Source organism: Erpetoichthys calabaricus, chromosome 6, assembly GCF_900747795.2.
Source record: "Erpetoichthys calabaricus chromosome 6, fErpCal1.3, whole genome shotgun sequence".
NCBI lineage: Eukaryota > Metazoa > Chordata > Cladistia > Polypteriformes > Polypteridae > Erpetoichthys > Erpetoichthys calabaricus.
In genome coordinates this window covers 28,026,169-28,098,257 of record NC_041399.2, presented here as the reverse complement: position 1 = coordinate 28,098,257, position 72,089 = coordinate 28,026,169, and positions in this window count along the sequence as shown.

Here is a 72,089-nt window from a genome sequence, read left to right as displayed (position 1 = left end):
TTATCAGGAACAGAGAGTTGACCAGCGTGGAAGATTAAATTGAAATAAATTCAATTCAGTTTAATTCAATTTATTTTTATATAGTGCACACCCATTAACATGCTGAGACTGTGGAACTTTTTACAGATATACCATAGTTCAAAGCCAAACACAATGTACAACAAATAAAAAAGCACTGTTCACAAAAACTGAATTTGTACAAATAAATACACAAAAATACACACACATGCATAAATTGCTTAATGCAATACAGGGTCCAGAGACCACCAGAATTCAGCCACCTGGATGTGATGCGTGTTAATGATGGGACACACATACACTCACACCGACCACATATCTTTGATTACAGTGCATCCAGAAAGTATTCACAGCGCATCACTTTTTCCACATTTTGTTACGTTACAGCCTTATTCCAAAATGGATTAAATAAATTTTTTTCCTCAGAATTCTACACATAACACCCCATAATGACAACGTGAAAAAGTAGTATTCACAGCCTTTGCTCAATACTTTGTCGATGCACCTTTGGCAGCAATTACAGCCTCGAGTCTTTTTGAATATGATGCCACAAGCTTGGCACACCTATCCTTGGCCAGTTTCCCCCATTCCTCTTTACAGTACCACTCAAGCTCCATCAGATTGGATGGGAAGCGTTGGTGCACAGTCATTTTAAGATCTCTCCAGAGGATTCAAATCTGGGCTCTGGCTGGGCCACTCAAGGACATTCACAGAATTGTCCTGAAGCCACTCCTTTGATATCTTGGCTGTGTGCTTAGGGTCGTTGTCCTGCTGAAAGATAAACCGTCGCCCCAGTCTGAGGTCAAGAGCGCTCTGGAGCAGGTTTTCATCCAGGATGTCTCTGTACATTGCTGCAGTCATCTTTCCCTTTATGCTGACTAGTCTCCCAGTCCCTGCCGCTGAAAATCATCCCCACAGCATGATGCTGCCACCACCATGCTTCACTGTAGGGATGGTATTGGCCTGGTGATGAGCGGTGCCTGGTTTCCTCCAAACGTGACGCCTGGCATTCACACCAAAGAGTTCAATCTTTGTCTCATCAGACCAGAGAATTTTCTTTCTCATGGTCTGAGAGTCCTTCAGGTGCCTTTTGGCAAACTCCAGCTGGGCTGCCATGTGTCTTTTATTAAGGAGTGGCTTCCGTCTGGCCACTCTACCATACAGGCCTGATTGGTGGATTGCTACAGAGATGGTTGTCCTTCTGGAAGGTTCTCCTCTCTCCACAGAGAGACCTCTGGAGCTCTGATAGAGTGACCATCGGGTTCTTGGGCACCTCCCTGACTAAGGCCCTTCTCCCCCGATCGCTCAGTTTAGATGGCTGGCCAGCTCTAGGAAGAGTCCTGGTGGTTTCGAACTTCTTCCACTTACAGATGATGGAGGCCACTGTGCTCATTGGGACCTTCAAAGGAGCAGAAATTTTTCTGTAACCTTCCCCAGATTTGTGCCTCAAGACAATCCTGTCTCGGAGGTCTACAGACAATTCCTTTGACTTCATGCTTGGTTTGTGCTCTGACATGAACTGTCAACTGTGGGACCTTATATAGACAGATGTGTGCCTTTCCAAATCATGTCCAGTAAACTGAATTTACCACAGGTGGACTCCAATGAAGCTGCAGAAACATCTCAAGGATGATCAGGGGAAACAGGATGCACCTGAGCTCAATTTTGAGCTTCATGGCAAAGGCCGTGAATACTTATGTACATGTGCTTTCTCATTTTTTTTATTTTTAATAAAGGTGCAAAAATGTCAAGTAAACTTTTTCACATTGTCATTATGGGGTGTTGTGTGTAGAATTCTGAGGAAAAAAATGAATTTAATCCATTTTGGAATAAGGCTGTAACGTAACAAAATGTGGAAAAAGTGATGTGCTGTGAATTCTTTCCGGATGCGCTGTAACTGGATGGACAACCAGAGTACGTGTAGGAAAACTCATGGAGACATGGAAAAAGAATGCAAACTCAACATAGACAGCCGTCAATTAAAGGCATTGAACCCAGAATGCCGTGTCTGTGAGGTGGCTGTACTAACTGCTGATTTATGGTGCTAAATGGCCCCTAAGAACAACAAAATATACAGATTGCAATAGTTGTAGCAGACTGTACAAAGTAATAAATCTAGTTCAAATATAATACATTTCCAATAGTGTGGCAAGTGTTTCTGTGATAGATAGATAGATAGATAGATAGATAGATAGATAGATAGATAGATAGATAGATAGATAGATAGATAGATAGATAGATAGATAGATAGATAGATAGATAGATAGATAGATAGATAGATAGATAGATAGATAGATAGATACTTTATTAATCCCAAGGGGAAATTCACATACTCCAGCAGCAGCATACTGATGCAAAAAAAAACCCAATATCAAATTAAAGAGTGATAACAATGCAGGTAAAAACAGACAATAACTTTGAATAATGTTAACGTTTACCCCCTAAGATGATGTGGAATTGAAGAGTCGCATAGTTTGGGGGAGGAATGATCTTTTCAGTCTGTCAGTGGAGCAGGACGGTGACAGCAGTCTGTCTCTGAAGCTTGTAACGGCCGACCCCTTTTACCCAGCCGGCAGCTACACCTCCAAGACCAGTGGCCTGGATAATTTACTGAGAGATAATCTAACTATCAAGCCGTACTTCTTACCAATTAAACTTTTCCCCCCACAATAAAAATGAAAAATATGAGCACACAAAAACAGGATGTAAAATTAAACAGATTATATGTATTAAGTGCAATGAAATAGAAAAATAGAAACATATAAATATAAATATCCCTCTACCCCAGCAATAACAAGATACCACCAAATATATATATATATATATACAACAAAAACCCTCCCTTGTCCCTGTAACAAATAAACACACAACACGAATGACAACAATGAATGATAAACTGAAAATGAATGAGAACGTGAGTCCGGTAATAACGAAACTGTCCTGAAAGCGGATGACTGAATTAGCGATATTGCGTTGTTTGATTCTCCCCAGAAAAAATGGAACAGCCTCACCGTGAATCCTCGTGTGTGTGGTGGATGATTAAGTCCTACCCCGGGGTCTCTCGTGGTGAGGTCCTTGAAATAAATCCGGCTGATGGAAAACAAACTGGATGGATATACGCGATGTGGTCAATGACTGGAATTGTTGGATCGTGGTCGTGAATGGTGAAACAAAATCTCCTTCTCTCCTCCTCCTGCTGGCTTATATAGTCCTGTGACGGCTGAGATTGATTGATTTAAAACAGGTGTTTTCCAGGTTTGCGGCTGTGGTCTCCTTCCATCATCCGTCTCCCTTTTTTGGGGACGGCATTAACTGATGCACATAAACAGTAAATGGGACAATAAAACGAGACGCACTCAGTACTGACATTTAAACACTATGTGGCCCCGCTACATTCCTCCACCCCAACCTTGGACAAGGGAGGGCCGAAGTACGGCTTGAGATTGGCCACATGGATTGTGTCTATCTTGGAGTCAGTGCCGATACCCCTTTGAAACTGGAAGTTGACTGGACCTGTTTGAGATATGATTTTGGCTGGACCTAACCATTTAGGCGCTAGCTTGGCGGAGAACCTTTTGCTGGCATCCGAGAGATGGTGAGCTCTAATCCAGACCAAATCACCCGGCTGAAAGTGCGCTTCCTTACGCCGGGCATTATATAACTTGGCATGTCTGGATGTCGAACTCACCAACCTCTGTTGGATTCTCCGCCGTAATTCCTCAATTTTGAATAGGTTATTGTAACTGGTGGTTTCTGGATTAGGGGCTCTGGGAAGGAGTCGGTCAAGCGGGCCCTTTAGCTGTCTGCCCAGCACAACCAAAGCAGGCGTCTCACCTGTGGCTTCGTGCACAGCGGTGTTCAGGGCAAACCGGAGCTCGGGGAGCCATTTAATCCCAATCCTGATGGCGTTCACCCACATAGGAGGCGATCATGTTCTTCAGGGTCCGGTTCACTCGCTCTGTCATGTTAGCCTGGGGATGGTAAGCTGTTGTCAGGTTTTTCTTCACTCCCCAGGCTGTATAAAGTTCATCTAATAGAGAGCTCGTGAACTGCGGACCCCGGTCTGAGACGATGTTCTTCGGCACCCCCCAGCGGGTGAAGATTTCGTTCTTCAGGGTGGAGCAGATCTTGTTAGTCTTGGCATCCGTTAAGGCAAACAGCTCCACCCACTTTGAAAAATAATCAATCACCACCATCAGGACGGTCTTCCTCGAGCTGGTAACAGGAAAAGGCCCCATCAGGTCGACTCCCAAAGTCTCCCCCGGTCCATCCGCGATTGTCGATTGAAGAAATCCTGCCGGTTTACCAGGTGGGTTTTTGAGCTGCTGGCAGGTGATGCACTTCTTCACGTGGTGGCAAACGTCTTTCCGGACAGACGGCCACCACGCAACCCCCAGGATCTTTAATAAAGTTTTTGTCCTTCCAAAGTGACCACCTAAAGGACTGTCATGGTAGTAAGTTAAAAAGTCGGGGATGAGCCCTTCCGGGACGACTAGATGGTGTTGCAGACCCCCAAGGGAGGATGGAGTGGTCCTGTACAGAACCCCCTGGAGGTCCACGAAGTGTACCCGGTCGGTACACTGCTGTTCCAGTCCCTCCCTGATGCTCTGGCAGAACGGACTGGTGGCTTGTGCTTGAGCCAGGTCTTCCAGGCTTCTTGGCAGAGGGAGGATCATTTTCTTTGCCTCTGCCAAACACACCATCCCCGGTGGCTCTGACACCCTGGACAGAGCATCAGGCACAATATTGCCACAGCCCTTCCGATAGGTCACCTTGAAAGTGAAGTTCTGGAGGCGTAATACCCACCTGGTTAGACGGGAGGAGGTCTTCGGGTGATTAAATACCCAGGTCAGAGCGTGATGGTCGGTGTACACTTCAAATTCAACCCCCTCCAGATAGTGTCTCCATTTTTCCACAGCCCACACGACAGCCAAACACTCTTTTTCAGCTGTCGAATAATTGAGCTCGGCGCCGTGCAAGGCTCGAGAGGCGTAAGCGATGACGTGTTCAGCCTGATGGATTTTCTGAGTGAGCACGGCGCCAAGCCCCAGGTTGCTGGCATCGGTTTGTACCTGGAAAGTGAGCTGCGGATTTGGCTGGGCCAGAACGAGCGGCTCTTGAAGGTGGCTCTTTAGTTGCTCGACCACGTCCTGGCACTCTGCTGTCCACTCCCACGGGACATCTTTTTTTCTTAGGTTGTTCAAGGGAGCCGCTATATCAGCCATCCGGGGAATGAACTTGTGACACCACCCTACTAACCCAAGGAAACTTTGCAAAGATTTCAAATCCGTGGGCGTGGGGTAGTCTCGGATGGCTAAGGTCTTCTCGGGGTCTACAGCGACCCCCTCAGATGAAAGAATGTGCCCGAGGAAGCGTATGTGGGGTTGAATGAAGGTACACTTCTTCGTGTTCAGCGTAAGGTGCGCTTGATGTAATCGTTGGAAGATGGTGTCCAGGTCCTGGAGATGTTGTTTAATAGAAGGGGAGTAAATAATGACGTCGTCGATGTATACAAAGCAGATCTTCCCTATCAACCCCCTCAGGACTTGCTCCATGAGCCGCTGGAAGGTGGCCCCAGCATTTTTAAGCCCAAAAGGCATGACTTTGAACTGGAACAAGCCTTCAGGGGTGATGACTGCTGTCTTCTTCTTACTCCCCTCGTCCATCGGCACCTGCCAATAGCCACTGCGGAGGTCTAGTGTTCTGAAAACTGCAGCTCCATGCAGTGACTCCAGAATCTCATGAACCAGGGGCATGGGATATGCGTCCAGGCTCATCTTCCCATTAACCCCCCTGTAGTCCACGCAGAAACGATAGGTGTCATCTGTCTTCTTCACAAGGACCACAGGGGACGCCCAGGAGGAGGAAGATGGTTCGATTATTCCCTCGGCGAGCATTCGATCCAGGTGTTCTTTAATTATGCCCTTCTTTAGTGGAGAAACGCGGTAGGCTCGGTGCCTTATTGGAACTTCGTCCGAGGTGTGGATCACGTGGGTAACTCCACGGGCGACTCCTAATTTCTCAGTCCACACCTCGGCACACTTCTTCAGCACCGGCCTTACCTCTTCGGGCTGTTCCTCCACAGGGGCTGCCGCCGAGGTGCTTGCGTCACTCCTCACTGCTGCGTAGAAGCCAATGAATTCCGAGCCCAGATCTTCTTTGGATTTATGAATGAAGTCGCATACCCCTTCCCCTGGCACCGTATACCCCCTGGGACTGAGATGGATGGTCATCCTCATGGTGGTTAAAGAGTCCAGCCCAAGGAGTAACGGGACGGACAGGTGCCGGTCATCCAGGACATACGTATCCATCTCCCAGGTGGTGGAAAGTACACTGTACCTCAAGGGGACTTTGCCCAGGGCTCTGTGTTCACTCCCATCTGCCAATACAAATCGGACAGACGGGGCAGATGTTAAGTTGTCTGTCGGTCGCCTAATCTTCTTCCACATGCTTGAGCGGATTAAGGTGTGATGGCTCCCTGCCACCCCCGCAGCTTCACTGGGACGATCAGGAGGGACGTACTCGCTTGCATGATGGCGAGATCGGCTTCCGACCGGCAAGGTTTGGCTCGCTGGGGTTTTAGGGGCTGGGTTTCTCGTGTACTGGCTTGTACTTTATTCCAGTACGTTTTTGAGTTTCCCCAGTCCCGTTCCACTTGCGAGCCCACCTTCACCAGGTCTTCCACCGACCCCACAACCCCCCTGAGACCCCCAGCTAACCGCGGGTTGCAGGCATTAAGAATGCGGCGGACCACCTCTTCTTCAGACATAGCCGGCCGCCACTTCAAACACAAAGCCCGATATTCATAGGCGAAGTCCCGGATGGATTGCGAAGGCAGTTGCACCATGGATCGCAGCTTGTCCTCCAGTTCAGATTCATAGTCTTCTGGAAGAAAAGCCGCGAGGAAAGATCAACGAAAGGATCCCCAGTCTTTAATGTTCTTCTTGGCCGTCAGCCACCAGCTCCGCACCGGCCCCGAGAGGGATGCCCCTATCACCCCCATAAGCTCTTCTGGGGTTAAAGGGTTAACAGCCAGGTACGCCTCTCCTTCTTCCACAAAGTTGAGGACGTCATCGATGTTATAAGGAGCCCCCAACTTGGGAAAGGAAAGGCGCACCCCAGGAACAGAGGGCCGAGTGATGTATTCACCCCCCCCATGAGACCCGTACGGCGTTGAATGACGGGGTGACTGACGTACCGTCTGGAGACTCCTTCGGACCTCCCCCTGAAGAGTTTCTTGCCAGCGTTGATCCCGCCTCTGGAGGCACAACACGATTTCCCGCCCCAGGAGTTGAACTTGCTCATGGAGATATTCTTTTACTTCCTCCTGGGAGCTGCTGATACGAGCCCGCAAGGCATCTTCGCGTCCGAGCGCACTTTCAGCAACCTCGCGGACTTTCTCATCCAGACCGGGTTAGTTGTTGCGCCAGATCTTCCTACGGAGGCGAGACATCCTCCAGGCATTCCTCCTCAGGTCCATGGTGATCTTCGAGGTACAGCGACTGCAACGAATCCACCACCTCTCGCACCGCTGAACACGCTCTGACCTTGACGTGCCGCGCCCCGGCTACTCCATCATCACACCGCATCAAAGCAAAGGTGTCGTCCTGCTCGGCACGCACTATAGACATATTACTTGGGGAAAATGTTTAAAGGCAGACAGCGATAGATATTTATTTAGATTCCTCAGAGAGGGCACCACTTTATGTAACGGCCGACCCCTTTTACCCATCCGGCAGCTACACCTCCAAGACCAGTGGCCTGGATAATTTACTGAGAGATAATCTAACTATCAAGCCGTACTTCTTACCAATTAAACTTTTCCCCCCACAATCGATGGTGAAAAATATGAGCACACAAAAACAGGATGTAAAATTAAACAGATTATATGTATTAAGTGCAATGAAATAGAAAAATAGAAACATATAAATATAAATATCCCTCCACCCCAGCAATAACAAGACACCACCAAATATATATATATATATATACAACAAAACCCCTCCCTTGTTCCTGTAACAAATAAACACACAACACGAATGACAACAATGAATGATAAACTGAAAATGAATGAGAACGTGAGTCCGGTAATAACGAAACTGTCCTGAAAGCGGATGACTGAATTAGCGATATTGCGTTGTTTGATTCTCCCCGGAAAAAATGGAACAGCCTCACCGTGAATCCTCGTGTGTGTGGTGGATGATTAAGTCCTACCCCGGGGTCTCTCGTGGTGAGGTCCTTGAAATAAATCCGGCTGATGGAAAACAAACTGGATGGATATGCGCGATGTGGTCAATGACTGGAATAGTTGGATCGTGGTCGTGAATGGTGAAACAAAATCTCCTTCTCTCCTCCTCCTGCTGGCTTATATAGTCCTGTGACGGCTGAGATTGATTGATTTAAAACAGGTGTTTTCCAGGTTTGCGGCTGTGGTCTCCTTCCATCATCCGTCCCCCTTTTTCGGGGACGGCATTAACTGATGCACATAAACAGTAAACGGGACAATAAAACGAGACGCACTCAGTACTGACATTTAAACACTATGTGGCCCCGCTACAAGCTGCTCCTCTGTCTGGAGATGATCCTGTTTAGTGGATGCAGTGGATTCTCCATGATTGACAGGAGCCTGCTGAGCGCCCATCGCTCTGTCACAGATGTCAAACTGTCCAGCTCAGTGCCTACAATAGAGCCTGCCTTCCTCACCTGTATATTAAATTAAAGATATTGTAGTGTCACACCAAGTGCCAGTGGGATTCTTGTTCATTACATTGCTCTTTTAGTCAAATTGGAATTAATATACGACTTTGGGAGGCCTGCCATCTTTATAGGATCCCCTGCAGCTGGCTTTGAAGCTGATCAAGTGTATAATGGAATGCCCGCTCATTCTGTTAGTGGCTCATCCTCAGGCTGCTGTTACCAGTGCTTGCCAGTGCAGTTACATAGCTCTCTCTTTAGAGTCGCCAGCTCCAGCAACCACTTCCAGCTCCTTGCAATGGTGCAGAAACTGTTCAGAATGGGCAGGTGGTGTTTGTTTCTACTGCGGTAGTGTAGCTGTTGACAAAAATGCATCAGTAGAAATCTTGAGCATTTACTTGTCAGGTGGCGCAGCAGGGGTGTTGAGTGCTGCACCGCCATGCGATACAGTAGAGGTTTTTAAATCTGAATGTCTATGCAGTGATTAGTCTGTTATGTGTTGGTTGGTGGCCCATCTTGTGTACTGTAAAGCTGCAGATCTTTTCATTGTCTTTTTTCACTGAACTGATACACAAATATAATTCCAGGTCCTGATCTCCACCTCAAGACTTGCACGCCCCGGGGTTCTCTGTAATATGTCTCTGATCTGCTTCATCTGCACACCCGAGTTCAGCAGTAGCTCAATATATCACACTTTTCCTCGGCTCCATGTTCCTGAAGCTCTGCTGGTGGCTGCACACCCAGTCCAAAGGACTTTAGCAGATAAAGAAGCAGTGGTGGAGCTGCAGAGGTAGCAATCTCACAGCTGTCTTCCTTCCTGTACTGATGCTGCAAAAAACATTGTAGATCCTAGTTCTAAGGTTTGAGACTCTCAAAATATTCTTAGAGAAGCCTAGCAAGTCCATTATAGGTCTCCATGGCACTCGGCACTTTGCTGAGTTGGACCATAAATCTTCTCCTCCATCCACTTTCTGATACCGGTTTGGCTCCGGGCTTAGTGCCAATGGATTCTTACTCTTACATAGCTCTTTTAGTAATCTTGCTATCCTTGGACTTCTTGTCTTTGCCACACTTAATAGAATTCATATGCAATTTTGTCAGGTTTGCTGTTCTTACAGGTTCCCCTGCAGCTGGCTCTGAAGCCACTCATTTCCATGATGGAGTGCTGGCTGATGCTGTTGGAGGTGTATCCCCAGACTTATGCAGATTTTCAGTTCTGTTACAATATCAAGACATTACAGCAAAAGACCACAGTATATATAACTATATGCCAAACCTGTTTTTGCCCTTGCAGAGTCTACGTTTTCTTCATGTCTGTGGGGATTTTCCTCTGGTTACGCCCATTTTCTTCCCATGTCCCCAACGGCTTGTAGGTTAGGTTAACTCTAGCTTCCAATTGGCCCTATGTGGGTCAAGGACATCTTGGTTATTGGCTAAACAAAACGAGCATGATGAACTGAATGGTCTACTTGCGTTTGTCCAGTTTCTTATAAACGTAACTCTGTGTGTGTGTGTGTGTGTGTGTGTGCGCGTGTGTGTGTGTGTGTGTGTGAGTAGTCTTGTGCCTGTGTTGTTAGGCCAGGCCTGTGACGCTCTATCACCCTGATTTGGAATAAGGAGTTTGGGAATGATATGTTGACTGCTAGACAGAGTCAAAGGTAACATCAACAGAATAAAGTATAGAGATATCCTTAATAAATAAAAACCTGCTGCAGAGTGCACAAGACTAGCTGGAGAGATTATATTTCTTGTTGGCTAGGATGTGTCTGAGAATTCCTCAGAATGAGTTACAGAATGGTTTTCTGATTAAGAAAGTCAATCCTGTGACATAGTGACACACTCTGATGTGACCATGACTGTAATCAGGAAAAGTTGGCATCAAGCTTGTTCAGTCAGAGGACATCTCCAGGGCTCTTGCAAGGTAAGCAACACCACTCCAAGTTGGTAGCACAGTCTCCTTTTAAATCTGCAGATACGGAAGGACATCGGCCAGAATATGTGTGACCTCACTTCCGTACCAGTCCAGGAAGTCCTGCCTCTGAGATGGGTGTTCAGTTCAGACCTGTGGCTGTGAGAACTGGGCCTCCTACTCAATGTTGGGGAGCATGTACTGATTGTGCGTTGCTGCATCTATCGCATGATGAAGACTTCTGATTGCCAGTGCAGATCCCTAGCCTCAGAAGCATCCTATTTTGCAGACATTTTATGTTGCATGCTATTAAGATTGTACTTTGTTTCTGTGCTGTTGTTTTTTCCTTTATTTTCACACCGTTAAATGGGGGTTTAACACTGTGCTACCTCAGCTCATTGTGCTGTCTATTCTCATTTTGTTCCACAAGTCAAACCTGGACTGTCATGAAATGAGTACTTAAGGTGATGACAATTGGTTGTTGATGTCAAAGATAACACCATAATTTTATGTGAATTCAATGAAATGAAGGTTCAGGTTTTTCAAGGAGGAAACTAGCAATATTGTCTTACTACCTCTAGAATTACCATCCCCTAAAAGAATTTGATTTGTAATTTTAGGACTAATATTTTATTGGAGGTGAACTTCATCAGGGCGACATGGTGGCACAGTGCTAGCGCTTCTGCCTCGCAGTAAGGAGACCTGGATTTGCTTCCCTGGTCCTTCCTGCGTGGAGTTTGCATGATCTCCCCATGTTTGCGTGAGTTTCCTCCCACAGTTCAAAGACATGCAGGTTAGGTGCATTGGCGATCCTAAAATGTCCCTAGTGTGTGCTTGGTGATTGTGCGCTTGTGGTGGGCTGGCGCCCTGCTCGAGTTTTGTTCCTGCCTGGCACCCTGTGCTGCCTGGAATTGGCTCCAACAGACCCCCGTGACCCTGTGTTAGGATATAACGGGTTGGACAATGACTGACTGACTGACTGAACTTCAACAAAAGTCACGCTTCCAGAAGGCCTGAATTATATTCTCCATCCACCACTATAGAATCCTCATTTCTTCCAAGACAAGAGTCTTAAACTGGAGGTGAATGGGTAACCTTGGGAGGAGTAAAAAGCAGCAGGCAGAAGTGTCGATATCAGGAGAAACTAAAGGCTGATGCACATTAGCTGCACCTTCAGCGCTGGTCAGTGGTCCAAGAAAGGCAAATCTTGTTGATCGGAAACTGCAGATGGTCATTTAAATAAATTCATTATTACATTTTCCTTTGCAATTTTTTTTTATTAAAAATGATTTTTTTGTTTTTCAAAAATATAATCGAAAAACTTGATTTTGATTGCTCTGAGGAGATGTAAATGGAAAGGCTTTCACAGACATCAAGAATTCATTGGACACAGAAAGCTTTTAGTGTCATTTGTTTTTCAAATAAATATGTCTGGCAAAACATTAAGATTTCTCCTAGCACAATTTTTACTAAAATATAATGTATTTTTTAAGATAAAAGACAGAAAAAAGACTGAAGGATAAAAATGACTACTTCATTTCACCATTTAAAATCAAATACAAAATACAAATTAAATTTCCTAATTTAAGAACGTAAGAAATTTGACAAACGAGAGGAGACCACTCAGTCCATCCTGCTCGTTTGTTCAACTTAATAGCCAAGCTGTCCCAATATCTCATCCAGATACTTCTTAAAGGCTGTCAAGGTTTCTGCTTCAACACCATGGCTCAGTCGTTTTTCTTCCAGATTCCCACAGTTTTTTGCATAAAGAAATGCTTTCTGGCTTCAGTCCTGAATGCAGTTTCCCTTAACTTCCACTGATGTCCTCAAGTATGTCATTCATCCTTAAGTTGAAAGAATTCAGGTGCACCTACTTTGTCAATGCCTTTGAGAATTTTGAAAACCTGGTTGAAGTCCCCATGCAGTCTCTTCTGCTTGAAACTAAACAGGTTTAATTCTCTCTCCTGAGATGCACTTGATTGCTCTCCTCTGCTCAACTTCAAATGCTGCTATGATTTTCTTGTAGAGTGGTGATCAGAACTGCACACAGTACATAGTCTATGCATACAGTAATGTCCCTTAATTTATATTCAACAGTTTTTATGATATAACCTACCACTTTATTTGCCTCTTCAATTGCTTCTGCACATTGTTTAGATGATAGAAATGCCCTGTCAAAAGAAACCCCTAAATCCTTTTCAGAGGTTTCTTCCTCTACCTCAATGTCCCCCATCTTGTATTTATAACTGATGTTCCTTTTGCCAATGTGTTGAGGGATACACATTTTTAGGAAGGACAGACAGAACAGAAAAGGGGGTGGGGTTGCTGATTATGTCAAACAGAATTTAAATGCAAGTCCTCTACAGTTGGACGATGAGCCCCATCTTAGTGAGGACATGGAAAGCATTAGGGAAAGAGGCCTTATTTTTGGAGTGTGTTATAGACCACCCAATGCCGACAGTAATATTAAAAAGGCAAGTTTACAGGAGGATTTAATAGTTATGGGGAACTTTAATTATCCAGATATTACCCGGGATAACCTTGCAAATGGCGAAGCACAAGAGCAGGAGTTTTTAGAAGTAATTAGTGACTATTTTTTAACACACCACGTTAAAGCACCAGCATGGGGTGAAGCTTGACTATCCATCCATCCATCCATTTTCCTAACCCGCTGAATCCGAACACAGGGTCACGGAGGTCTGCTGGAGCCAATCCCAACCAACACAGGGCACAAGGCAGGAACCAATCCTGGGCAGGGTGCCAACCCATCGCAGTCACTTTAAGTCATCAGTCAAATAACATTAGTAATAAGCTTGACCTAGCAAAGATGGACCTTCTTGTTATCCCAGCAGACTATCACTGCTCAGCTTGGCTCACTATTGCTAACACCTGCTAAATCGGTTCAGAAACTTGGAGTGGTGGTGACTGATGACCAGATGTCCTTTAATGATCATGTTGCATCCATCTCTCGGTCTTGCAGATTCATTCTATACAATATCCACAAGATCAAACCATATCTGAACGGGTATGCATGTCTGGACTACAGGAGTATGCTATTCTGCAGACAGACAGACAGACAGACAGACAGATAAATGAAAGGCACTATATGATAGATAGATAGATAGATAGATAGATAGATAGATAGATAGATAGATAGATAGATAGATAGATAGATAGATAGATAGATAGATAGATAGATAGATAGATAGATAGATAGATAGATAGTTGGCAGCATTGCTGCAGACACTGAACCAAAGTGAGTTACCATTTAAAAGTCAGAGGATTGGTTTTATGTGGCAAGTTTGACTAGATTTAGTATTTTGTATTAATCAAGATAGAATTGAGGGTATAGAGGTGATTGAGCCACTAAGGTCAAGTGACCATAATATAATACAGTTCTTAGTGTGGATGGAAAGACAAAAATTGTTAAGTTTAACTTTAGTGGGGCACATTTTCAGCAGATGTGGCAAAGACTAAGGAAGATATACTGGAATAAGCTTTTAAGTGTGGAGACAGTCGAGAGGCAGTGGAACAGGTTTAAAAACTGTTTACGTGTAATACACAACAGTTACATACTTAAATTTGGAATTAATAGGAAATTTAAAAAAACTCCACAGTGGGTTAATAAACAGTTAAAAAAGAAGCTGCAAAGGAAACAACAGTTGTATACGGCATATAAGACTTGTAACTCTAAAGTGAATTTTAATGGCATATGAAAGCATGAGGACAGCTATTAGGAAGGTTATTAGGGAGACTAAAAGACAGTTGGAGAGGAATATAGCAGATAAGGTGAAAGAAGACCCTAAGAGATTCTTTCAGTGTTTCAGTAGTGAAAGAACAGTCAAGGAGGAGGTGAAGTACATCAGGAATAGTAAAGGGGAATTAAAAGATACACACAGTGAAATAGCAGATACTCTAAACTTGCATTTTTCTGAGGTCTTCACATGTGAGGAAGCTGTATAAAAAAATATATCATTTTTATAATATTAGATAAGCTTAATTTGCATTACATTCAAGAAACACATTAGTTTGCACCAATCACCATACAAATAAATGGTATAATATTTAGCACACATATATGTTTTGAATATCTAAAGGTCCCAAAATAGTTAAACAGATTAAAAGGTTTTATAGTCATGTACAGTAATCCCTCGCTATATCGCGCTTCGCCTTTCGCGGCTTCACTCCATCACGGATTTTATATGTAAGCATATTTAAATATATATCGCGGATTTTTTGCTGGTTCGCGGATTTCTGCGGACAATGGGTCCTTTAATTTCTGGTACATGCTTCCTCAGTTGGTTTGCCCAGTTGATTTCATACAAGGGACACTATTGGCAGATGGCTGAGAAGCTACCCGGCTTACTTTTCTCTCTCTCTCTTGCGCTGACTTTCTCTGATCCTGACGTAGGGGGATTGAGCAGGGGGGCTGTTCGCACACCTAGACGATACGGACGCTCGTCTAAAAATGCTGAAAGATTATCTTCACGTTGCTATCTTTTGTGCAGCTGCTTCCTGAAACGACATGCTGCACGGTGCTTCACATACTTAAAAGCTCGAAGGGCACGTATTGATTTTTGATTGAAAAACAAACTCTGTCTCTCTCTCTCTCTCTCTCTCTCTTTGTCTGCTCCTGACGGAGGGGGTGTGAGCTGCCGCCTTCAACAGCTTTGTGCCGCGGTGCTTCGCATACTTAAAAGCCAAACAGCCCCATTGATTTGTTTGCTTTCCTCTCTCTTTCTGACATTCTCTGCTCCTGACACGCACTCCTTTGAAGAGGAAAATATGTTTGCATTCTTTTAATTGTGAGACGGAACTGTCATCTCTGTCTTGTCATGGAGCACAGTTTAAACTTTTGAAAAAGAGACAAATGTTTGTTTGCAGTGTTTGAATAACGTTCCTGTCTCTCTACAACCTCCTGTGTTTCTGCGCAAATCTGTGACCCAAGCATGACAATATAAAAATAACCATATAAACATATGGTTTCTACTTCGCGGATTTTCTTATTTCGCGGGTGGCTCTGGAACGCAACCCCCGCGATGGAGGAGGGATTACTGTACATCAAAAGAGGAACTTCTTATATATAATTTTTTATCGAGAATGAAATAAAAAATGTTAATTGTCATTATCTCATTTTTCCCATGGTGATTTGTTGGGTACAAATGATACAGAAAGTCTTAGTTAAACAGACAAAAATAATTAGAAGCACTTTACAAATTTATGCAGAAAGATTTTCCCTAAAAGTCCCTGAAAGAGGGACACAAAAGCCACACATTTGACGAGTGTCACTTTAACTGAAAACGTTGACCTATTGTAGCATGAGTCCAAGTACCACATGATGGTCTGCTGTCCACGTCAAATGGACTACATGCGAATCTCCCATTCAGCCTCATTTGAAACAATACAGATACAAAAATGAATTTGTCTGTTTTTGTTTGTAACATTTGGCATGCGGGAATAAAATGACTTTCTGCAAATATTTTTCAGTTTAATTCCTTTGCAGTAGGATTTCTTATTGAAAACAATGATAGGGTGCTTAAAGCAAATTAACATTAATCACTCAATTAACCAAGAAAAATCAGCACTGTTTCCCACTGAGTAACTGCTAATTAAGTGTGGTTGCACTTTAGTGCTCATTAGCAAGTGACTGCTTTATAATAGATATCTGAAAATATAGATTTCAGCAGAAGTGTTCAATGGCAAAACTCCAAAAAATAGGCAAGGCCAGCTTCATTGTTATTGGACTTGAAAAACTCTAATAAATGACATGGTGTTTGTATCTGAGTTTAATCTGAGGCCACAAACAACATATCATATATTAAGTACATACTATACACACTCATTTGAACAATACACTTGACCCCATGCTGTTTATTGTTTACCATTCTTACAATCCACAAAAAGGATCAATACAACCATCAGTTAATCTTATTGCCTTATTAGACAGAACTAGGAGTCCTAGTGGACTATTCACTTTCTACATCTTTTTCAGTGTACAGAAACAGTCAAGAAGGCCAGCAGAATGATATGTTAAACTAGTAACACTTGGATCTCTGCTCCTCACTGAAAAATAGTTAATTTGCCTCTTACGAAACACAGCACCCCAAGCCTCTCTAGTGAGGCTGCTGCAATTCCCTTCACTGTCATCTGATGTCACCTCCTAACAGACATGCCACGTTCTTATGGAGCTGTGCTTTTTTTGTCAGCCATGTCATATTGCCACACCACCTGTCACTGTGCTAAGGACCTGAAGCCCAATACTGTAGCAGAGGAAGTCTCCAATTTTTTGGTTGTGTATGACTTTCTGTTGAGATTGGGTGTATGACTTGTGTTTGCAATGAAAACAATCAGACTGTCTCTGAAATGTGCTTCAGTCTCAGCAGAGTTCCCCACTGGTATTTCTCTGTCAGCCACGGTACTTGGCTGCAGCCCTGCTTGCTGTGAGAAGCATGCCCATCTGTCCCCTTCATTCATTGGTCCAGAATCCTGTCTTTAATTCAAAAGGACAGAATTATAGGAATGTGTTTTTCTATTTATGATGTACACTGCTTTCTGTGGAGGTACACTTAGGTATTTGGACAGAGACACAGTTTTCATAACTACAGTATATGCCACCACAATGGATTTGAAATGAAGAAATTCTGTAATTACATGATTGATATGTATGATTTCAGCATTAATTTAACAGGAAATTGAACCATTTAGGAATGACACCCATTTTTCTGCATATCCCAACTACCCTACCCCTCCACCCCCATTTCCAGAAGCTCAAAAGTATATGGACATTTGACTGTCAAGCTGTTCTATAGCCAGGACTGAGCAGGTCCCTCATTATTTCAGTAACTATTAAGCAGGTAAAAGGTCTGGAATTGATTAAAAGTGCGGAATTTGCATTTGGAAATTGTCACTGTGAACTGTCAATATGAGGTCCAAAGAGTTGTCCATGCAAGTAAAAACAGGCCATCATTAGGCAGAGAAGACAAAACAAACCCCTTAGAGAGATAGCAGAAACACCGGGAGTGCTCAAATCAAGCATCTGGTACATTCTTAAAGTGAAGGAACACACTGGTGAGCTCAGCAACACCAGAAAGCCTGGACACCATGGAAGACAACTGTGCTGGATGAGCTCAGAATTCTTTCCTTGGTGAAAAACAAAAATCACAACCTTTAGCCAAACCAAGGACACTCCCTGGGAGGTAGGTCTGTTGTTGCTAAAGTCTGCAATCAAGAAAAGTCAGAAGTTTTACCACAAGGTGCAAACCATTGGTAACAACTCAAGCATAGGAAGGGCAGATTAGACTTTGCTGGAAAATATGAAAAAAAAAAACAGTCCAGCTTTGGAACATTTTTCTTAGGACAAAGGAAGTAAGATCAATATAAGATCAACCAGAATGATGGAGAAGAGAAGGAATGGCTCATGAGTCAATGAATACTACATCAGCTGTGAAACATGGTAGAGGCAGTTTTATGGCATAGGCATGTGTGACTGCCAGGGGAAGTCAGTCACTGGTGTTTATTGATGATATGACTACTGACAAAAGCTGCAGGATGATTTCTGAAGTGTACAGGGCCATACTGTCTGCTCAGATTCAGACAAATGCTGCAAAACCGATAGGATGACACTTCATGGTACAGATGGGCAATGAGCCAAGACATACTGTGACAGCAAACCAAGTGCTTTTCAAGGCAAAGAAGTGGAATATTCTGGACATGCATTTCACTTACTGAAGACAAAACTGGTGGTGGCAGAAAATCCAGCAATCAAGCAGCCCCTGAAGATAGTTGCTGAAAAAGCCTAGCAAAGCAACAGTAGGTTGGAAACTCAGCACTAGAAGATGGCCATGGGTTCAAACTTCAGGCGGTCATTGATTGTAAAGGAAGACAGCTTTATTTTTGTTTTTTGTGTATATATGGGTTTCACTAGTTTGTGTGCATTTTTCTTTTCCTTTGGGACTTAGTGAACACTGTAAATACTGTATATAGTCATCATTACTGTTTTTGTGTGTCCTTTGCAGTATTGGACTCTGTATATATTTATTCCACAGGACATTATTTTTGTTTTTTCTTATGTGCACCTGTAAATAAAATTTCACTTTATTTTTGCAAAAAACCAACCCTTTTGTGTCCGTGTCTCCCTGTCTTACACCATCATCCTGGTCCCGCTCGGTCCCGCATACTAGACATCTAGAGTGTAGGCTGGTGTTCCCCAATTCCTACTACATGGGGTGTCACACATCTTTCAAAGATGTGTTAGTAGTCCTGAAGAACTCCCCTCTAGCAGAGCTAAGTTTCCCTGCAGGCTTCCCATACTATACGTAGAATATTAGTGGGAAGTGCCAAACTTGCCCTTTTCTCCAGTACACATGTGATTCCCACCCACAGTGTTCTCTAGTGGTCAGCATAACCTTTATGAGATTAACAAATCCACTGTTAGGGTCCCACTTTTAAAATGAGGAAATCACAAATTTACATTGTACTGACACAGACTGTTTGAAGCAGACAATATGAAATGGCTAAATCAGGAGATAAAATATTTATCATTAGGGATCAGAATCATAATCACAAACTATTGTGCTTTAAAGCCAAATCAGGTCTTAAAAGTCAAAACAAAGTCAAAAAGTTTGTGACCAACAATTGAAAACTAAGCGATTACCAAACGTTTCCTAGAATTATCCACTTACTTAGACAAAGTGCCACAGGTGGTACCGTATAAATACCATTGGCACCAATTAAAAACAAAATGATGTCATGTGATAATACAAAACAAAATTAGACATAAAGTTAACTAGGCTCAAACGTCTAATAAAAATCCACCTGTTTTTGAGTACCCATAATTTCAAATGAAAGTAAAAAATTATCCAATTTACCACAGCCATTTGCAAAGCACAGAAAAAAATTACAAGGACTCAAATCATAAGATAAGTGATTAACTAGAACCCAGAAAAAAGAAACGTGTTCAATTAGCTTGAATACAATACAAAACTAAAACAAAAGAAACCAAAACCAGAACAAAAGACCTAAACAAAATAAGAAATTTGAAACTTAAATTCCAATAAAAGCACAAAGCTTTCCAGTTAAAGACCAGAGACTGTAATGCAGACAATGCTTCAGCAATGCCGTCTCCCCCACGTATTGCTCAAGTCCTGGCTCCTCAGTGCTTGTTCCATTATTAATGGTCATCAATCCCACTTGAGAAAGGCTCAGGGCAGAAGGTCAGAGCACCATTATGTTGTGAACACCCAAGTAGATGCTGGTGTTCATACTGTTTTATTATGAGCTAAATAATATCCAAGAGATGGAACTAAACCACAGGACAGAATCGAGGTCAGGAATCCTGCAAAGGTTACAGCCAAAAATAGAGTTTAAACCTTGCACCAAAATCAAAACACAAATCAGAAATTGTGGTCAAAAATGAATGTTACAAAAGTCCCATGTTAACTTGGAATTCTTGCGCCTACATTAATTTGCAAGGAATGTTGTTAGCTTATCTGTAGTGTATCGAGAATCTGACCCCACACTCACAAGGACATGCATGCCATCGTCTTTTATATATGGACTAAGATGACGCATCACAGGACCAGCAACAAGATAACAGCCAGTAAACAGCATGACCATGGATGATACCAGAACAGTCTGTTCGAAAGTGTTGGTTGTACTGTTTTGCATTTTTATTTATCTTTATAGTGATAAAGCAAGTATTAGAAAAAACTTCATTGTACTCTATAGGAAATATCCGCTGTAAATGTTCAGTTAACTCTTTCAGAGCGGATGTCGACTTTTGTCAAAATTCATCCGTAGAGGACGATAATCAGTTGAAAACTGTGACAAAACTCGCCGTTATGTTTTTACTTCGACTCACTTTGCTAGAAGGAAAGTTAGCTTCATTGATTTGACTGAGATTTCTCTTTGCGTGCATGCGTAGCGAAGAGCAAACAACCTCTAAAATGGCATCAATCTCTGGCCAAAGTGAATGCGCAAAGCAAAATACTCTGTGGATGACATTTTGTGTATGATCGCTGAATCTGACTCTGAGTTGTCAGATTTTGATGCAAGAGATCTGGAGATCGAAAAACTAAAGTGAGGTATGTGCATCACCTGAACGGTCCCCAGCTGATCATGGTGCTGAACATGTTTGTGTAGATGGTGTGCCTGCACCAACGTTCACCTGAGAGGACTGCCACTTATGATGACAAAAGGTACAAACCAGATTGCATCATGATGTGACTGCTACTGCTGCGTGAGGATAGCCAAGCAGCAAAAGACGTTTTATGTTGATTTTATGTGTGAAATCATTGCTTTGTGTGCTTTTTAGGAAATACTCAGTCCTCAAAGAGTTAATAGACAATCTAAAATTGTTTGTTTTACTTTCTGGCCAGAACCAGTCACAAGAGAAATTTAAGGTCTGCCAACTAGGTACATTATCTACTGTACCTCAAGAGTTTAATCACAAATTGGGGCTTGCAAAGACCAAAAGACATGTGTTGCCCTAGCGCTTGGCCACGAGTAGAACACTGATTAGTAGAAGGTTCCAGAACATAGGCAATGCATGATCAGGATTGGCATAAAAGCATGAGACATACACATGGGATGGGAGATGACTCGTAAACTATGATGCCTGTTTGCTTTAAGTGCATCCATTCTGTGACAGTTGTGTCTTTGTCAAGACTCAGTGTGGCTTCATAATTCTGAAGAATGGTACAAACTGTTGTGTTGCCAAAACGATGTAAATCTTGTATTTCCTGAGGCCAAGTTGAAGGATCAAATACTAAGAAATGATCACATAACTTCAGTGAGTCATATTTGATTCGAAACTCCTCAATTAACCCCCTAAGTAAGTTTATCTTGTCCCTGTCAGCATCAGCATTAGAAACAGTATATGCTCTGTAGTGGCCTTCAGCATCAAGCAAAAGTGTAAACTGTCCTATGGCCACCATGAGTTCATCCTTACATTCTCCAATGCTCAGCTTTTCCTTCTGAAACACAATGGATGTGGTCTTCAAAATCTTGCCAATGTCAAGCATGTTGCCCAGAAAACACTGAAATTGGTCTGTGCAGATATGCTGCAAGTCACTGTTATCAATCGTGGCCAGTTGCATTTTAATGGCTGGCAAAAATCTTGATATTTTTAGCAGTGTGCCATGCCTCCATGCAGAACATCTGATATTATGAAATTTACCCAATTTCACAAAGGAGATCCCGTTCTCTTCTTAAGCACAGCCGTATTTTTTGCTCCACCTTTTTGTAAATAAAACTGCAATTAAAGGTCTCACAGTATGGAACGTTGCGATCAGCTGATTTTCCTCAGTTTTCTAGTGTGTGTGCGGTGCACAGAATATGCACAAGGGAGTCTCCTACTGCAGCCAGTTGCCATTGTTTCGGAACAATAGCGTTGTACAGTATATACCGATGTTAACAGCAGCCCCATCTGTGCACACGGCGACAACCTTTCTCTTCCAGTTTTCCAAGCCTCCTTCCTGGAAAAGTTTAACGAGTCCGTCTTTTACAGCCTGCGCAGATCGGTCAGCACCCAGTTCGATTAGACCAAGGAACTCCGTGGTAAATTGCCCGATGTTGGACACAAACACAATGAAAACGATGTCATGAAAGGTTTTAATGATGTCTTCCGATCCATCAAAAATCAGTCCCCAAAATTCAGCAGACTCCAACTTTGCTTTCAACACTGCGCTGACAGTGCGCGCGATGGTCTGCATTATCCATGTGGCCGCCTCACATGAATGATACGCAGTTCCGACATTTACTACTAGCTGCTCCAGTAAAGGAATATCTTCAGCGTAGGAAGACAGGGGACGAGTGTGTTTAGCTTTATGAAAGGCAAGGAGAAAAATATTACACAGAGCTTGCTGTTGTTCTTCATTTACCTTCGTTCACCGTCTAGCTAGAGGGCGAGTGGAAATTTCTTCCTGACTAGCTTGTTTATTAGAAATAGCTTGTACTACATTCATGTGCTCCTTGCTCTTTTCATGTTTGTCAAATAACAGATGACTGAAATTCTTTGAGCCTGTGTAAAAGGCACTTGTTTTGTCTGTGATATGTGGATGCGAGCAGCACAACTTACGCCACATTTCAGTGCGCTCATCATTAGCTTCACGTCACGGCACATCTTGGAGTCACTTTTCAGAAAAAAGTCAGAAAAAACTCTTTTTTTCTGCTCTGGCTCGGCTTGTTGTTTCTTTGCAGGTGATGAAATGCCAAAGTAGCTGCTTAATGTCTGTTGTTTTTTAGACATATTGGCAACACAAGATAATCAAAACCAAAAAGAAAACAACGTATATTAGCAACATGAGGTGTCAATGCCCTCTCTGACCATTAGGTACGCACCGGCGTCGTAGGGACACAGATGACATTATGCATTTACAATTTTTGTCGCGCATGCATACCAGCATACCAATTATGTGCACCCCTGTCTATATCTATCTATCTATATATATATATTTATCTATTGGTCTGACCTGAAGGGGGGGGGGGTCATGTCACGCATGAGCGCATAGGGAGCGACTTAAGGACCCAACGAGCACCGCGAAATCTTAAGTCAAGGGACAATGACAGGGTACTAACCTTTCTCTCTTTGTTCATAAATTCACCCAAACGCAATAAAATTCAAGACACTTCCGGGTTCCCTCCTTCCCTCTGGTCCCCAACTGATGATGTCACTACCATCCATCTACCACCGTGGCTCCTTCCCAGCATTCCATCCACTTCCGTTCCCACCCGCCTGTCATTTGTTTTTTTTGTCGATGTTCAATGTACAAACTGACCCGGTCTAAAAGAGTTTTTCAACAGTATACGGGGACGGAAACCCCAAAACTTTATCTTCTCTTTTGTGCTTTCTTTACGATATACATATATATATATATATATATATATATATATATATATATAGTGTAGCAGGGTGAATGATGAGGCAATTAAAAAGCCAAATGCCTGAGGTGCCAACTTTGTTTAATTACAACAACAAAAAAAGGAAAACTAATTGAAAACACACGCTTGCAGGCGCTCTTAGCTAGGGACAATTCCCTTGAACCAGCTCTCTTTCAGGGTCACACTTTCTCTCTCAAATGTTTGCTGCTGTAATCAGGTCTGAAAGGAGATGCCACCTTCCTGGGGGGGTCTCCCTTTTGAATTGAATAGACTGGAAACGGAGGAGCTTCCTTGGCTTTCTTGATCTCAAGGGGCGGATTCTTGAGGCTGTGAGGAGAAAATGAGAAAAGACTGTTAACAACTGCACCGCTTTCTTGTACTCAGGTGGTACCTTGTATCTTAGGTACTGTATATGCCCGGAACGCAATCCTCTGGTGAGCATATGTGACAACAGATAATGCAAGAAATACACAAAATGCAAGAGAAAGCGGTGAAGTACCGCTAGGGTAAAACCCATATACTGTAATGAGGTGAAAATAAACCACAAAAATAATGACCATTCTGGTTTGTTGTAAATCAAATTCTTTTAAATAATAAGTCATGTGGTGATATTGCACAATCAGTTGCAATTTCCAGTGGTGATTTTCTTTATACTGTATCCTGTCCAGGCAGAAGGGGTGGGACATTCAGTTTGATGGCAGAGGATGTGATGTCAGTGGTCTTATGGGCGGGTCTACCATGGAGGCAGAAGAGGAGAAGGTTATAGTGATAGCGCCCTCTCACACAAGGGAGTGGTGTTGCCCTTCTTATCACAGACTTGTACTTACCCCTTCCTCACAAGTGTCTGACACCATATACATATGTAATCCAGGTACAGTATGGATATTTATTTTATATTTTTTGTGAGACTAGTGACATTTTGATATCTCTCTAGCAGTTCAGATTTTAAGCAGAAAATGAGTATCAGGCAACAACTTGAAGAAAGCTGTTCTCAATCTTGAGTCTTGTGTGGTCCTCTAGTTTAAACGTTTCTTACTGGTAAAGAAAGCATAAACAGAGATGTTAAATTTAGTAACATTTCTTTGGACATGCTGCCATCATGAACATTTTTGAAAATAATTTTTATAGCAGATGCGAGAGCCATAAGGAAGGAAGAGCAGATTGTTTCTGGAAAAGCACTCTTGCACTTATAAATTACATTTTTTTTTATAGATGTAAAATTTCATTTATTGTACTGATACTTTCAAATATAATGCTTTTTTTTTTTACCCATAAAGATTTTTGTTATTTTTTTTAAACAAAATGCAATGACATGACACCTATAAATCCTTTTGATACCAAGAGTGGAATCATTTTAGCTACGATCCAGTTATTATTTCATTAGCATACCGCACCTCACCACATAAAAATGCTTTCTTTCCGGCGTGGTTTAACAAAAAGGTCCATTCAATACGCTCACTTTGTGAGTAATGAAACTTGAGGTTGAGTTCTGTTTTAGCTGAAGTGAATTTATAAAAGCAATTTACAAAATGCTTGCACTTCTGGACTTTCTGAGTAGTTTACTTTTCATAAATTAGAGAGGCTTCTTGCAGCTCAAATTCCAGTGGGATTCAAGGGAGTAGATGGTAAAAATTCATTCTTTAAAATGGGGTGAAAATCATAATTTATTAAGTATTGATCAAAATAAATTACAGTAAGTGCTACAACATTTAGTGAAAAATAACTGACAAATTGACACACACTTTTCTTGCTTTTCCAGTCTTAAATGGGCCAAAGTACACAAGAAAAGACTATAAAAATATAATCATCTATGTACCCAAGTGAAAAACAAAAATCCATCAAACCCATTATACGTTAAACTTGACATTGCTAAATTACCTTCATGCCTTAAATAGCAAGCATTTAGGACCATAATGATGCAATTGGTAAGTGTTTCTTACTTTTTGACATAAATTACATTGTTTTATTTGATTTTTTAATGTAGCTGGTAATGGGAGACGCATTATGCATGGTAAAATGCCATTACATGGTGTTAGTAGCAAGTACCTGAGCATGTATTTGAGTAAATGTGCTTAATCTAGGAAGGCTTAATCTAATTTTTATCAACAGTCCACATGTTCCAGGCTGTGAGCAGAATGTTAATATGACCTCATTAAACTATTACCCAGCAGAGGTGATGAGAGTGGCCTGCGAATATTAGAATAAATAATGCATTATTTTCGTGATTCTTGGCTCTCCACAGCATTAGACCTCAAGGGCAATTAAAAGAGTTTAGTTTGTGTCAGTCAGTCAAAAGAGCCAAAGGTGCCAAGAAAAAGAACAGAAAAACGAAAGGCAAAGAGGTTGGCTTGGCAAGTAAAGGCTACGCTTTATTGCAGCCCTGAAAGTCTGTATTAATAACCAAATAAATGTCTGTAGTCTCATTTCACATTCTATCATGACAGAATGAATCATTTCGCCTGGGATAATTGAACAAAGGATATAGCATGGTATTGTTTTTGCAGATTGTACCATAAAGATTTACCTATATGTATGTGTGTGCGTGTGTGAAATAATGAACAATAAAACAGTAAACATAAATGACATTATTGTTTATGATTCATCTATACTCTTTTGGCATGCTGGGCGTATGTTGCATCCAAGTCTAAGTGCACTTCACGATTGTGTCAAATGGTAGGGGATTTTGTCCATTTGGTAAATTACTCTAAAGGCCATATGAATAAAGCCATATAATTAGATTTTGCAAGGAGTTTCTGGAAATTACATCACAGTTCATTTCCAGCTCACTGTTTTGCCTTGATGAGCAATTGTCACACAAGGCTTTTCAGGATTTGTAATTTGTGCTCAAGCCGTTATATTTTATTCATTCTGATCCTTTGTTTGCCACTCACTTAATGATGCACTAATAGAACCGAAACCTGCAAATGGAAGAGAAGCATCAGACTTGGCGGGGTATTGCAGTAAGGAACTTAAAGAAGTGAATAGTTTGCTGAATGGAGAAATCGTCAGATTACTTTGATTTATGCCAGAATTCTAATACAAGAGGCAAAGGCATAAGGCCCACTGATGACGAGACCACTGCAACTTTAACCACCACAGAAGCCTTGATAAAGTACCCGCAGACCAGTAAGGCAGCTTGTATTTTTTACTGGTTGGTTCTTGTGGCTGGGTGTCTGAGAGACATCACATTGGACCTAAATGCCTCAGTGTTTTGGGGTTTCTTTCTTTTATTCATTTTTTACATATACTAGTGAAACACACAGACCTAAAGCTCTGAAATAAAATGCTAAGAAAGGTTAAATAGAAACAACAATAAATTCTCCACCCACCATTTACAAACATAAGAACTTACACTTTATTATGAATTCTATACCTTGATACTGTTTCTCACTCTTCTTGTTTAGGTCCATTATTTCTATCTTTATATCTTTCTTTATATCAATTATGTTCCCCGAATGCGGCAATCATTTCCTTCAGCTCGAAAAGGGCATTTTGGTCTTCTCTGCACTCCGTATGCAGGGTTGTGAGTCTGTAACTGGGAGCCAGTGTAAGGACTTGAGAACTGGAGTTATGTGTTCATACTTTCTGGTTTATATAACAATTCTTGTTGCAGCATTTTGAATTAACTGAAAGCTTCATAAAGAATTATTTCAGCAGCTAGTCAATCCTATCAAAAATAAATGCATGAATTAATTTTTCAGTATCTTGCATATTTAAAAAATGTCTTCATTTTCTACATTTTTAAGATGGAATAAACATGCTTTGGATAGTTTTTTAATGTGCGCTCTAAAAAGCATGCTATTGTCCAAGATAATGCCTAGCTTATGGGCTGATTCAATGAAGTAATGGTGATATAAATAACGACAAAATATTGTTATGATCAGCATCAATCCCTCCAATAATTGTTTTATCTGTGTTCAAAGACAAGTATTTTTCATCCATCCACTCCTTTAACTCACTAACACGCCTAATTAAGAACATCATCAGAGAAATTTCATTTGGTCTAAAAGAAAGGAATCATCTGAAAAGGTGTCATCTGTGGAAAAGTGAAAATTAACATTACGTTTTTGTTTTGTCTCGGTAGAGCAATATATTACTTTACTTTCCCCTTTTGTATTTTTAATGTGTAGCCTTAGTCAGAATACCTCAAATCTCACAGACTTACAACTGTTTCTAAGGTATTGTACCATATAACTTCTCCCCACCTTCCCTTCTACATTTAAAACTCAGGCAATTAGGTGTAGTAAAAGACAAGCAGGAGTGAAGTTACAATTTAAACAATGTATTATTGATAATCATAAATAATAACAATATGCAAAGTACAAGTGAATACTGGCAGCCATACAACCTGATTAAATGGTGATGTGTAGTTTCAGGCGGCACACAGACTTGTTTGTTACTTAAAATGTCTCAAGTTAAGGCACCATTTTTGGACAGCTTTCTTCAGAACAGGCCGCATTGCCTGTCTCAATATGGCTGCCGAGTTGTGCTCCTCATGGCAATGGTGTGACAGAGAAAGATGTTTCTTCATTATGATGTTTGTAAGAGACAGAGATAGGAAGGGGTAAAGCAAGCAAATTTATAGATTCTCTGTCCAAATCCTACAGCCAATAGGGTGTCATGGTACTTAAAGGCTTTTGATACAAGCCAATTCCAAATAGCCATACTTCAGACCAATGGGGCAGAGAACACCTTCACACCTGCCCCCAAAACCATTTGTTAAGGTTGACTGAGAGAGTGCTGCAGTGAATCCCTTGCCAAACTGGTTTGAGGCACTTCTGCCAACCCTGTTGTAAAATTACAATGAGACTCAGTCCTAAATGGGGGTTGCGGTTGGGGGGGTTGGTGGTTGGGGTTCTTAACCAATCTTATCAATGATAGACATTAGTGCTATAAGTTACAAATAAAGACATACAAAATATTGATCAACTTATATGCAACATTTCACACCACAACAGTTTTTGAATGACAGCTCCCAGTGGAATCATGTAAAGGGAAAACAGCAAAGGTTCCGGTACTGATCCCTGTGGGACACCATATCTCACTTCTGTGTATAATGATGGAGCTCACGATTAAGACCAAGATCTTAGGCCCATTACTTTGTGAGTTTGTGAGACTCAAGGACTGTGTCTTTGATTCAGATGTGAATAACAATCTGAAGATTTTTGTCCAAAATTTACTGCATTCCCAAAACATATGGCATAATGATGCTGGATGGCAGCACTCTAAGGTTGGATCTTGCCCTGAGTATATTTCAGACAAATTTAAATAAGGTAAATGCAATCAATGAGAGATTTTAAGTTGAATAATGGAATGCTTGTCACATATACAACTATAGTATATTCTATGTATGGCTTAGTTCCACTTCTTTTCTGAGATGCTAATTGAAAGATCCATTTCCCACCATGTCCTAGGGTCATTGAAAGGTAAATTCTTTGAAGCATTTTTATAAATTGTTGACTAACCAGTATGGCCTCTGGGATAGATATGGGTGTGAGGTGTGGGACAGTTTAGCTATTAGCTAAACAAATGGGCCTCTCCTCCCGTTTTCCAAATTTCTCATGTAAAGTTGGGTTGGGTTCTTTTGAAAAAAATTCTGACTTGTATACAGGCAATCCCCGGGTTACGTACGAGATGAGGGACTGTAGGTTTGTACTTAAGTTGAATTTGTATGTAAGTCGGAACAGGTACATTACTTTAATAAATGTTATTGTTGACCGACTGTAACCAAGTTCTCTGCCAATGAATGATGGAGTTTCACCTCTCTCTGACCTTTTTATTATTTCTACTTTATTTTCCATGGTGATGGTTTTTCTTTTCTTTACTGTAGCACCAGCACTTGCATGAGATTTGTGTTTCAGAGACATTCTTGAAGGGTGAAGACAAAAGGTTAAGACGAGCTCTTCTGTACAGCACTATACATGCTATCAGAGCAGATTAGGCACCAGTCGTCAACACGTCTGATGTATAGGGTGGTCCAGATCTAATTATGTAATTTGCATTACGCTATAACTTATTCAGTTTATTACATAGAAAATCACCCAAAAAATCCCGGACCATCGAGAAGTGTGCGAACTGACGACACGAAGAATCGTCTTCGCGCCGAACTGGAATTGTCCCAGCATAAATCAAAGTCATCCAGATGATCTGGATCTGCAGAATTAGATCTGGACCACCCTGTACTGACAAGAGACAACTTCCTGCTATGTGCGTAACAGTACAAGCAGGCTTGCTATTGAGAATGAATGGGGGCAGCGAGGGGGCAGTTCATCACCAGCCCACATCACAGTCACCTCCACTACAGTATGCTGCCTGTAGCGTCCCGCCGCACCACCGCCCCCATTCAACACGCAGCCATCCAAGGCACACTACAATGCTACCCCCCACCTCCCCGTTCTCCCTCAATGGCCTCCGTTCAGCCACAACAGGGTCACCACTTGCAGCGGGGGGTGGGCAGTGAAAGCGCTTGCCACTGGGACGTGCCAGATGGAGACTACACTGCGCGAGCAGCGAAATCGACCCCCTCCAGCCACCGCTTGCAGCGTCCCCAGGCCGAAGATGACAGAGCGGCAGTTACTGAGGCGCATGCGTCACAGCTGCGGCCCCGTTCATATGTTGTAGGTCGGGTGTCTGTAACCTGGGGACTACCTGTATATGAAAAAGGTACATAGCCAGAAAATTAAATTTGGAGCATAATTTTTCTTAAGATGCAAATATATTGTCTAAAGAAAGATCTCTAAGTGTCTTAATCCTTTACATTTTCAATGCATTAAATACTAAGTAAATACTAAAAAGCTGCAAAAAGCTGATAGGGTTTCTAACTGTATGTTGTGCCTTTATACTGTACCTTCAGTCTGTGGCATGGCCGAAAACAGCAAGATCAAGCACTGGTGGAGGATATTGAGTCTAGGTTTGACATTATTCACTTTATTCTGATGTTAGCTCTTTTTTGTTTATTTTCTTAGGAATTTCAATGACTCCATTTTCTGTCTTGTATGGCTGACAGAGCACCACTTTACTGAACATGCCAATCAGTATCTGTGTGTTTGGAATGTTTAGATTTGGAAAATATACAAAGGTTTATAGCAATAAAGGAGTGTTAATATAAGGTACATCTTCAGATACCTAATCACTTCGTACTGAGCTATAGTCAAAGGTCTCATAAGTGGGGAAGAGTTGGAAACAGAAATGAAAATCCAAACTCACCAAGTGTTTTATTCTTATCTATCTATAGGTTCCCTCTATCCAACTACTGTCTCCACAAGTTCTAAGCACACTGGCTTTGGAAAGACTCATCGAGATTCTATGTGACCTGTAATGTAAACTGTATAATGTAGCTGGCAAAAAAGACAAAGTCCTTAAGGCAGAATGTTGAAATAGCAAAATATCTCTTGTGAAGGATCCCCAGCCGGGATGCCTGGAAGAACCAGGAGAGGGCCAATACCTCCCATGGGCCACGAGAGGGCAGCCGCCCTGGTCTGAATGGTGGCCACAGGATCGGAGCTTGGAAGCTTATCCTTGTTGGGGCCCGTGGCCACCGCCCGGACATTTATGGAACCCTGGATGGCAGCACTTCCGCCACACTTGGAAGTGCTGCCGGAAGGAATTCCAGGGACACCCGGAATGCTTTCGGGTGCTCATGTGGCACTTCCGCCACACCAGGATGTGCCGCTGGAAGATTGTCACAGAGCACCTGGAGCGCTTCCGAGTTGTTATAAAAGAGACCGCCTCCCTCCAGTAGCCAAGCCAGAGTCGGGAGGAAGAAGACAGAGCTTGGGAGGAGAAGAGTAAAGGCGGCAGAAGTATTGAGGAGACTAGTTGTTTTAGGCATTGTGATGCTGTTTATTATAATAAACGTGAGTGTTTTTGGACATTCGGTGTCTGTCTGTCTGTGCCCAGGGGTTGTCTTTCCACACCTTTAAAACAATGAATCCTAAAAAGACAGTTAACACTGTAGCAGAAAAGTCAATAGTTCTGAACAGAGCCGTAGCATGTCAAAACAACGCCTGGTGCTGAAAGGGAAAATAAACGCCCTTCTTCAATCAAAATGGATAAAACAAATTTATTGTATCCTCTCACATTAGGAATATTTACATCATTTTTATTGCTTTCTTTACTTAAATTTTGACTTACGGTTGAAATTCAATGTTTTAATGTATTTGAGTTGTCTTTCTGTATGTTTTTGTTTTTCTTTCAGATTTCGTGCTCCCGACTTCTTTTTAGGACCCATTTTCTGTCGTGAATTGAATCGGAATAAGTATGATAATTCCAAAATAAAAATAATTTGATTTTCTATTTTATTAAACGTCAGATTAACATTCATTATTAGAATAAATGAAAACATTTTGATCATGTTTCCTTTTTTTCCATTTTTTTTAGTCAAATCTATAAAACAATATAAACTAATATACTACATAAAATTAATTTACCTTAAATAACGGCAAAAACACAGGAGAGCGCAGAGATACGAGTAGACAGACAATCACTGTGAGAGCGTAACGACTGGTTGTGCATTGTGGTTCCGACAATAAAGTCGCGCACCGCTCAGTTGTGCGTTTACATATTAGTGGTGTGGTGGTTTTCAAGCAGTGCGCCATTCTCATTGTTATTTTACTTAGAACTGCAGTTTTATTTCCAATAATTTGGCGGTGATTGTAAAAGACAATGTGCAAGTTGTTTACAAAATCATAAAAAGTAAAGGGAAATATCTATACAAGTTTTACTAATTTTCAGTGATATTAATGTCATCAATTGGTGTCTGGTGTGGGTGCATAGATCGCACCAGTCACACTACGGCTTGGGTTCTGAACCAGGATGGCTTCCCATTGCAACAATAGAAACATTTAGAAAAGAACAGACCATTCAACCCAACAGAGCCTACCATCCTATCTACTTAATTCCACCAAAATAACATCAAGTCAAGTTTTAAAGGTACCTGAAGGCCTACAGTCAATACACTCCTTAGTCAATTATTCCACTAGGCCCTCTATATGAAGTAAAGTTCTCTAACATTTGTTCAGTATTTACCCTTAACATGTTTCTGAGTTAAAGAACTAATTAAAGTAACCATCTACATCCACTGTACTAATTCCTTTCATAATATTAAAAGCTTCAATCATGTCACCTCTTAATCTTTATTTGCTTAAAGTGAAAAGGTTTATCTCCTTCAATCTTTCCTCATATCCCATACGCCACAGTTCTGGAATCAGCCTCGTCGCTCTTCTCTGGATTTTTTCTAGCACTGCTACATCTTTTTGTAATATGGAGACCAAAAAGAGTATGCAGTATTACAGGTGAGGTTTGGCTGGTGTGTTATAAAGCTTAAGTATAAGCCTTTTAATTTGTGATTGACTTGGTCAAGTTTCCCATTATAAAAACACATGGATGCTATACTTACAGGAGTGTTTAATTCTGAATTATCTGATTATTTCTGGGAGGAATAAATAGTGTACTTCATGAGTTTAAATGATGAGTATGTGTTTACTGCTATTTGTTAATGTGTGCCATTCAGGAAAAAATGTTGGCTGGTTTGACATTAAAATTACCAGTAATAAAGGGGCATTATTGAGCAAAAATAGACAAAAATGGGTCTGAAGTCCAAAAAGGTAGAGAACCACCACTGTAGAATATTAAGTTAGCTGTATATAATGTTATCCTGTAGGATATGAATAGATTAGTTTATATTAGATTAGGTAAACATTATTAATACCATGGGGAAATTCAGATGCTTGCAGCAGCAGAAACGTACAAAAATTAGGATGCAGACTCGCTGGATAAATAATACAACCAATCAATCAATCAATCAATCAATCTATCAATTAGTAGACTGATTAGTAAATAAGTAAATAAACATAAACTTAATGAGTATATCAGGTGGAGGCATTGAATTGCCTGATAGCAGTGGGAAGAAAAGACCCCCTGAGGTGCTTCTTAGCAGACTGTGGTGGAATGAGCCTTGTTGTTCAAAGTGCTCCAAGAGAGTGCCTCCTGGAGGGGATGGAGGGGATTTTTCATGATGGCACCCAGTTTTTTAATATCTTAAACAGACAAATTATATATGGATACACAAGCTGCAAACGATAGACAATCCGCCTCGTACATCTGATCAGCATTACACCAAATAACCACCTTTAATGACACATGATTTTCTTTGTGGGAGAGCAGAAGACATCAACTCATCCACCATAGCTGCGCTGTGCTAGATTCAATAGCAGTGAAACTTTTGATTTAAATTTCTTCTGTTATTACATTAAAGCAGGCCAAAATAAATGGAAGCAACAATGTTCTTCTTATTTCGTATTTAAGCACATTTTCTCGCAAATCCAGAAATGACCACTGAGTGATTTATGACACTTTTGAAAATTTACTTACACTGACAAAACACAATAGAGGTTTCAAGTGGTCTGAATCATTAATTAGATAGATAGATAGATAGATAGATAGATAGATAGATAGATAGATAGATAGATAGATAGATAGATAGATAGATAGATAGATAGATAGATAGATAGATAGATAGACACTTTATTAATCCCAAAGGGAAATTCACATACTCCAGCAGGAACATACTGATAAAAAACAATATTAAATTAAAGAGTGATAACAATGCAGGTATAACAGACAATAACTTTGTATAATGTTAACGTTTACCCCCCGGGGTGGAATTGAAGAGTCGCATAGTGTGGGGCAGGAACGATCTCCTCGGTCTGTCAGTGGAGCAGGACATTGACAGCAGTCTGTCGCTGAAGCTGCTCCTCTGTCTGGAGATGACACTGTTCAGTGGATGCAGTGGATTCTCCATTATTGACAGGAGCCTGCTCAGTGCCCGTCGCTCTGCCACGGATGTCAAACTGTCCAGCTCCGTGCCTACAATAGAGCCTACCTTCCTCACCAGTTTATCCAGGCGTGAGGCGTCCTTCTTCTTTATGCTGTCTCCCCAGCACACCACCGCATAGAAGAGGGCGCTCGCCACAACCGTCTGATAGAACATCTGCAGCATCTTATTGAAGATGTTGAAGGACTCCAGCCTTCTAATGAAGTATAGTCGTCCTCTCTTGCACAGAGCATCAGTATTGGCGGTCCAGTCCAATTTATCATCCAGCTGCACTCTCAGGTATTTATAGGTCTGCACCCTCTGCACACAGTCACCTCTGATGATCACGGGGTCCTTGAGGGGCCTGAGCCTCCTAAAATCCACCACCAGCTCCTTGGTTTTGCTGGTGTTCAGTTGTAAATTAGGGCGTTTTGATCTTTCCTGGACTGATCATATTTTGCACCTTGTCGTTACTGTATTAATTTAGTAAAATTTACTGTTCTATTATTCAATGATCTGTCAGGAAAATGCAGTGACTAGCTGTAAGTTTGATAGTGTATACAGTGGAGTTCCCTTTTCTTGATATTTGTGCCATTAGTCCATTATCTCTTATTGTTCAGTGATGTGGACTGACCATAAACTATAAAATTGGGACCACTTCAATAAATTTCACTGCACAATGTATTTCCTGAGTAAAAGTACAATGAAAATGCATGGATGGACAACTTTGTAAGTTTAACTGTGTTATGTGGTCCAGACCCTCGTTCTGTCATCTCACAGTCAGCAGTGCAGGTCTGTAATTGAGCCATTGAGTTACCCAATCCAGGTGACTTCTTACTACTTCCCCAGTGTTTTGACGTGATGTGCAGTAACACGATTAAAGATAATACTAGTCCATCTTCACTAATTATAGACCATGGTTTCTGTCTTACTCTCCTAGGATTAAAATAATTCCTCTTTTGGTTAGCTGTGATCATCTAAGTTGTTAAAGTAGAATTCTTTCTTAGCCCTGTTGGGGGCCGTTAAATGAGGATCAGTCTCTTCTTCAGTTACTTTGATTTTTCAAGATCAAGCATTAGCACAATGTATTGCTTGTAGAAAGTGGACGCTACTCTTATCGCTAGACTAAGCTGTACAAATGCTTTTTTCTAGTGTTTATGGAATCAAATTTCCATGGGGGCCAGAGAGTTCTCATTTCTATTCCCTAGCTGATGTAATTTTAGATGTTATGAGGTATTGAGGCATTGGAAAAGCAATGGAAGTCAACTCAGACAACAACCACACACAGGATTTTCTCCCAGGACACTGGATCTGTGAAGCAGCAGTGTTAAACACTGTGCCATCCTACATCATCGGTAATAGCAATAATAATATTAGTAAGTTAGTATGTTCTTCAGGAATTTCAGTAATAGGATTATAAACTTTAACCAGGGTTTATGTTTTTGTTTTTAAATTTGAACAATGGTGAGAAAATACCAAAATGTCTGTCACATTTTTGATAAGCAGTGTCACTTAAGAATAAGAGATGTAGGTCTTTGCAAAAATTTAAGAAACTGGAAATGCGCCATAACTCCAGGAAAACTCTGGATTTAGTGGTTTATATTGACACAAAGCCATCATCATCATCATTGAAACGTCTCCTGGTTTCAACAAACGTAGTCTGGCTGAAATGAAAAATTCTTTGTGGAATGTTTAAGTGTAAATCAGAGAGGGGGTGAAGGGTTGGGTTTTTGAGTGTCCATATTTACTAACATAGGAGCAGAGAATGGGTGGCATGGTGGCGCAGTGGGTAGCGCTGCTGCCTCGCAGTTAGGAGACCCGGGTTTGCTTCCCGGGTCCTCCCTGCGTGGAGTTTGCATGTTCTCTCCGTGTCTGTGTGGGTTTCCTCCCACAGTCCAAAGACATGCAGGTTAGGTGCATTGGCAATTCTAAATTGTCCCTAGTGTGCGTGTGTGTGTGTGTGTGTGTGTGTGCCCGGGGTTTGTTTCCTGCCTTGCACCCTGTGCTGGCTGGGATTGGCTCCAGCAGACCCCCGTGACCCTGTAGTTAGGATATAGCGGGTTGGATAATGGATGGATGGATGGATCAGAGAATGAGAGTGGGACATTATTATTAACAGCTTATTATATGATATCATCTACTGTTAAATTCTGCTTCGTACTTCTAAAATTTTTATTTTTTTACTTCTAAAAAATTTTTTATTTTATACTGTATTGAGGATTTGTTCTGTTCTGTGTATTGTATTGTATTTACCCCCTTCTTTTGACACCCACTGCACGCCCAATCTACCTGGAAAGGGGTCTCTCTTGAACTGCCTTTCCCAAGGTTTCTTCCATTTTTTCCTACATGGTTTTTTTGGGAGTTTTCCTTGTCTTCTTAGAGAGTCAAAGCTGGGGGGCTGTCAAGAGGCAGGGCCTGTTAAAGCCCATTGCGGCACTTCCTGTGTGATTTTGGGCTATGCAAAAATAAACTGTATTGTATTGTATTGTATTGTACATTCTTGGGAGAGCCTTGGTCCCTTGGAATTTGAAGTGTCCACATTTATTAGATCTTAGAGCGGGTAGGGAGGTCTCTCCAAGAGGTTTGAGTATGCAGACTTATTGACATTGGATCAGAATGTAGTGGGGGTGGTGGTGGTTTGTGTTCCCCTTGGAGTTTGCAGTGTTCACATTTAGACTGGGCTAAAATACATGACCTGCATGGTTTTGACGGACCTGTGCTGGTCCATGGACTGGCATTTGGGAAACACTGATCTAAGCAAGATGACATAGCAGCACTTGAAGCTGTGCAGAGCAGAGCAGCTGAGTGCATCCCAGGACTTACAGTAAACACAGACTCTTTTCTGTTTCCTTTGATTTTTCAAGATCAAGTGTTAGCTCAATTTATTGCTTTTAGAAAGTGCACACTACTGTTATCAGGAGACAAACCTGTAAAAAAAAAAAATATATATATATTTTTTAGTGTGTCCGAAATTAAATTTCCATTAGGGACAGTGAGTTCTCATTTGTATTCCCTTACTGATGTAATTTTAGATGTTATGAAATACTGAGACATTGGAAAAGTGACATGAGTCATGGTATGAACACATGGACAACATACAAACTCAGCAAAAGGTTCACCAGTATAGAATTGAGCCAGGATCCATCTGTTTCAGATGTCATAATAACTTGTTATTCTTCTTTATGCGCCCTTCCTTTGTACTACAATAAGATTCGGCTGAAAATTCAACGGCGAGCGCACTACGGTTCACCAGCGCGCTCTCCCTTTTTATTGCATCCAGGTTCATTTATTCAGTTTAAGTGCAATCATGGGAGCATTTCCAGGCTGCAGATAGTCCCTGATACACATACACATGCACTCTTTCCATCTCCATCTTCCCTGGCAGATGCAAACACAGGTCATGCTTTATCTGCCCTGCTGACTTCTTATATCTTTGTTTTTATTTAGAATCTAGTGCTAGGGGCCATCTTTTCTTTATAAGGTACAGAAAGGAAACAAAAGGCAGAAGACTATAATTTAGTCCAGGAGGGGTGTATAAATATGAAATGTCAGGGTTTACACAATAACTAATATGGCACTTGCCCTATTATGGCCTGCACCCATTAATTCTCTATTAATTTATTCTCATGCCTCTGATACCTTTTAATTTTAATACTATTACAGTAGGCTGGCTAGTGAACATGCATCTCAGTTATAATACTTTTGATTTTTATTTTATTTTCTCGGGTTTTCTAATTACTGTTGTGATTAATGTGCTATAATTTTTGGGCCATTGCTATAAATAACATGGCTGCCACCAAGAAAACAAAACAAAACAAAATAGCGATGAACACAGTAAAAACAACAACACAATAAAAACAACAACACAATAAATTCATTGTTATACCAATAAAAATAAGCACTACCAGTGCTATTGGCATATTGGAAAAGAAGTGAGAGAATTTTAAAACATGAAAATTGTAGTCATTCCTGCATATTTCAGTACTTATAATATTTACCTTACATTAAACACCTTGACTTATATTTCTTTTTAGTCATTCTGGTATTTGTTCAGACCATAGTGTGAGTGTACATTTATTTACTTAGCAAGCTTCTGTAAACAGAAAAATTTCCCCACAATAGTATCAAAATATGGCTATTTCCTGGTCGCCTCAATATAAGTTATTCTAATGTGACATTAGAATTAACCCTAACCCTAACCCTAACCCTACTAGGAATAATCTTTAAACGCATATAAATATGTATATTCAATGGTGAGGATTCCAGGCCTGCAAAGAGAAAACTCACCCACACTTACAGTACCAGTTAACCTACCTTGCAAGTCTCCTGGAATATCCAGGAGAAAAATCTAACAAACATGGGCAGAACATGCAGACTACAGACAACGACCATAGACAAGATTTAATCAAAGGATGCTGGATTTCCTGATGCAGCAGAATTAACTACTGTGCCACGACACAGTAAATCATCATCATCAGTAAAAGTAATTGTAACTGTAACAGTAATATGTTAAACAACAAACATTTCTTCAGGAATTTTAGTAATGGGATTATAAACTTTAACCATGGTTTTTGTTTTGAGTTTCAAATTTCAACAATGGTGAGGGAAGAAAATAACAAAAAAAAAACATTTGTAACATTTTCAACTCAGCCACAGGGGATGCACAAACCAGTGTTTTTTTTCGTGCCGGTCCCAAGACCGGATAAATGTGGAAGGTTACGTCAGGAAGGGCAGCCAGTGTAAAATTTTGCCAGATCAATATGCGGACAACAATTTCCATACCGGATCGGTCGAGCCCTGGGTTAATAATGACTGCCACCAGTACTGTTAGCCAACAGGGTGATGGCAGAAATAGGGCTACTGTTGGCTGAGGAAGGAGACGAAGACGGAGAAAGCATGTCCAGAGGCAGAAGGAGAAGAGGAAGATAAAGAGAGTGGAAGTGAGGGTAGAAACTTTGAATATTGGCAGTATGACTGGTAGGGGAGAGAGTTAGCAGATATGATGGAAAGAAGGAAGATTGATATATCGTGGGTGCAAGAGACCAGATGGAAAGGGAGTAAGGACAAGTATATCAGAGGCAGATTCAAATTGCTCTAACATGGTGTGGATGGGAGGAGAAATGGGATAGGGGTTATCCTGAAAGAACAGTGTGTCAAGAGAGTTCTGAAGGTGAAAGGAGTGTGGGACAGAGTGATGATTATGAAGCTGTAAACTGAAGGTGCGATGATGAATGTTGTTAATGCATATGCCACACAGGTTGGGTGTGCGATGGATGAGAAAGAAGATTTCTGAAGTGAGTTGGATGAAGTGATGGACAGTGTACCCAAGGGACAGAAAGTGGTGATTGGAGCGGATTTCCATGGACATATTGGTGAAGGGAACAGAGGAGATGAGGAGGTTGATTGGTAGGTATTGTGTCAAGGAGAGGAATGCAGAAGGTCAGATGTTAGTAGATTTTGCGATAAAGATGGACATGGATGTGGTGAACACATATTTTAAGAAAAGGGAGGAACACAAGGTGACATATAAGAGTGGAGAAAAATGCACACAGGTAGATTATATCCTATGCAGGAGGGTCAGTCTGAAGGAGATTGGAGACTGCAAAATGGTGGCAGGGGAAAGCATAGGATGGTGGTATGTAGGATGATGTTAGATATCAAGAAGATGAGGAGAGTGAGGACAGAGCCAAGGATCAAATGGTGGAAATAGAAAAAGGAAGACTGTAAGGTTGAGTTTAGGGAGGACTTAAGACAAGCACTGGGTGACAGTGAAGATTTACCAGATAGCTGTGCAACTATAGCTGAAGTAGTAAGGGTGACAGCAAGAAGGGTGCTTGGTGTGACATCTGGGCAGTGGAAGCAGAATAAGGAAACGTGGTGGTGGAATGGGGAAGTACAGGAAAGTATACAGAGGAAGAGGATGTTGAACTACAAGTGGGATAGTCAGAGAGATGCAGAAAGTAAACAGAAGTACAAGAAGATAAGGCATAAGGTGAAGAGAGAGGTGGTGAAGGCTAAAAAAAAGGCATATGATGAGTTGTATGAGAGGTTGAACACTAAGGAGGGAGAAAAGGACCTGTACTGTTTGACTAGACAGAGGGACCGAGCTGGGAAAGATATGCAGCAAGTTAGGGTGATAAAGGATAAAGATGGAAACGTACTCACAAGCAAGGAGGGTGTGTTGAGCAGATGGAAAGAGTACTTTGAGGGGCTGATGAATGAAGAGAATGAGAGAGCGAGAAGGTTGGGTGATTGGAAGATAGTGAATCAGGAAGTGTAACGGATTGGCAAGGAGGAAGTAAGGACAGCTATGAAGAGGATGAAGAATGTGAAGGCTATTGGTCCAGATACTTGAGGAAGTATGGAAATGTTTATTAGAGATGGAGTTTTTAACCAGATTGTTTAATGGAATCTTGGAAAGTGAGATGATGCTTGCGGAATGGAGAAATATATTGGTACCAATTTTAAAGAATAAGGGGGATAGGCAGAAGTGTAGTAACTGCAGAGGAATAAAACTCTCCACAGGTGCATCCCAGGACTTAAGAACAGGTCATGCTGTGACAGACTCAGAGAATTAAATCTGATAAATCTTGAGCAGAGGGGACGGCATGGGAACCTAATTCAGGTCTTCAAAATTCTCAAAAGTATCGATAAAGTGGATGAAGGAAGCAATCTCTGAAAAGGATTTAGCAGTTTATGTTGACACAACATTCTCATTATCTATATAATGTGAGAAAGTAATTAAAAAGGTCAAAAAATGTTTTAAAGTATATATTAAAAACCACTGAATTAAAATTGAGGGAGCTTATACTTATTATCAACTAGCGAGACTGCATCTGGAGTATTGTGTGCAGTTCTGGTTAAACCCACCACAAAAAAGACATAGCAGCACTCAAAGCTGTGCAGATAAGAGCAATCAAGAGAATACCAGAACATAAGGATGTGTTGTAATCTGACAGGCTTAGAGAATTAAACCTGCTTAGTCTCTATTAGAGGAGACTGTGGGGACTTAATCCAGGTCTACAAAATTCCCAAAGGTATAGCTAAAGTAGATCCAGGTGACTTCTTTCTGCTAAATGGCAAATTGCTTACTTGAAGACACCAGTGATAATTAACGGGAAGTGCATTTAAGACTGAAGCCAGGAGGCAATTCTTTAGTCAAAGATTTGTGGAAATCTGAAATAAACTACAAATACATGTAGTTGAAGCACAAGCCTGGAAAACCTTTAAGAAGTATCTGGATGAGATATTAGCTAAACAAACAAGCTAGTTGGAATGAATGGTTTCCTCTCATTTGTCAAATTTATTATATTTTAAGATGTGAAATTTTACATTCTCAAAAAAAAAATCAAAATAAATTAATTACGAAACAATTGAATACCATGTTTTAATTTCTGAACAATTGTTTAAAAATTAAAGCATATTGACAGTGTTTTTAATAAGTCAAAATAAGGAGCTTACAGAGGTTGCTATTACACAACAATAAAGTAAACGGAAGGAGGAATGAACAAAAATAATTTAAAATACAGCAAGCCTACTTTGGACATTTCATCCATCTGTCGCCCATAAATTAAAGTGTAATGTTCCAAGGTGCCTGAGCATTTTAGCTACACTTGGCACAAGGCAGAAACCATCCCTGGAAGGACAAGCTATCCAGTGCAATGTACTGTGATGCTTTGTGCTCTGAGGACCCCAGCACAAAAGCTCTTGGACCTCTTGTAGTTCATGAGCAGTGGTGGTAGAGAAGACATGGACACAGATGTAGAAGAATGCAAAAATTGCTTATTACAAATAGTGCAAAAATCAGCCTTGTGTCAAGATAGCAACAATTAAGTACACAGTTCAGTGCAAGGACACTTAAAAAAGAAGTATAATGAAGAAAAAAAAAACAAAACTTCCTCTTCCTCGCTAATCCTTGGTAGGTAACACCACCCCAGGACGAGAGGGTCTGCTCTTGCTAACTATATCATCTCTTTCTATTCCCTCAGCACAGATAAGATGTCCCATGAGAGTCGTTGACTCTGTCCCTTCTGGTCAGAGGAGCATATATTCAAGGCAAAGCTGGAAGATTGTGTCTCATTGTGGACTAACGCTTGACAGAGATGGAGCTCTCATGCAGACATTTAGGAAGGCATAACAACCCTTTTTTTGGTTTTCTATGCGCCATCGTGCACTGTTTTTGTTGAGTTCTCCAGCTGGGGCCCCAACTCTTATTTTAGATCATGTGTCATATCTTGCACGACCACACCCTAGTAAAAGGTCTTCATAGAACAAAACTTAATGCAGCCAGATCCTTTTCTCACGTTTCTTTCTGAAAGTAATTTTAGAAATAAAAAAAAGTAAAAATATTCTACCGGTACACACCTCACCACATTTGTCTCAAAACTATTCCTGCTCTTTAAAGTTATTCAGATGTCTCCTCTGCTCCAGTGACTGCACAACCTTTTCTGCTCCGGTTAATATCTACAGCAAGACATTAACCTCCCTAGCATTAGACATGAGCGTCACTTGGGCCATGAAAACAGTGCTAAAAGTGTTAGTCCGGAGTCACAACTGTATAAACGTGTCTCACGTAAGCATTAGTCTCGACGATTACTCAGGCTGTAAAAGTGCTAACAGCGTTAGTCTCGAGCATTACTCAGGCAACAGTATTTGTGTGTCTTACGTAAGCATCAGGCCCGTGTGTTATCCAGGCAACCATGTACAAGCATCTTCTCCTAGATTCATAATGGCATCTTGTAAGAAATGTTTTTCAGCAGCCCAGGTATTGCACGCTCTTGACAGTGATATGAGCAGTGATGCAGAAGAACCTCTCATCAGCAGTGATGACAAAGTGAATCTGTCTTCAGGCAATGAAATAGAAATGAACAGTGAAACCAAAAGTGGTTCTGATGAATTTGAAAGTGATGCTCGCATTTGGGTTTCTGTTGTCGCTGCTTCAGATAAACCAGCACCACCTCATTTTGATTTTGTGGGGCAGCCAGGGATAAGAGTGAACATTAATAGCCAAGATCCACTTACCTGAAGTGATTTATGGATGATGGTGTGATCCAAAGAATTGTTGTTGAGATGAACAGTGTCGGGTAAATAACCGTACACCTAAGCAGTTTTTCTCTTCAAAGATATACCGCACAGAAGACCTCTTTTGACAGTATATACGGTATTAGCATTATTATTACTATTATTATTCATTTCATATTATTATTATAATACATTTTACATTTCTGACTTTATACTTTTAGTGTTTTGCACGTTTTATGGTAGAAAGATGAGATTTAATAAAAATCTAACTTTTCAAGCCAAAAAATTCAATGCTTTTTACATATTTTTTTGAGGAAAAATGTAACGCTAGGGAGGTTAACCCCTCATCTGAGGGATACCGACCAGACAGAAGACAAAACAAAAAAGAAAACACAAAACATTACTTCTAGTCTCTGTTGTGCCATTGTACAGTATATACCTGCAGGATTTCTGCACCAATCCCAGCAAACATCACATCTCTGCCAATAGGACTGCATGTCACCAACGCTCACAACAATGCATAGCTCAAGTAGGAAGACACTCTTATTTGAGAGTATTTGGACTCTCGTGTGTGGGCATGCAGACATGAATGCTCATGAATCCTCTGTCCCGGCAAATCTTCTGAACCATATACAGGTAACTTTTCCTTGCACCTTTTCTCTGGGCCCTCTACTCCCTCAGGTACTTTATCTACTTTACACTTTTACTTTGCAGCTTCATTTTTTTCCTCGCAGCTACGAGGCAACTCCGTAACAAAGGCATCCCCTGGTGACCTCCCAGACCTTCTGGAGTGTGACAACGTGCAGTTGCCCCGTAATGTGTTACAGGTGCTCCGCACTGCACTGCCTCAAAATGAAACAGGTAAGTTCTAAAACCATTTAAAACAAGAAAACAAAATTTATAAATAGTTTTGTTTACTCCTTAAAACTTGAACTTTGTGACACAGCCTACCACAGTTACATCTGTACTTACTCAGATTGGGCCTGCTTAGAAGTGGCCAGTTAGATTTTGGAAGCGGGTGGAGAACTGGAGTAGCTGGAGAAAGACCATGAAACCACGGGGAGAACATGCAAAATCCACACAAGCTGGTAAACAGGGCCCAGATATCCGGAGCAAGCCTCATTTTAAATATAATATTAAAGAAAATAAAAATTTAACCTATGAAACAATATATATAGCATATAGTGTATGTGTTCATGAAATTATAGGCGACTTTACTTCTTAGAAGGTCTTTATGAAACCTCTCAAATTCTTGCCACAATTATAATAAAGATCAGCCAGGTTATTTTGAGATGATTAGTTTTATTTGAATTTGCAGTTCTCACAATGAATAAATAAGCAAAATTGGACAAAAAGTTCTTTCTGTGTGGAATAAATATCTGGAAATAAATAAATAACTGAATATGATTTGATTTTGAGATAAGACCACTTGGATTGCAGTTTTCTCACCTTTGCCATTCGCTTTTTCCTCATGAGGGAAGAGAATCTTTCAAGCCAACATACAGCAAAGCAACATATAGCCAACAGATATCTCTCTGAATATCTTGCTAGTATATCATTTCCCGGGCCAATAAAACCTACTTGTTTAGCCCACAATGTTTTTCATCCTAACCTTCTATTAATTACCCCTTTCTCCCTTGTGAAGGTTTGCTGTGAGATCTTCTGTTTCTTCCTCCCCTCAGCCCCCTAAGATATTTACTCTTTGAAACTGATGTTTCTCATCTATCAGAACTTGCTACCTTGGGGATGGCTTTGATTTTTTTCTTGTATTTGAAGGAATTTACCCAAGGTTGCTAGCAATATTTGTTCATATAATATTTCTAGTCCATCAAAGCTTATATTTCTTTTCTCTGTTTATTTCAGATTTATATATTTTTTTATACTCATAAACTTTACAGTTGCCCTTCTTTTTTCTTACATAACTTTCTCACATCAGCTTTTCAAACAAACCAGCAATAATCTCATTATAATATTCATAACCACAGTAAGGTTTACATCTTTTTTGGAGTGTCATTATTATAATAATTCATTAAATACTTGTTTTTATTTTTTGATAAATTGCTATCATACAGAATTTGTAGGCTTTAGATAGTTACAAACATTGACCAATTTCCTCAAAACTACTTGAAGGAATAATTCAGCCAAAAATTATCATTTTTTTTAATGTTTGTAACTATGTTCTTTGTAGCAATGGCTGAGAAAAAAAAATGTAATATCATGTTTTTACAGAGAACGGAAAATCCCTGGCACAATCCACTTCAATGGGGATCAACAGTGAAAAAACAGCAAATAATGTCAAACATTTCATTAAAAAAGCTTGTGTCTTATAATCCAGTTGTATGTTCACAACTTTCCAAATACATGTATTTTTGCTTTTGTAAATTGGGATACGTGTTAAAACAGGATTGAGCTTTTGAATCAAATACCTGCATCTCCCCTCATTCATTATTTGGTAACTAGCCATGTGCGCCCAATTACGTTGCGCGTGTTAAAGTTGTCTGTGAAGGGCTCCGTTGCTAGTCGTGAACTGGGCCCTTCGTCGCACAGCATTATGATTTTTTATAAGGGAAACAAAATTACAAAAGAAAACCCTTGGACATTGATTCGATAGGAATGGCCTACTCAGAATCACCGTCCGAATAGTAATTATGTGGTGGTGTAGGAGCATTTCTGCTTCTCTCCGTTCACAGTTCGTCTCGTTTTCACGACGCTGTCGTGTCCTCTCACGATCTCTTCTCAACCTTTCTCCAATCTCGCAGGTTGCTTTGTGGCAATCCAAAGAGTAAGGCAATATACACGGAGCAATGGTTATAAAAGGGGGACACATAGGTATCCAGGCTCTTTAAAGCATAAATAGGGATCACCTCACTGACATGTGAGCAAGCCATGGTACAACTGTGAGACGCGCAGCACTCGCCGGCTACAACGTAACAATAATAATTTCTGGAACATGCTGTTACGTTGTCATTCATTTTACCCACTGTCTTCCTTTCATTCATATGTTACGTAGGCACGTACCTTTTATCTTCGGCAATCTCATTCTCTAACCAGGCCTCAGGAGCTAACCAGCGTAACACTGTCCACCACCCCTTTCGTTATTCCGGCACATTGTTGACATCCGTGAGTAACAACAACGTACTGAACTGGAAGGTGGTCTACGCATGCATGGAATTCGCGGACAAACAAAGATCAAGATCCAAATGAAGATTATTATAAAGATTAGTTAATTTAAAGCACAACAATTTGTTTAGTTTGAATGTCTGTGTTTTGAGGTGTGACTGGAGTACTACAGTCTTCAGTAGTATAAGCCTGGAGGAGATTCTTAATGCAATGCCTATGTTTTAGCTGTCTCTCTACTGCCATCTAGTGCTTCTTCTTCTAATTCATTCGCGGACAAACAAAGATCAAGATCCAAATGAAGATTATATATAGAGATCCACAATACCATATTTCTGGATTAATTATTAGCAGTTTGTCAAATTGCATTTTTGAGTTCACCTACTACTTTTTGAAAGACCTTGGATATTCACAAATACAAATACACAGATACAATATCATACATTCCACTCACTTTTCTTTCCTAATTGTTCACCTCTCAGATCATGCTCTATGATGTTGATATGACATTAAGTGCCATCGTAGCCAATGAATGAGCTATTACTGGGCAGGACTCCCACCCAGCAATGAGCAGGGAGTTGAACCTTCAATTCCAAAGAATGTTATCGTTTGAGTGTGCTTCCCAACAACTCATGGGAAGATTTTCCTGAAGTCAGTCAGTCAGTCATTTTCCAACCCGCTTAGTCCTGAACATGGGGTCTGCTGGAGCCTATCCCAGCAAGCACAGGGTGCAAGGCAGGAAGAAACCCTGGACAGGGTGCTAGTCCATTGCAGGGTGAACACACACACACACACCAAGACCCCAATGATACACTAAGGCCAATTTAGGATTGCCAATTCACCTAACCTGCATGTCTTTGGACTGAGGGAGGAACCCAGAACACCGGGAGGAAAGCCATGCAGACATGGGGAGAACATGCAAACTCCACACAGCGAGGACCCTGGACACAAACCCTGGTCACTTTACTGTGTGGCAGCAGCTCTACCACGGTGCCTCTATGCCACCCAGTTTTCAAGAAGTGGTTTATTTAACAGTTTTATAACCAAACTACATGTATTTCAGACATTGTAAGCATATATCTGACTAATGAAGCATGTGACACGAGCAAATGGAGATGTTTTTTATAAACAATATTTTTGATATTGTTTGGTGTTGTTCATCATTGGTTCCAATAGAAGCCTATCGTATCAGGAATTTTGTAATCCCATTCTCCAGAAAAAGTTAAGATTAGAGTTTTTTCCCAACAATAACTACAAACAACTTGGGATAAGAAACAGATAAAAAAATATCTTTATGTGGAGCATTCCTTTAATTTAATTCTGAGCCCAGCCTTGCAGCTGGGTAGGATGGAGCACTAATCCATTGCAGGACACACTTGGACACAGGCTTATTCAGGACTGTTTTAAACTCACCAATTGTTTGTGTCCTTGGAAGAAAAGGGATTTTACAATGGCAAGGAAATGGGATGCAACTTTTCCAGTGATTTTTAGGTGTAGCCTCCATTAACATAAACTTAGTGAGTCAGAGTCAGTCGGAGGTGTGACTCTCTCTGACATCTGATTTTGTTTTTATTCATAGGGCTGGCTCTATATCTATGACAACTGTCAACCGATGAATGGTTATCCAAAAGTACAATGCATATAATGTAGCAATGAGAAACAGAACCTCACAAACAGAAGAATCTCATCTGTCTGAGGTTGTCTGTGTGATGTCTTGTGTTTTACGAATGGAAAAAAGAAAAGGGCCATGACTGTGGCTGAACTCAGTGTATCTGCTAAGCCTTTGCTGAGCACCAGCTCTGTCAGGAAACATGCCATCTGAAGGTACGCACTGAGTCGCTAAATGTCACAGGCCCAGCGATTTTCAATTTAAATCGACATGGTCTGATGGCAAGATCAGCAAACGCAGTTGGCAACTCTGACAAACCCCATGACTAAAATTTGCATAATGTGATATCAGCTTATGGTCATTACTGAGAAGTATAAGTACAATGATCAAGGTCAAATTCTGAATCGAAGAATGACATCAAAAATAGAGCAAAGGTTGTAAACAAAAAGAATTTTGAGGAAAGGTTTGCAAAGGAATTGTTGGAGTTTGGTTAGATTATCCACAAACCTGGATAAAGGAAAAGACAAGATGTCCATCTTTAATACATAGTTATTTATGATGTTATGATGTGCAGCCTTGGACAACCCTGGGGCCCAGATACAAACCAATTGAATATGACATAGCCCATGAAATTCAAAATGGTGTTGTAGGAGGATGAAAGAATAATATAATACCATTAAAATTGCTAAATGCATTAAAGTACACAGAAATTGGATTAAGATACCTCAAAAGCGATATAGAAAATAAAATAAATGTATAAACCAGTGCCAACCATGACACCAATAAAACCAACTTGCACAACTTTAAGGTAAGGGAAGAAAACTGGAGAGCTTAAAACTATAAATATAGACACAAGGAAAACATGTGACAACAAACGCCTTACAGGATGCTGAATTTATTTCTCTTAATAAGAATAAGAAGAAGATATTTTAAAATAATGAGTTTATGATCCAATTTAATCCAAATAAAAAGGAAACTGGTACTGGACAGAGTTCTAGCTTTAATTAGAACTAAAATATATAAAATAATTAAATTTAAACCTGACAAAGTGCTATTAAATACTTTTCACATTACAGAAACATTGCAAATTGACTCTTTTATCACCAGCAGCATACATTATCCTTTATAGCCATCATGCTGTCCCAACTAACCTCAAGTTAGCTGGCTGATTTACCATACAGTGCAGCTCGTAAAAAGGACAGTGACACCCGTGGCAGTAGTGCAGCAGAGCACAGCAAACATGTCTCCATATTATTGCTCTGCCAGTAGTTGGCAGCACTGACTCAACTTGATTTGCTGCTTTATGTACACAAAAAGTAATTAAAGATTAGCCCTTGTGAATAAGGCGCTATATAAGTGTCCGACCCGGGACAGATTCACATTGAGGCACGTATAAATTGAACACAAATCTTTTTATTTTCTCTTCAGGTGTGGGGCACGTTTTCCCCGTGTCCCACAGGCCCAACATAGTCCCACAAGCACTTAACACAACACAAATAAATCTTTTTCTTCACCTGTGGGGCACGTCTTCCCCGTGAACCCCACAGGTATAACACAGTCCCAAAGTACCTCTTTCTCAAGACAGCAATCCTTCCGTTGGCGGCGGCGGCGGCGGCACCACCACCACTACTCCTCTCAGGCACCTTGTCTTCTTCCTCCCGATTCTGGCCCTGAGTGGTGGTTGATGGCTTCTTTTATGGCCCTCCCGGGAGTGCTCTTGGTGCTTGCTCACCTGTTCCCAATTGCATTCCCGTGTGGGGCCCATGATTAGACCAGCTGGGCTTAACTATCTCCGCCTCGCCCCCTGGTGGCCATCCCAGGTCCCCACAGGGTTGGGAAGAACTCCATTTCCCATGAAACCCTGTGGGAAACTGAGGCATCATCATTAACAAGGGAGGCTGCCACCAAGCGTCCCGGGGGAGGTATTGAGGAGTCCATGGCTGCTCCCCCGGAATACAAGTAGAAAGGACATCCTGGCCGGGCATGGACCCTGGCCATCCTCCACACCCTTTACTATTATTGCTGTAATTATTTAATGAGAAAAGCAACTAAATGCATTAAGCTTGGACTGCTTTGCTTTAAATTCAGAAAAACAGAATACAGGTTTCCACAAACAGCATTGCGTAACCCAAGAAACTCAAAGGTGTGTGTTACTTCATCCATAATATTCTGTAGGTCTTTGTGATCCCTGAACAAGCCTTACTTATTTCAGAGATACCGCTAAACACATGCTCAAAGTTCTGACATGGAGCAAAATTTGTGTATGCCCTGCAATAGCGGAAGTGGGTGCCCCACCTGAAAAAAAAGCATGTACAGGTGTTGGTCATAAAATTAGAATATCATGACAAAGTTGATTTATTTCAGTAATTCCATTCAAAAAGTGAAACTTGTATATTAGATTCATTCATTACACACAGACTGATGTATTTCAAATGTTTATTTCTTTTAATGTTGATGATTATAACTGCCAACTAATGAAAGTCCCAAATTCAGTATCTCGGAAAATTAGAATATCAATTAAGACCAATGCAAAAAAAGGATTTTTAGAAATGTTGGCCAACTGAAAGGTATGAACATGAAAAGTATGCGCATGTACAGCACTCAATATTTAGTTGGGGCTCCTTTGGCCTGGATTACTGCAGCAATGCGGCGTGGCATGGAGTCGATCAGTCTGTGGCACTGCTCAGGTGTTATGAGAGCCCATGTTGCTCTGATAGTGGCCTTCAGCTCTTCTGAATTGTTGGGTCTGGCGTATTGCATCTTCCTCTTCACAATACCCCATAGATTTTCTATGGGGTTAATGTCAGGTGAGTTTGCTGGCCAATCAAGAACAGGGATACCATGGTCCTTAAACCAGGTACTGGTAGCTTTGGCACTGTGTGCAGGTGCCAGGTTCTGTTGGAAAATGAAATCTGCATATCCATAAAGTTCGTCAGCAGCAGGAAGCATGAAGTGCTCTAAAACTTCCTGGTAGATGGCTGCGTTGACCTTGGACCTCAGAAAACACAATGGACCAACACCAGCAGATGACATGGCACCCCGAACCATCACTGACTGTGGAAACTTTACACTGGACCTCAAGCAACATGGATTCTGTGCCTCTCCTCTCTTCCTCCAGACTCTGGGACCTTGATTTCCAAAGGAAATGCAAAATTTACTTTCATCAGAGAACATAACTTTGGACCACTCAGCAGCAGTCCAAAGGCGAGACGCTTCTGACGCTGTCTCTTGTTCAAGAGTGACTTGACACAAGGAATGTGACAGCTGAAACCCATGTCTTGCATACGTCTGTGCGTGGTGGTTCTTGAAGCACTGACTCCAGCTGCAGTGCACTCTTTGTGAATCTCCCCCACATTTTTGAATGGGTTTTGTTTCACAATCCTCTCCAGGGTGCGGTTATCCCTATTGCTTGTACAATTTTTTCTACCACATCTTGTCCTTCCCTTCGCCTCTCTATTAATGTGCTTGGACACAGAGCTCTGAACAGCCAGCCTCTTTAGCAATGACCTTTTGTGTCTTGCCCTCCTTGTGCAAAGTGTCAATGGTCGTCTTTTGGACAACTGTCAAGTCAGCCGTCTTCCCCATGATTGTGTAGCCTACAGAACGAGACTGAGAGACCATTTAAAGGCTTTTGCAGGTGTTTTGAGTTAATTAGCTGATTAGAGTGTGGCACCAGGTGTCTTCAATATTGAACCTTTTCACAATATTCTAATTTTTCGAGATACTGAATTTGGGACTTTCATTAGTTATCAGTTATAATCATCAAAATTCAAAGAAATAAACATTTGAAATACATCAGTCTGTGTGTAATGAATGAATCTAATATACAAGTTTCACTTTTTGAATGGAATTACTGAAATAAATCAACTTTGTCATGATATTCTAATTTTATGACCAGCACCTGTACAGTTGAACCCCGATTTAATGTTCCCATGTTAATCATTTTCACACCTTTAACATTTTTGAGTGCTGTTGTTGAAAAATAAAACAGCCATTGTCTGAAGAAGTACGAGTCTTTTAAGGCTATGTTCACTCTGCAGCTAAAAGTGACTGTATCCTGATTTTTGCTTCATATTTGATTTCATTTTTTTGACTGCTCACATTGTCCTCACAGGTGGCGCAGTGGTAGTGCTGCTGCTTTGCAGTAAGAAGACTGTGGAAGATTGTGGGTTCGCTTCCCGGTTCCTCCCTGTGTGGATAGCGCTTTGAGTACTGAGAAAAGCACTATATAAATGTAATGAATTAATTAATATTTTGACCTGATCCAAATTTGATATGAGTTTAGATATCTATCCTAAGCATGCCCTACATGCAAAAAATGAATAAACCCCTGGTCTGGATTAAGTTGGTTGAAAATGATGAAGCAATTTTTTTTTCACTCAGATGCTGGTTGCCAGTCTACTTTACATTGTTTCAGTTCGGAATGTCTCCGATCTTGTAATCTCGTAATGACATGGAAGAGAAACACGTAAGAAAAAGATTTTTGTGTGCATTTATAGCTAGCGTTGAGACAGGTCTGGTAAGAGTGTAATAGGGCAGGTTTGGATGCAAAAGTTTTGATTCCATATCTTTTATGCTAATCACACTTCTCCAAAAACATCAGATCTGAGTCAGATATGAATGAAAAAATGGGCATAGAGCTGCAGTGTGAACGTAGCCTTTTTCCGGTTTTAAATATCAAATGCAAGGTTGTACATGGTGGTTTAAGAATGGCACAGTTGCTATCAACAACATGCTGGCATTCATGTGAATGTATAATAACAATATAAAAAGCCAAAAATGACAATAATAATTGCAGAAATTAAACAGACCAAATTAGAACACTTCAAACTCTATCATAACTATTAATAATAAAAAAAACTGCAGAATAAAAAAACTGTAAACACAGGGAAAAACCTGTACTAATGGATTTCCTAGAAATTATTGACAATATTTGATATTAATCCAAGAGGGGAAATTGTCTTTTCACATGACCTTTGGAGGTCAGAGTGCAGGGTCAGCCATAGTACAGTGCCCCTGGAGCAATTTTAAGTTTACGTGCCTTGCTCAAGGGCCCAGTGGAGTAGGATCCCTTCCAGCAGTAACGGGACTTGAACTGGCAACCTTCCAGGCACGACCACAAATTTCCTGCAGTTTTTTGGTTATCAATCCCTAGAGAAATGGGAATTTTGCCATATTTCAAACTCGCCTGCCTCTCTGCTGATATCAATAACTCAAAGGTGTCTCTTCACAAATTCCAATAATGCAAAAGATGGGCATACAATCTGCCAGAAAACATCAAGACCCTGCATCTTCAGCATATGCTCCAAGACCAAAATCAAACCTGGAAGGTGCACCATTACATCTATAGATGCAGTTACGTGTAGCAGGCCTAAGAATTATGTGGGGTCTCAGGACCGGAGTTCATGTCCAGGAAGCTTCAGTGGGGACATGCTCATTCACAACAATAAACCCACTGAAATTCAAACACTATGACCAAGCTAGAAAGTAAAGTTGGCCCTGTATGAAATATTAATTCTCAAACTAAACAGATATTTTATACATAGATCCAATTTCTCCTTCTGTAAGGACCACCACATATCTGCTGGATTTCTTCCTACTTGTCCCAAGATAAAAAAAAACACAAGTGTTACACCTTATAGTATAGTAATTATACAGCTGAGAAATAATACACTGAAAAGAAAATTGAGTGGCACAAATAAGCATCCATAGAATGGGAGAATGTATGTGTTAATGAGGCATGACACGACAGGGAGCAATTAAATTGCTGTGGAAACGCCTGACATTCTCATGGGTTCCATTGGAATATCACTTGGACGTTAGAATTCTTATTTGTGCTTGTCTTCAGTACTATAATATTAAATGAAAAAAAAAACTAAGAAAGGAAAGCTCAAGACATGCATAAATACAAACGCCCTGCAACACCAAAATACAACATTTAACAACTGCATATAAACCTATAAAAAGTATTCAATATAAGTATTGTTATACAAATTTGAATCACATGAGATTTAATTTAGCTATTTTGACACTGATAATCAGAAAAAGACTTGTCCATGTCAAAGTAAAAACAGATCTCCGTACACTGGTCTAAATTAATTAGAAATATAAAACACAAAATAAACTATTGCATTTATTCAAGTCAGTATTAATTAGATGTAGCTTTAATAGCCATGACAGCCTTGAGTCTGTGTCCACTTGTCTGCACGCTGCCCTTTTTCTTCCTTCTTTGTAAAACTGCTCAAGCTCTGTCAGGTCACATGGGGATCATGATGGATCAGCCTTTTTTAAGCCCACAGGTTCTTATTTAGATTGAAATCTGAACTCTGACTTGGCCACTCCAAGGCATTAAATGTGTTGTATATACAAATACAGCCAAAAGCAAACAGCAATGTAATTCCAAGACATGAGATGTCTCCATCTTAGCAGTTGTATGGATTCTGTGTTCATAAAACTTAGTTTAATACCCCTGATCAGTCTTTGGCATATCTACTAATTATTTTGCCTCAGGCAACTCCTTTCCAATTAGGCATTTTAAAATATATATTACTTTGTATATAAAGTGTAAATATTGCTGACTTGCCTTTACAGGCGAGGACCTGAAAGTGTTTATTGTAATACAGTGTTACCTCCTTCTTCCTCCTTTTCATCTTTTCCCACCTCTAGGTGGGGTCGATGTTTTTGAGGTTTTGGCATGGTGTTTATGGCCAGATTTCCTTCCTGATGCCATCCCTCTCCATTTATCTGGGCTATAAAGAGAGTAAATCACAAAAAATAAAAATAAAAACACAAGAGAAAATAATGTAAGCCCAACTGCCATACATGTATTCTACTGAATTTCCAATTCCCATATCTGCCTACTCGTTTCTTTCTCTACTTGCTATAGTTCAATAAAACACACAACTTCTCATTTTTGTTTAGCAGTTTTCCTTTTCTGCCTTAAGGATCCTTGGTTATTAGCCCTGTAAAAATGGACACCATTCAAATGCAGGTTCAATTACAGCTGGTGCCTGGACTGTGGAAAAAGGCAAATGTTACTCCAATTATAAAATCAAAACAACCAAAAGAACAAAATGATTTCAGACTGGACAGCTTAATTTCTCATATGATTATACCCTTTGTGACAAGCGTAAGAGGGCATAGCAGCCACTCAACCCGAAACAGATAGACGCAGGAGGCACTGTTTTTTTATTTTTCTTCACCTCGTGGGAAGCGCCTTCCTCATTTCCCACAGGCACAACACAGTCCCACTAAGCACAAACACAATACTTTTCCTTCTCTTTTCTCCTCCACGGCAAGCTTTGTCTCCTCCTCCTGACTCTGGCTCACCGAGTAGTGTCTGTTGGCACCTTTTATAACGCCCGCAGAAGTGCTCCAGGTGCTTGATGATGTATATCTGGCAGCACTTCCAGGTGTGGCGGAAGAATCGCCCATAAGGGTTCAGCAGGTGGCTACAGCACCCCCTGGCGTTGGTGCCCACAGATCCCAACAAGGCTGCACCAAACTCCAACTCCCATGGAGCCCTTTGGGAGTCCAAGGCAACCCAGGGGACTGCCATCTAACATTCCAGGGGAGGTAACGTGCTGACCACGCTTGCTTCCCCAGTCATTCCAGCTTGGAAGTGTCCTGGCCGGGCAAAGACCCTGGCCATCCACAGTACCTTTGAGAAGTTTGTTAAGAAACAACCACTAAATAAAACTCAGGCCTCTCTGGCCCCTTTAACAATTTGCAAACAGAGCAAAAAGAGAAATGGAGGATGCCACAGCAACACTTAATCTACTGTGTGAGCCCTTGGAAGGACCAAAAAACCTGGCGAGACTGTTGGTTATTGATTTCTTGTCTTCTTACAATACAAGTCAGTGCCATATTTTAGTAGACAAGCAGTTTGATCAATTCTGTTCAGACCCTAACTTGATGGGATGGATTCTGGACTCTTAACTAACAGAACACAAAGAGTTCAGATGGCTGACTATGAGATGCAGAGCATTGTTGAAAAATTCTGGGCTCTTGCAAGTGAAATTCAGCAACTCCTTGCCAGACTGACGCACTTCAGGGAAATGAAGGCTCACCTTCTAAAAGAGACCTCCTCAGCAGCTGTGATAGCTGCAGCTTGTCTCGATTTGGAAACATCAACCTTACGCCGTGTTGCTCGTCCACTGGGCCAAATGAGTTTTACCCTTGCAACTTCTCGAAACGACGATGATGGAATCTGGCTGTTTCAGCAATGCAGACTGGGGCTCAAGGCCTGTTCAACTCCGTCGGCTCAGCTGAGCATTGCCATGCAGAAATCTTTAACCCTCTCCGCTCCCCTACCATGCCTTCAGTCTTTTGTGATGTATTTGTTATTAGAGATTCAACAAGGGGGGCTCCGCCCCCTGCTCGCCTACCCCCGGCGTTGGGTATCCTGAAATACATTAGTCGAGCTCGTTCGTCTTGAAGCCATGCCCGCTTTGCTTGCGGCATTTCAGACGCGCGTTGTAGGCGCCGGCGTTCATTGATTTTATCCAGCCGGGCTCGTGTTTGTATATCCGTCAGTCGAGCTCGTTTGTTTTGAACCTGTGCCTGCTTTGCTTCCGCAGTTTCAGACGCGCGTTGTAGGCGCCTGCGTTCATTGATCTTATCTAAGTGGGCTCGTGTTTGTATCGTTGAGCTGTATTGTGTTTGAATTCGGTGTAAAGCATTCAGTGGTTTGTACATTCCCAAGCAGCACATTATTCCTAACTTCACCCCGCAGTAGCGCCACTCACAATATGGCGGTGATGCCTGTGCCTTCTGTAGTAGTGCCACTCACAATATGGCGGTGATGCCTGCGCCTTCCATACTATCATTGTGGACCTGTGGGGCCGCCGTAGCCTCTTCCGTTTGAATCTGGGCTGCAGCGCAGAATCCTCTTTTTTGTATGGCCGTGTCATTAGTCGTTAGCTATGGGCGCGTTGTTGCTTCATTTCTCATTCACGTCAGTTGAGCTCTTTCGTTTTTGGGCCGTGACTCCTTCGTTCACGGTGGATACGACTTCGCATGCGGTTTATGAGACGCGCGCTGTATGTGCCTGCGCAGTATGTCTCATGGTCCCATCGCCGTGTACCAGCGTCCATGCCATCCGGTTTACCATTCTCGGTTAGTAATATGGATTGTATGCAACCTGAATATTTTATGCCCTGAACAGAAATCTTTTGTTTCTATTTTTTCCTAGTACAGGAGTGCAAGATATTGCAAGAACAGAGCCAACAGTCATTGAGAAGCACAAGGACAGGGCTGTTGGGACCATTGTACTGCTGTACATGCACGTGTAAATAACTTTCAATATCGCCAGCTGAAAGTTCTAAAGGTGGACTTTGCAGCACTAATTCAAGCCATGAAGGGGAGGGCGCTGACCGCAAGAATCATCATTTCAGGTCCCCCTGCCTACGGCTTGAAGGTGTCTGCTGGCCTTGAACAACTGGTTCAGAGACTTCTGCAAGAGACAAAACATCGGTTTCATGGACAACTGGGATCTTTTCTGGGACAGACTGCATTTCTTCAGGTAATATGGTCTGCATACAAACAGATTCGGCACCTGGTTCCTCTCTGAAAATATCTCAAAGGTAATCTGTTTTATTTCTGACTGTGTAATTTTAGTCATAGTATTTTCTATAATGCCTTTTTAGGAAAGATAATTCTGTAGTGCGTTCACCATCACATGTGCACTGCATTTGCACTATAATAACTAACCATTGTCCGACCAAAATACCCCCTGACAAATCGGTATAAATGTGAATAATTTAGTTACCATTTTACCTACAGATGTGAAATGTATTAGAATTATAACAACAGATTATAGATTAAATAAAAAAAATCCACACAAAGTGGCATTAAGCATGAATAACTTAATTACCATTTCAAGGTGCTGTAACATTTCAATTCAGCTCTGCTCTTCCAAGACCTTAAATGTGGCTTTGCTGAATATTAGAGCGTTAACCAGCATGATTATTTTACATTAACGATCTTATCAGTGATAGAGAAATAGACTTTCTTACGCTAAGTGAAACGTGGCTCAGCTCAGATGGTGCGGCAGTATTAATTGAAGCAACACCTCCAAATTACAGCTTTGTGGTGTTTTAGCGAGTATTTACTTGAACCAATTAAATAGAAAAATGCTGGTTTTGGTAATTTCACATCTTTCTAGTATCTTGCCGTTGTTATTCAAGGAGTGTCCAGGGGCCTCATGTAAAACGCTGTGCATTGATCCTCATCACATGATCTCCTGAAATTAACAATGAGCTCCTTGGTCTTCACTGTGTTGAGGGATAGGTTGTTCACAGAACACCATCTCACCAGATTTTTCGCCTCCGCTCTGTAAGTCGATTCGTCATTATTGGAAATTAGCCCAATCACTGTTGTGTCACGTGCAAATTGTATGACGGTATTGGTGGTATACAAAGATACACGATCATGAGGGAAAAGGAAGTAGAGGATGGTGTTCTGTACACAGCCTTGCAGTGTGCCTGTGTTCAAGATTATGGTTGAGGAGAAATGGGGTCCCAGCTGTACCACCTGATGGTGCTCCGACAGGAAACTGGGGATCCATTACATAGTGGTATGCTGAAGACCAACTGGTGCACTTTATGGATAAGCTGGGAGGGGACACCAGTATTGAAAGCAAAGCTATTGTCTACCAATAGCATCCTCACATTTGTGCCCTGTCCCTCCATATGAGTCATGGCTGTGTGCAGAATTAGAGATGGCATTTTCTGGAGATCTATGAGCTCTGTAAGCAAATTGAGTCCAGGGAGGTGGGGATGTTGGCTTTAATGTAAGAGAAAGCCAGTCTTTCAAAGCACTTAACTATTATCAGTGCCAGAGCAACTGAATGATGATCATTCTTACTACTGATGTTGGTTTTCTTTGGCACTGGCACAATAATGGCTGACATAAGGCATGCAGAGACCATTTCCAATGTCAAGGAGAGATTAAAGACATGTGTAAGTTCCTCAGCCAACTGGTCAGCGCAGCTTCTGAGCACCTGTCCTGAACTTCTCCCGTCCAGCAGTTTATGTGGATTGACTCCCTGCGGCTTGTGTCGTACATCATACATGCTGAGTCGGAAAGTGGGAGACTTGGCATCCTCTGTGGCTATGATCTTTCCAGGTGGAGTGGAGTTGCTACGTTCAAAGCGGGCAAAAATGCATTGAGAGCATTGGCCAATGTGACAGCACTGTGGGGAGAGACAGGCCTGCTTTTGTGGTCAGTAATGCTTTTCCAAATGCCCCTGGTATCCATGCTGTAAAAATGATCTTCCACACATTTCCAGTAGATAGAACACTGTAGGCAATGGGATCCCCAGATTGAAATGGCCAGCTACGTGCTTTTAAAAGGTGTTTCAGCTCTTTGGTCATCCATGGTTTCGTATTTGGAAAAATTTTTATCTTCTCCATAACTGCCATTATCCACACAGTGACGGATGTAGAAAACAGCAGATTTGTTTCTCCCCCAGGTCTATCTCTGTGCCCCGTACAGCCCGCCGAGCAAACAGTTCCTACTGTGCGCATTCAAAGCAGTCCTGGAGTTAGGATATGACAATGCTCAGGCCATATTTTCACTGTCTGTGACAGCTTTGTTTCTGTATGCAGGCATCAAAAATAATGAAAAATGTTTAGTGTCCAAGGGGTGGTGTAAGGGGGGGCTTTATAGGAGTCTTTTACATTTGTATATCATTTATCCAAGCTAGATAGATAGATAGATAGATAGATACTTTATTAATCCCGATGGGAAATTCACACTGTTCATTCAAGCTGTTTGATCCCCTGGTAGGGTACTGCACACATTGGTAAAATTTCTGGAGCACAGTTTGAGGATCTGTCTGGTTAAAGTCCCTAGCAATAATTCAGGCAGTATCTAGATGAGTGTCCTGTTGCTTACTGATAGCCAAGTGTTGCTGTGCCAGTGCTAGCTTAGCATTAGATTGAGGTTCTTTATCTTGTTGGCTCAGACACAGGAAGCAGAGGGTTATGCTAAGAGTGGTGTCCCAAGTGGCAGTGCTAGGGCTTTTAATATATATACATGATTTGGATAGGAGTATACGTAACAAACTGGATTAGCAGATAATCTAGAATCTGCTGAAATATTACAGAGAGACTTGGACAGCGTACAGGATTGGGCAGATTTGTGGCAGATGAAGTTTAAAACTAGTAAATATAAAGTATTACGTGTAGGAAGTGAAAATGTTAAGTTTGAATACAAAATGGGAGGTCTGAATATCGAATGTATACCTTATGAGAAGGATTTAAGAGTCATAGTAGACTCAACACGACCAGCTTCCAGACAGTGTTCAGACGCCATTAAGAAGGCTAACAGAATGTCAGGTTATGTAGCACAATGTGTGGTGTACAAGACCAAGGAGGTTCTGCTCAACCTTTATAACACACTGGTGAGGCCTCATCTGGAGTACTGTGTGCAGTTTTGGTCTCCAGGCTACAAAAGGACATAGAAATGCTGGATAAAGTCCAGAGAAGAGCGACTAGGCTGATTCTGGATCTATAGGGGATGAGTTATGAGGAAAGAGTAAAATGGCTGAGCCTTTTCAGTTCAAGCAAAATAAGTTTAAGAGGTGACAAGGTTGAAGTGTTTAAAAATATGAAGTATAGTGGATTAATCCAGTAGATCAAGACTGTTACTTGAAAAAGAGTTCATCAAGAACAAGGGGACAATAGTTGGAAACATGTTAATGGTAAATTTCACATGAATATTAGGAGGTTTTTCTTTACACAGAGAATGACAGACACTTGGAATAAGCTGCCAAGTAGTGTGGTAGACAATAGGACTTCAGGGGCTTTGAAAGGTAGACTTGATGGCATTTTAGAAAAATTAAGTGGATAGGACTGGTGAGCTTTGTTGGGCTGAATGATCAGTTCTCATCTGGATTGTTCTAATGTTATTTCTTGGATTCCAGTGTAGCATTGATTTTCTTTTTTGGTTCCTCGGATTAAAAGGTTTAAGAACCCCTAAGTTTTTAGAAAGACTTCTGGCCATAACCTCACTCTCTTAGTTTGGCTTTGTTTAAATTAAGATATTTTTCCCTTAAATTACTAAAAAAATCCAAAAATTTCAAAACCTTTAACAATCTACATAAAATGAAGAATAGAAGTTGTCATTTTTAAAAAGTATTTAACCCTTTGTAAATGCAACATAATCATTACGCAACATTTCACAAATTTGGGTGTCATCTGTATTGAAATTAGCTGACCACCAGCTTTAATAATAATTTATCCATCCATTATCCAAACTGCTACATCCTAACTACAGGGTCTCGGGGGGTCTGCTGGAGCCAATTCCAGCCAACAGAGGGCGCAAGGCAGGAAAACAAACCCTGGGCAGGGCGCCAGCCCACCGCAGGGCACACACTAGGAACAATTTAGAATCGCCAATCCACCTAACCTACATGTCTCTGGACTGTGGGAGGAAACCCATGCAGACACGGGGAGAACAGGCAGACTCCACGCAGGGAGGACCCGGGAAGTGAACCTGGGTCTCCTAACTGCGAGACAGCAGTGCTACCCACTGCGCCACCGTGCCGCCATAATAATTTATCTTTTACTTTAAATGACATGTCTCTATATACTTTATCAGATTCTACATTATGATGTTGACCTTCAAAGGGATATTCAGAATCAAGATAAAAAAAATCATTCAAGTGAGAGATCTGATAATAGACAAGCCTGGGCAAGTGTAAAAAAACATTTCAACAGGACTGAACATCCCACAGAGCTCAGTGTAATCCATTGTACAGATGTGGAAAATATTTCAACACTTCTGCAACACTTTCTAGATCGGATTTTTTCTTCAAATTTAACAGCTAGGTACAGTATAGGAGCACTTTTAATGGAAGCCACCATGATCAATTATGACTCATTAAAATAAAGCTGCAAGAACATTCACTCTTAACTTACTTTTAGTTCTTATTAGTTGGATTTTACTTTTGTAGAAATAAGACCATTCAGCCTCTTGATTTTTTTTCATTTAGTTTTTATATATTCCCCTATAAATTGTTGTGCTGGTCAGTGAATTAACTGCCTGTTACGTTTCTCTTCCAGTTATGGACCTGTCAGTAGCACGTCCTGTGTCTTTTCCAATAATTGTAGTAACACCCCTTGATAAATTACATTCATTTTTTAATTATTTGTTTTACCTTTAATTTTTGTAATAAAATCTCAAAAATGAGGGAATATGCAATTATTGCAAAGGGAATAAAATGATAAAGCTCCACTGACTTGCACAAAAGTGTAATATAATTAGTTACAGTATATTGATTTTTTATATAATTTTAACATTGTTTTCATGTTTTGCATTGGTGGTCCATAATGCCCTCTATGTCTGCTGAATATCTATCTATCTATCTATCTATCTATCTATCTATCTATCTATCTATCTATCTATCTATCTATCTATCTATCTATCTATCTATCTATCTATCTATCTATCTATCTATCTATCTATCTATCTATCCTGCCTACTATACTAAAATACTAAAATAAATCTATCTATCTATCTATCTATCTATCTATCTATCTATCTATCTATCTATCTATCTATCTATCTATCTATCTATCTATCTATCTATCTATCTATCTATCTATCGTAAAATCTATGTTATATAGTGTTTTTCTTATCTATTTATCTACCGTATATATACTCGTGAATAAGTCAGAACTTGATTTTACAGTATAATTTCTGGTATTTTATAATGTCAGTTGTATAAGTTGAATGTAGAAAACTCACGCTATTGGTCCAAGAGATTATGATATGCTAACGCCCACCTGATAGAGTAACCATGGAGCTCACTGCCTGTTTTTTCTATGTGGGTGTGGCAACTCGCTGCATCAGCATGTGCTCCTAACCTCTCTCTCTCTCTCTCTCTCTCTCTCTCTTTCTCTCTATTGTACCTACGTGACCACACAGTGATACCCAAACTATTCCATTAGCAACATTTGCTCTGTTTTGTGTTTTTTGTATCTCACACCCTCATACACCTTTATCATAAGAGCATCCCTTATCTATGATGGAGCGTTCAATCAGAAAAAAATATGAAGCTGGTTTTAAATTAAATGTCGTTGAAGTAGCGAAAGAAATTGGTAACTGTGCTGCTGCAACAAAATTCGATGCGTCTGAGAAACTGATGCCAGATTGGAAGAGGCAAGAAGATGTAAAAAAAAAAACAAAAACAAATTAAGTGTCGCATTTTTGATCGGACGTATAAGTCTGGGTCTGATCTTATGATCAATTTTTCGGGTTTCAAGACCCGACTTATACGTTAGTATATACGGTATCTGCTTTATACTCTTTCCCTTGAAGTTTGAATTTGTGTAAGATGTACAGTAAACCTTTGTTCCTTGGAGATCTAAAACATTCAAACACTTTCTATGCAAGAGAACATAAGTGGAAGAACTCGTTTAATATATACACTTTGTCATTATGGGTTGTTGAGTGTACATTGATGGGAAAAAATTACAAATGTATGCATTAAAATTAAATCTACAAAACAATAAGGAATGCAGAAGGTGAAGGGGTCTGAATAATTTCTGTGTCCATTGTACATTTGTGACCTTCTCTTTGTCAGTCACCTGGCAAGTAAAATGAGTACAAAAATGAATGGATAATTGATGTCTAAATTCACCCAAACCATTAATGTTACAGGAGCCTACTGAAAATAGGACAAAAAACTGTGCAGGCCTGTCCTGGCAGCACACTGGAATATAAGACCTTTACAATGGCAGAAAGCAGTTTGAGCTCAATTCATTAGTGAAGTGAAGATAGTCCTTGAAAATGTGATTTATGCATTGTAATATCAGTTCAATGAATGTTATCACAGGGATGACAGCACAGCCATTTTCCATGAGCACATATTTTTAAGCAGCACCTGCCAGTGGAAGGGTTAACTCTCAGCCCACAAAACAGTAACAACACAATAAATTTTTAGATAGGAGCCACTAGATTAAGGGTGTAGTGAGCAATGCTTTTTTCATTTAGGGGACTCAGGGGAGCCCGGGCTAGATAGATGGAGATGCCCATCATTAGAGAAAGCTACAATTTTTTCTTCCTTTGGGGTCTTCTAGTGTTTTTTCTCTGATCTTTTTGCATTTGCCTCAATAAAACTTTATTCTTCCTATAAAAGTGTCCCCTGTCAGTGCCTCTGGCTTTATCTTCTTAACATATATCTATAGCAGAAAGTAATAAAGAGAATTTGAAGAATTATGGAACTATTGCTTTATTGCCATTTATAAGCAGAAAGTTCATAAGCCGCTCACAAACAGACCCCACAGGATCATAAAAGTGCTCAGTGGACTCAGGCATATTGGGCCTGGCACAGGACTATGTGATTTGAAATGCATAATAAGGGCCTGGGCCGATCAGTTTTCATAGTCGCTAAAATAAATGTGAACTAATCAGAAATGTGAAACAATCTTCCCAACAGTTATTACAGAAACCTGTAGAGCACATTTTAGCAAAAATACTGTAGATTAGGGAGCAAAGTATACAAAACACACACACAAATGAATAAATCTTGTAAAGTAAGATTGCTTCCATACTATCAAATGGCATGAGATTTGTGATTTCTAAATATTAATTTTACAGCATTTGAGTTTTTATAATTGCTTAAAATATCATGTAAGGCTGTTTTACTGTGTAGGGCAGGGGTGGGCAAAGTAAGTCCAGGAGGGCTGCAGGTTTTTGTTCCAACCCAATTGCTTAATTAGAAAGCAATTGTTGCCAATAATTTAATTTCATGGCATGTTAGTGCTTTAACTCTGCAAAGTCAAGCCATTCTCATATCTTACATTTTTTTCCGTTGTAAGGATATCATCCAAATGATTTGAAGTCTAAAATGGACGAGTAATTCTCAGTCCTTCACTTTTTTCTCCACTTTCCTTCCAAGTATTTAATTAAACCAGACAGTGCATGATAAATACACAGAGGTGTAAATGGAAGCTAAACGGAGAATTGCTGGTTTCTTTTGTCATTTGCATCTTATTGGTAATAAGGAGCAATTAAAAAATGAGAATACAGCTGTTTATCACTAAAATAAGCAATAAGCGTTCAAAAATCTTAACGAGTGAGACAATGAAAATGAAGCAGAAGTGTTACTTGAGCAATAAGTGCTTCTTATTAAGCAATGGGGTTGGAAGAAAAACCCACAGCCACTGCAGCCATCCAGGAACGACTTTGCTCACCCCTGGTGTAGGGTCTTATGATGATCCTATTTTCCCCTTTAATACTCTTTATTGTGTAGACCAGGGGTCCCCAACTCCGGTCCTGGAGGGCCACAATGGCTGCAGGTTTTCATTTGAAACCTTTTCTTAATTAGTGATCTGTTTTTGCTGCTAATTAACTTCTTTTGAATTCATTTTAATTGCTTTGCTTTTTTAATTTCTGTTCCCCTGAATTTCTTCATCATTCCTCCGAATTGTTTTATTAATTTCTGTTCCCCTGAATTGCTTCATCATTCCTCCGAATTGCTTCATTTCTTTCCTTAAATGGCACCCAAACAGAAATAAAATGTGAAGTGAGAGAGCCAACAGAAGACCAACTAAGTTAGAGCCTCAAACTCCAACCAATTTCACTCCAAGCAGTTGTTTATTTAGGCTCAGATTCTTCTTGTTAATTAAACCCTTTCATTAATTCCATTGCTTGTTGCTGCTCTCATTGTGCAATGGCATACATTTCTGAAATTGTTTATTTTCTCTTTTCTAACAGCACTGGTAAAATGTTTAGAGGACCTGAGCAGATCAACATTCCTGAGACCTTCATCTTTCTTTATTTTCAGATATTGTATGATGGACACAGTTTGCTGGTCATGTTTTGCTCATTTTGTATCTCATTACTGTTTGGCTGTTAATTACAGAGAACGAAACAATAGAGGGGTCAAAGTCTTCAAGAGGAAGTCAATGAAATTATTTCAAAAGAAGTTAATTAGTAGCAAAAACAGGTCACTAATTAAGAAAAGGGTTAGAATAAAAATCTGCAGCCCCCCCCAAACCCCCCCCCCCCCCCCCCCCCCCCCCGGATTGGAGTTGGGGACCTCTGGTGTATACCTTAACATTTAGACATGTAGACATTTTAGTCTAAAATCCCAAATGCTTTCCACTCTGTGACCATGGGCCTCATGCATAACGCTGTGCGTAGAATTAACACTAAAACATGGCGTAAGGACAAAAGCAGAAATGTGCATACGCACAAAAAAATCCAGATGCATAAATCTGCACGTTCGCCAACTTTCATGTTCTTCCGCTCCATAAATCCTGGTCAGCGTAAAAAGTAACACACGTGCACACACCTGCTGCCACTCCCCAAACTCCTTCCAGAATTACGCCTCTTTGAACATGCAAATCAATATAAATAGCCTTTAAGATCAGCATTCTGTGAAAAGGCAATGGCTAAAGCACGGGGGGAAATAGAAGAATTTCAGCGAATACCAAGTGGAGGCAAGGAAAAACATACTATTTATTGGTTTAAACAGTGGTATAAACAACAAAAGGAAGTTGATTCAGTGACATAGAGTGTTGGAGAAACTCAAAAGCTCAAGTTCACAAAGTCGCACAGTGCCCGAAATAAAAAATAAGTTGTCAGATATCAAAGTCGCCGTAAGAAGGCGAGTTGTAGCCCACCTGTTGAGTGTCATATGAAAGTTATTAGGGTATAGAGAAAAAAAATAGGCACACAGTGGGGAAAAAAAACACGGAATGTCAACTTTAATCTCAAAATTTCCACTTTAATGACGTAGTTTATTTTGTCATTAAAATAGAACATTATAAACTTCATCTTAAAATCGTTTAATTTACTAGTTTCTCAAACCCTATCGTAACTAAAGTAGCACGTTAAATGCTTTGTTTTGTATTTGATCTTCTATGTGCTCTATGTGCACTACGTGGTTCTTAAACGGGCTTTCTCTTCCTCCGACAGGACACAGAATCCATTACATTTGTGATATTACAGCTCTCTGAATAAATAAAATACTGAGATGTATACTTGAAATCATTTTCATGATGATAGGAATTAAAGCATGTTATTAAACATGGGAACACAGTGGCGTAGTGATTGTTCATGTCTCATGCAAGATGCTTGCTTAGCCATGTGTTTCCTTCGATGAAATAATTTATTGCAGCAGTACTGTCTCTCACAAACGTACTAACCCCCAATTTCTGTCCTTACTTTTCTTTCTCCAAATACCTAATCGCCACACAATCAGCTCTTTAATAGACGTTAAGCCATGTGTAAGCTTAGAACGCAAAACCGAGCGGAGACCTTGCGTACACCAGGGTTTGAGCTAGTGTGAAAATGTGAGTGGCTTTACACCAAGTTTAGGTTTTATACATCACAATTTGAGCGTGGAAACAGGGTTACGCAACATTTTTGTGCGTATGCACCGTTTATACATGAGGCCCCAGGTTCTTCAGCACTTGCCCACCTCTACATCTGGAATCTTAGGCAATTAGACAGAGTAAATAAACAGGCAGGGCTGGGTTAGAGGAGAAATGCTGAAACAAGTGTCTCTACCCAATCAGAATTTTATTACAAACTATACCAAGTTACTATAATAGTCTTAATAAATGCTCTAAAGATCATTTGTAAAATGCTTAAAAGTATCCTTAAATAATATCTTAAATTATGTATTAAAATCTACTATAAAGGTGCAATAAAAATCATAAAAAGGCAGGGGGTTAAAAAAAGCCCCCCCTACTTGTGATCTAAAAATTGCAAGTAAAAACAGTTAAAATACATTTCAAGCAATTTTAAATCCAGCATTTAAAACAAGGAGATGCAGTCAAGCATCTAAAAAAAAATCTAAAACTATATTTCAGTTGAGGCATTTTAAAAAGGAACTACACCAGGGAGTTTAACCTCAGGACCGCAGATGTGATTTTGAGATTAGCGCTTTTATAGAAAACTTTAAGATTAGGAAAGGGGTGGGAAAGGACATAAATATAGTGAAGTTAAGGTCAGGGGTGTGGTAAATAAACAGGCAGGTATTAAGTTACACATTTAATTATGGATTATTGATAAAAAATGCCCAGAATATTTAGGATGCAGAATACTATGTGAACATTGGCAAACAATAACTTAACAGCCAAAGTAGCAGTGCATCTTACGTCCATAGGCAGCTCTCAGCCTATCTTCAGTCTAGCTTGCTTAGCTGCCATTGAATGGACTTTTGAAACAGGCCACAACCTTTTCTCAATATAGCTGCCAAGACTGAATTGTTTTCATCATGGTTTTATCCTCATGGCAGATGGTGACAGTGAGAGGTTCAGGCGAGGTGACTAACTTCATACTATTCTTTAACCAATGGGGTGTCATAGTACAGAATGACCTCTGATTCAAAATCAATCACAAAGAGCCACACTTTCGACCAATAGAATTAATTTTCCAGTCCCTTTCTGACCATTTGCTTTTTTGAGTCAGTTTATGGCCTCCCTGTGGTGGAAAACTTAGAAGTTCTAGTCCAAACACAGTCACCTTTGCTAAGCTAGTCTGATATTCCATCCCCTCACCCTAAATTTCACATTCTGAGTCAGTCCTAAAGATTGAGGGAGTTGGTTAGGTAAACATCAAAGCAGCACTGTTCTCATCAATGATGTACAACACTATCAGATATTAAATTTGCTTTTTGTAGTTTACAAATAAAGACATACAAAATATTTTGTTATGTCCAGAGCAGGGTAAAATAATTAGCCAGCCATGGATAACTCAGAACGTTAACTTCTTTATTTTACGACAGGCAAGTACTATCACCAATTAAGAAGACTTTCTTTTATTCCTAGACTACTTTGCTATTCCTTCAACAGGTAACACATTTTATAAGAGCTCCCCCTAGCGTTCTGGCGGAAACTACAACTGAACACAAAATATTTATCAACTTATATGCTAGAAATCACTCCACCATAAAGGTATTGCTGAAATGTGGTATGCATCGTCTAATAAACTAAAACTGTGTCTGAGCTCACCATTTTTCAGTGGTTATGGTTAACTACTAAATTACATAAGAGCCACTAATACTTGAGGCATGGCTTCCTTGAAATGGCAACGGAACCAATTAATGAATCCATGTAAGAAAAAAAGTTGCAGCTTGGACGTAAACATTTAATTTTGGTCAAAAGACTAATCTGCCTTGTTGATGTGATGTTTATGGAGACTTCTGAATGCTCATTGATGCAAGGATATCAGTAGTGGGGGAGTTCTAGTCTAGTGTTAATGTAGCCAAAGAACAGAAGTTCTAAATTACAGAAGTGATTAAAGGAATAGGGTAGAAGTGATCCTCGTAAAGTGACCGGACGCAGAATTGAATCAGGAGTTGGGAGGAGAGTTTGCAGTAAAAGGCCTGCTGGTAGAATAAACAGTGAGAGTAAAGAGACTGAGTGATACCCAAAGAGAGAAGGGAGAATGTTTTTGGTGATAAAAAGAGTACTGCTCAACAGGGCCGGCATGTTAAATAATGCTACTTAAGGCAAGGCACATTTTTCTGTCATTCTTCTCTGCACATTCTCTCCAGCTCTGTCAGGCTGGATGGAAACCATCGGTGGGCAGTTTTCCTCAGGTCTCTCTATGGATTTTCCAACCAATTTGGGCTATGGCTGGTCCACTCAAGGAGTTTCCCAGAGTTGTCCCTAATCCACCCCGTGTTGTCTTTGCTATGTGCTTAGGATCATTGTCCTGTTGAAAGGAGAAACTTTGGCCCTGTCTGAGATGCAGAGCACTCTAGAGCAGGTTTTCGTTAAGCATATCTCTGTTCTTTGCTCTGTTCAACTTTCTCTCAACTCTGTCCAGTTTCCCAGTCCCTGCCTTTATTTGTCCCCAAAGGGAAATTTGTTTTTTACAGAAGCTTTTTAAATAAAAAAATAATTACAAAAATAGAAAGCTAAATAAGTACATAAATAAATACACGTACACACTTTGGTCTGAACACACACTGGAGTTCCAAAAATTCCAATGAAAGAAAAATTGTTGATCGTGACTTGGCTGTCACAGTCTGAGTGAGGCATTATGTAAACGTATAGCTGTTGTTATTAAGGAGCCCTGGTAGTGTTTCTTAACACACTAAGTCATTGGATGAAAGTCCTCAGTGTTAGTGTGTCACAAAGAGGATGTGCAGCATTGTTCATAATGACACTCAGTTTTATTTTTACTTCTCAACTTTGCTATGACCTCCAGGGGGTCCAGAGTGTGTCTTGTAACTAAGCTTGCCTTTTTAATTAGCCTGTTGATCTTACCAACTGTAAGACCTCATATAGACGTGTGTGTGCCTTTCTAATTGTGTGAATTGACCACAGGTGGACTCCAAACAAGGTGTAGAAACATCTCAGTGATGATCAATGAAATGCAAGCACCTGAGCCACATTTCTTCTCATGGCAAAAAGTCTGAATACTTCTGCCAATCTGCTATTTCAGTTTATTTTTATTTTTAATAAATTTGCAAAAAGTCTTTTTGTCTTTGCTTTGTCATTTTGCTGCATTGACTGTTGCCTAAAGTGGGAAATTATTAATTCGAATGATTTTAGCTTAAGACTGCAACATAACAAGATGTGGAAAAGGTGAAGAGGTCTGAATACTTTCTAAATCTGCTGTATAAGGTTATTGAGTTTTGTGACTTTAAAAAAACTGATTGCGAAACACACACTGAATACCTTGTCAGACTCGTACTGTCCTGAGATTAAAAGGAGCCAGCTCTTTGTTCTGTAATGAAACACGTGCAATTGTAACAGACATTGTACACATGACTGGGACCTTAATAGTGCTCCAAAAATTAACACAATTTGACAATCGATATACACACAATACAATATGTGAAAAACAGGAAAATAAAAGTCAATATCAGTTACTGACATGTAGCTTCGAAATGCATATGCCTTGTTACCTCACCTCACATGAAAGCCCTGTGGCTCAATATGACAAGCTGGGATTCAAGCTTATGTGGCCAGATCCATACAGCAGTTTGATTTCTTGCTCTTTTCTGTTGTACTTGTGTTCTCCTCTTGTGTAATCCTCTCCATTGTGTTTAAACTATTAAGCACACTATTTGTTGATACTTGCAGGCTGCTTGGTTCTGTTCCAGATATAAATAGCTGCTTCATGGGTGCTTTCTCCTTTTAACACACTGACTGCTGGACCACTTATTACCAGTACGCTGCAGTCTAGGTCAATGCATATATAATAAATAATGGACTCAATCAAAGCTTGTAAAAATATAAAGAAATGTATCAGAAAGCAACATTTTTATTATAAACAATAACTCTGTTAAAAACGTAAAGAAACTGTTAATGACTTTATTTTGACCAGCTACATGACTAAACGTCTTTATCTGAATGACAGCCCTACAAACATGGCACCACGTAGATCATTTCTTTGCAGTGCCCATTCTTGTTGCACACAAGACATTTGGTAGTTGGTGACTGCACTCAGTAGGTAGATGAATGTGGATGTACTACTGTCCAAACAGTTGGGAATAGTCGGACACCTTGTGATGAAGAAATGCTTCTGGGGCAGCCATCTGAATCTGTTCCTGAGCCTTATGCCCAGAGGGGGCTGGGTGATTTTTTTTCTACAGCCATCTGGAGTTTTTTTTTTTTTTTTCTTTCTGTGCCCCCCTGGCCATCGGACCTTACTCTTATTCTATGTTAATTAGTGTTGTCTTATTTTAATTCTTGCTTTGTCTTTCTCTTTTTTTTCATCATGTAAAGCACTTTGAGCTACATTATTTGTATGAAAATGTGCTATAGAAATAAATGTTGTTGTTATTACAGCTTCCACATTATTCAACTGATTGTCACTATATCAATCATGAAATCCAACCACAAAACAAAACTAACAAAAAACAACCTCCCAAGCCATTTTAATCTGACCCTACACAGTGCTCTTGTGCTTCAAATAAAGTGAACTAAGAACAGGGAAAAAGGGGATTAAAAATAATAACAGAATAAAAGCTGAAATAGAAGGGATTTTAGTGCCTCAGCCACCATCCTCCACAGACTGAAAGATTTAGGAGAAGCATTATTAATTTTGAC